Below are 71,346 nucleotides of genomic sequence, written 5' to 3'. Positions count from 1 at the left end.
AGTTCTCCCTTTGATCAGTGTAGGTGTAATTAAGACCAAACAAAAGCTTCATTGTACAGTTGTCTTCACAGAATTTTAAGAAGAGTTATTGTAAAAGTAGCCTCAGCTTCTAACCTCCCTTTCTCCCCCCCCCCCCCAATTGCTCATTTCTTCATTGTTCTTCTCAGAAGAAATCTATTAAGGAAACTAAGATGCCTTTTTATCGGTAATAATACGATTTTAATCTGGAAACTCATACTTCACAGATTGAAACTGGTCCGAGAGAACCAAGACCCTGTTTATATATTCTAGCTTGCAGGTCCGTTACGGAAAAGATTGGAGTAACTACGTTGGTGGCAATTCGGGAGATTTGGAGGAAATCTTCCTGTACCCAGAGGAGTCCATCGTTCAAGTATCTGGAAAATACAGAAGTTATGTCCAGAAAATGGTCTTTGTCACTAACTGGGGCCGCTACTTTCCTTTCGGTCGGGATGACGGCACCAGTTTCAGTGGGGCACCGCTCTTCCCAAACACCGTCCTGCGTTACTTCAGCGGTCGTTCCGGTTCCGTCATTGATGCCATTGGTTTCCACTGGGATAAGTATCTTTCCAGTAGAAATCAGACGCAGCCACAAGAGGTTGGAGAGAGAGAGCAGAGTAGCGGACAGCCTTCTCTGCTACCAGAGAGATTAGTGTAATAAGTTCCTTCAACATCCAAGGATACTACCCTCCCCTGCCTTGTTGCCAATTATCTGTCGCTCTACAGGTGCCTACTAAACCAATAAACCATACTAAACCAAAACAACGTTTTCTTCCAAAATATTTCCCACCCCTCCTTTATCCTGAAAAGGAAAGGAAAGAAAAGTTGATGTGCCTCAACTTTGCTTTGGAGCCGTCCTTCCTACAGAGGATCCAGCCTTGAACATTGGGGCTAATAAAAGGCAAACTGGAAACAAAGCAGCGTTGTTTTTATTTACTCATTGTCCACCCTTGACGTTGGCATGGGAGAAATGGAGCAATGCTTAAATGCATCAGCCATGAGCTCCTACTCTTCTCTCAATCACGGCCTTCCTGTTTGATCCTAAGTAAACTGCTACCTGGCTTCCTTAGCTTTCCTGATATAAATGAAAGGACAAAATAATGCTGTTTTTCTAAAGCTGTTAAGATGATGAGTCTTTATTGTCATTTTTTACTGTGGGCACAACGGCACACATCAAAAATGAAATTTAGTTGCCCGCTCACAAAGTGAAACACATACAGGACTCACACCTAAAACATACTATATACTTACTTTAACCATACTTTTTGAAAATGAATGAACCTATGCACTTCAGCCAAGCCACAGCTTACTTTAACTATAATTTTTGAGTAGGTAATAACGGCTGGACTGACATACAGGTAGTGCTTAACTTAGGACCACACCAGAATTTTCATTTCTAAGCAAGGTGTTTCTTAAGTCACACTCAATCTTATGACCTTTTTTGCCATGGTTGTTAAGTGAATCACATGATTGTTAAGCAAATTCAGCTTCCTACCTGGTTACTCTAGACAGTTTTTGTAAAGAATAAACCATATATAAATTGAGTAATATGTCATTCATAAACCAGGTGGGAAGGTCACAGGTAGCTTCCACATGGCCCTGGGATGCTGCAACCATCGCAAATATGTGCCAGTTGCCAATTGTCCAAATTTTGATCTCGTGACCCTGGGGATGCTCTGACAATTGAAAGTGCAAGGACCAATTATAAGTCACCTTTTCATTGTTGATGCAACTTCAACTGGTTGCAAAATGAATGGCTGTAAGTTGAGGACTACCAGTACATGAGCCAAAACCAGGAAATCACGTTATGCATAGGTGCGATGTACAAACCCAGCCATACAGTTAAAAAAAAAAGATAAATGATGCTGGAATGGATGGAGGGTTGTTTTGTGGGGAGGGAGACTAAAAAAAAGAAGCTGATTGGTTGATGTCTTCTATGTTTTGTGTCCTTTGTTGTTTGAGCACGTTAACATTTGCAGGAGTATAAATGCAACAGCTATGCAACCATCCCCGAACAACAGACACACATTTTCCCTGACGTGGAGTAACGCAAGAGTGTAAATCAAGCCTAGGGCATCAGGTTAGCCTAGAAGCCGGGAGACAGTAAATTCTAGACCCACCTCAAGCATAAAAGTCGGCTGGATGACTCTGGTCCAATCAACGGGAGACTGTCAGTTCTAGTCCAATTGGAAAGTAGTCAGATATCTGCTTTCCATTTTTCAGGGCTTGGAACTGTAAGTTTTATGGCCCTCAGAGTAACTTTGGCAGGAGCCAAAATTGTTGGCTTTTTCTTGGGTTTGGTTTTTAGGATGGGCTGAACAGCCAAAATGGAAGAGATTCTGAACAGTGCTGCCCGAGTTTGCTTTCCATTAGACATTCACAATGAGGCTGTGAGTTCTAGTCCCACTTTAGGCATGAAAGACTTGTTGGATGACTTGGGGCCAGTCACTCTTTCTGAGCCCAACAACCCACAGGGTTGTTGTGGAGAAAATAGGAGGAAGAAGATAGACTGAATATCAGGATATACAATATCCATATTGGATCCCCTATTGCAGGGGTCCCCAATACGGGGACCGCAGTCTGGTGCTGGGTTGCAGCCTGTTCAGAACTGGGCTGCAGAAGTGATGGGCAAGCATGTGTGTTCGAGCATGTGTGCATGAAGCTGCACTTGTGAAAGTGGCATGCACGCGGGCAACAAACCATCTCTTTCCCCTGCCACCACTGCCACCGCCTCCACCGGTCCACCGAATTAGAAAGCTTGGGGATTGCTGCTGCATTGGATACGTTCACTGCCTTGAGTTATTTATAAAAATAATAAAGCCAGTATTTAAATAAATAAAAAATTGGCAAATCCACTCCCCTGAACCTGTCCTCACTAATATCATCAATGAAGAGTTGCGCGTGGTCAGCAAGACTGTGGAAAACACTTCCGTAACACAGGAATGATAAAAGATAAATTCAGGTCCCCTCGGTAGTTAGTCAAGGATGAGATAAAGGCAGTTGTGTGAAAATACGGCCTTTAAAAATGGGTTAGGGAAGCATTTTTGTGTCACGACCAGAAGGAAGAAGGAAGCTGAAGATCCATACGGAAGCTCCTGTAGGGCTGCTAAGAATCTCTTGCTTGGAGACATTATCAATTCCAAGCGTTGTCTCTGTACAAAGGAAGACCAAGTGAGCTATTTAGAATCAGTAACATCAGTTGCTAGGCACCCTTGTGTCGTTTTCTGCAATCCTGTAGGCCTCCCAATATTTTGGTGTTCTTGTCTGAAACCCCACGTGAGAATGTTGAAATGTCACACAGTTAGGGCCATCTCATGAGATGCTGGCCATTTTCAAAGTAAATATTTTCAGTTTTTACTAGTTATCCCTAACTGGCAGGGCCAGTAGGAACACTTGGTGATAGTTTTGTGGTGTTGTGGCACCTGCATCGGGCCTTGTTGTGGACCCCTAACTGCGATGAATGCTAGAGTACAATGCAGATCTATATCTCTTAGATGGGGATGTTTGGTTGCACAAAACCAAAGCAGAATGTGTACGTTCTTCCCTTCTTCCCCTTGTGGTTGTTGTACCTTCATTTAAGCTAGTTTGTGTCTAGATCAGGGTGTCCAACATAGGCAACCTTAAGACCGGTGGACTTCAACTCCCAGACCTCAACCCGCATGGCGGGCTAGGGAATTCTGGGAGTTGAAGTTCACAAGTCTTAATATTGTCCAGGTTAGACACCTCTGGCCTGGACCATCACTTCTTTTTCTGTTACCAGCCCTGATTTTTTCCCCTGTATCTGAGCAGCTAAGCATTTATTTCTATGCCACCTTATCTCCAGAGAGTACTCCATATCACTCTTAGCTCTTTTATTCTCAGAGCAATCCCGTGAGCTAAGCTGTGTGAAATGACATTAGCTAGCCCGACGCTCATCAGCTGACTTCCACGATCCAGGAGGACTTGATCCAAGTTCTCTGCTTGAAACCACAGCTCTGCATGAGACATTTTAAAACAGCAGGAGAAGCAGAAAATTCTTCTTCCCTTCTGTACATCTCAGCTCAGCAACAAGAGACACCGAAAGCTTTGATTTTATTATAAACCATCAATTCAGTGTTGACTGTTAGTATCCACATACTGTAGATTTTCTCCAGGATGTAGATCTTCAATCACCGCTATAACAGAGCCCATACGATTTACGGCTGGCCACTGAATCTTTCTCTTTCCGTTCAACGTTCCCAGCACGATGGACTTCTCCTGAGAGAACGTTCTTTGCATAATATGTCCAAAATACAGTATGGTAATTTGAGACAGGTTAAACTAAACAGTGCTTATCCACACCTTCCAGGTAGACGTTTTTTAGCATGAATAATCCAAACTGGCCCTCAGATTTTTAAAAAAATTGAAATGATCAACTTTGATCATTTCTTTAAAAAAAACCAATAATTTCAAAAATACCTTCCAGCAGAAAATATTACAGGTAGTCCTCAACTTACACCAGTTCATTTAGCGACCGTTCAAAGTTACAACGGCACTGAACAAAGTGACATAGGACTGCTTTTCACACTTATGACCATTGCAGCATCTCCTTGGTCATGTGACCAAAATTCGGATGCTTGGCAAATGGTTCATATTTATGGTGGCAGGGGTATCCCCAGGGTCATGTGATCCCCTTCCGACAAGACAAGCCAATGGAGAAGCAAGTTTCACAACAGCCATGTTGCTAACTTAACAACTGCAATGATTTGCTTAACAACTGTGACAAGAAAGGTCATAAAATGGGACAAAACTAACAACAAATGTCTCACTTAACGACATAAATGTTTGGCTCAATTGTGGCTCAATCGTAAGTCGAGGATTACCTGTACTTGGGTACATGAGAATAATCCATGGAATGCTAACTTGAAGATTCTAACTTGAAACCATGTACTTTTAGAAATTAAATTTGTAGACCAAATTAATTAAAAAAATTATATATATATATATATATATATATATATATATATATATATATATATATATATATATATATATATATATATATATATATATATATATATATATGTGTGTGTGTGTGTGTGTGTGTGTGTGTGTGTGTGTGTGTGTGTGTGTGTTGATTTTTAATTAATTCAGTCTACAAAGCTTAATAATAATAATCTTTGTAGACTGCATGAATTTTCCTTTCTTTCCACACAGTCCAGGCTTCCATCCTGTAGCCATCAAGATGTTAACCTCCTAACAGCTGAAGTCCCAGTGAAAAAGTAATGAAGAACTCTACACTTTCTCTGTATGCAGGAGAATTGAAGTGGGCAGTGCTTTTTTTGTAAAAGAAAAAGGTGCCGGAACTCACACATGTCATACAACCCGCCTTGCCTACCCTACAAGGTTCCATCCAAAAAAGGTGCGGGAACTCCGTTCTGAGCGTTCTATGAGAAAAAAAGCCCTGGAAGTTGGGAAGATTTTACAAGAATGGTTTAACTTGCTGGCAACTAAATAGAGTGATTTGTGATAAAGAAGGCTCACATAGCCTGGGAGAATCAAATCTTTTTTTTTGCAGGGCTGACTGGAAGGATTATGAAGGGTTTGTCAATAAAACTGCAAGCAGAGACTCCAGGCCGGAGCTTCTGCTAATAGGAATATTTTCCTATTCTTTATTTACTACCCCTTGAGTTCTGGGCTGAAAACGTAAAGCCGCAGTAAGCTTGTCTTTCACATATAACAATATAATGTGACTGACCTAGAAACACGTGGTAAATAAGTACATCCATCTTCTCCAATCTGACACTTTCTAGATGCTTAAAATCAGTGTACAGGTAGTCCTTGACTTACAGTTAGGACCAGAATTTCCGTGGCAAAGCAAGGCAGCTGGAAAATGAGTTGCACCCAATTTTATGACCTTATTTTTAAACCAGGGCTGTTAAGTGAATCACTGCAGTTATTAAGTGAATCATGCAATTGGTAAGCCAATCTGACTTCCCTCCATTGACTTTGCTTGGTGGAAGCCGACTGGGAAGGTCACAAAATGGTGATCACGTGACCCGAGGGGGGCTGCAACTGTTGTAAAAGCCTCTCAGTTGCTAAGAACCCTAATTTGGATCACCTGACCTTGGGGACATTACAGCGGTTTTAATTATAAAGATCAGATGTAAGTCATTTTTTTTCAGTGCCACTGTAATTTTGAACGGTTGCTAAAGGAACGGGTTATAAGTTGAGGACTACCCATAGTCCAATCCAGGGCTTTTTTTCTCATAGAACGCTCAGAACGGAGTTCCGGCACCTTTTTTGGATGGAACCTTGTAAGGTAGGCAAGGCGGGTTATATGACATGTGTGAGTTCCGGCACCTTTTTCTTTTACAAAAAAAGCACTGTTCCAATCCATCTTGAGGAGTCCAGGTTGGAAAAGGCTGCAATAAACCTTCCCACGATAGGGAAGACACAAATCGGCCACAACCTGTGGAGATTTCTGTTCTGCAGGGCTAGAAGTGAAATGAGCCCTTGATTCAGCTCTGCTTTTTAAAATTAATCAGTAGTAATTGCCCTCAAAAGACTTGGCATTCATTGTGCAGGTAGTCCTCGACTTACAACTGTTCATTTAGTGACTGTTCAAAGTTACAATGGTACCACAAAAAGTGACCTATGATTGATTTTCCCACTGAATAACCATTGTATCATCTTCAGGTCATGTGAACAAAATTCAGGCCTTTAGCAACTGGCGTGTACTTCTTCTCTAATTTGAGACTGTAATTCCATAATTTCCAGCCATTGGCCCTATGCTGGCCATGAATTTAGAAATGTTTTCCAAGGTCCCAAAAGTAATTTATTTGTTTAAGTTTATTTAAACTTGCAACACAGTTTATTTATTCTTTAAAGTTTATTTATTCTTTGTTTTCCGTTTTGTAGATTTTGCAAAAACTGACACATTTAAAAATTATTTGCAAAACTACAGAGGGCAAAATAAAATGAAGACTGATTGTGATTATCTGTAAAGAACCAACCAACAAAAAAAAATCTACAAATCCACCTAGGGCACATATGAAAACAAACCAAAAAAAAATCCCTGAGAATATAAAACTGGTTTTACATTTATATATCTAATTTTCATTTATTTATTTGTTGGAAGGGAGGACAAAAAAAATCTGATTTTTTGTTTTTCTTGCCATCTATTGGTTTTCTGAATTTTTGCAGTCCAAAACATGAATGCAATATAGCTATTCATGCCCAACATGTTAATTTCTGAAAAATCCTCCACAGATTTAGATAAAACAAGATAAAAGGAAGGAAAGTGTTGTTCTGCTCCTAAGAGACCTTCTGCAGGGCAGATGGCCAACTCATTTACAGGCTAGATCAGGGGTAGGCAACCTTGGCTCTTTTATGACTCCTGGACTTCAACTCCCAGAATTCCTGAGCCAGCCAAGCTGAGGAGAAATGGAGAGGTTTCCATGCTGAGCCATGCTGGCTCAGGAATTCTGGGAGTTGAAGTCCACGAGTCATAAAAGAGCCAAGGTTGCCTACCCCTGGGCTAGATCAAGGAAAACAAGCTGAAATTAAATCCAAACATAATTTGATTGGTAAGGAAGAAGCTGGATTCTGGAATTGAGGTGAGGCCTACTTTGAGTGGGGTTACACATCCACCAGTAGTTTCACACCTGATCCTCAGCTCATATTGACTTTGCAGGCCACAGTCAGAATAACAGAATAACAGAGAACGGTGACAGAATATTGTAACAGAACACAGTGACAGAATAACAGAATACAGGTACTCCTCGACTTACAACAGTTCATATAGTGTCAAAGTTACAACATTCAAAGTTACAATGGCACTGAAAAAAGCGACTTATGACCGTTTTTCACACTTACAACCTTTACAGCATCCCCGTGATGTGATCAAAATTCAGATGCGTGGCAACCTGTTCATATTTATGACCTTCTGACAAGCAAACTCAATGGGGAAGCCAGATTTACTTAACTACTAAGTTAACAACTGCATTGATTCACTTAACAACTGTGGCAAGAAAAGTCATAAAATGGGGCAAAACTCAACAAATGTCTTACATAACCACAGAAATTTTGGGCTCCATTGTGATCATAAGTTGAGGTTTACCAAGACCTTGGAGGTCTTCTAGCCCAACCCCCTACTCAGGAAGGAAGCAAATGGTTTTCCAGTCTCTTCTTAAAGACCTCCAGTGTTGGAGCACCCACAACTTCTGGAGGCAAGTTGTTCCACTGATTGATTGTTCTAACTGTGAGGAAATTTCTCCTTAGTCCTAACTTGGTTCTCTCCTTGATTAGTTTCCATCCATTCTTTCTTGTCCTGCCTTCAGGTGCTTTCAAATATTGGAACACTGCTATCATGTCACCTCTAGTCCTTTTTTTCATTAAACTAGACACACTCAATTCCTGCAACTGTTCTTCATATGCTTTAGCCTCCAGCCCTCTAATCATCTTTGTTGCTCTTCTCTGCAATTCCTGGCCAGGAATTCTGGGAGCTGAAGTCCACAGATCATAAAAGGGCCATAGTTGCCCACACAGACTTAGGCTCTGGCCTGCTTAACACTTTGAGGGACTACTTCTCCTGCTACGGACCGCCCAGTTGCTGTTCTTACATGTGTTTTTCAAACGTGGTAACTTTAAATTGGGTGGGAATTCTGGGAGCTGAAGTCCACCTGTCTTAGAGTTGCCAAGATTGAGAAAGACTGACTTATTGGTGGGAATAAATCAAATCTGATTTAACATTTTTGGCGTCCTTACCGGTCCTTTGGGGTTCCTCCGAGCCCGCGGAGATGTTTTTCCTCTTTGTCGTGGCTCGGAGAGTTGATTGAACCGAGAGAGAAGGAGAGTCGGCATGCAGTTGGAGTTGCAGCCCTCCATTTTCCAACTAAGCTTCGGTGTCTTCATCTCGGAGGCCCTGGTGGAGCTGGGAGGAGCCGCGGCTTGGAGGGCTCCGAATGGTGGATCCTCGGGGCCGATAGAGCCGCGGCCTAGAGTGGCCTCCGATTTTCCTGTTTGCTTAGTAATGGAGGTTGACTCGGCCTCAGAATAGAACGGTGGAGTGATCGACTGCGAGCGGAATGGGGAGCGTTTTGCTGGCTCGTGGCCCCTGCGCGGTCTGTGGAGGTCTGTTTGAAGTCACTCTTGTTTGCTCTCGACCGGGGAGGCCTGCGGCTGGCGTGGGACTGCCTGACTTCTGGTGCTGTGTGTGGCTGGCTGGGCGACGGGCTTTTTGCCTCCGGCTTTCAGCCCCCTGCATCGGGGTCCATCGATCTGCTATCCTGCGTCTCCTGCTCTCCCCGCTTTGCGTTTCCCGCCTTGAGATGAACTCTGCTCTCCAACTTAACTATGGTTACCCTCAGGTTAATCCTGATAACTGCTGCTCTTCTTTTTCTCTCTCTATGGTCCCCACTGAAGCAAGAAGGTCTTGGACGAGCCTCTGTGAGAGGGCGGCTCGTATATGTTATCATCGATACCAACCAATTACCATCTGCTGCCTCCCTAGAGGTGAGAGATCTAGGGAGGTATGCCCTTTTGAGTTGGCAATTGTCCATCCCATCGTAGATCTGGGCCCTTCGTGAGAGGGAGGTGCCTGTTCTATCCTGGAGTCATCTGACTGGTACCCAGCTCAGTGGCAGGGAGCTGGTGAATTGGACACTTTTGACTTTCAGCTTTCCAACTTTTGACTGATGGACTGCCTGACTGGACTCCCCCGGACCAATGGTTTTATCTTACTCCAGCACAGCCTTATTGGCGCTCAGGGGTGCCCCCCTCTCCTGGGTGCGACCCGCCTGCTTTTCCATCGTGCCTCTTGATGACGGACCCAATTATTGGGACCCCGAGAGATGGCTGGGCAGGGACAGGAGCCTCTCTTCCAAATTTAATAAGAGGCCCCTGGTGTGTTTTTTAGCTAAATGTTTTGAGGGGTTAGGGAGGGGGTGGGCTTATCGGCTCGGTTGGGAACTAGGGGGGTTCCACCAACCGTTTCTCAGACCAGGTCAGGGACTGATCGCGCCATGGTAGGGGCCGGGCTGGGGGTTTACGGGGCCCTGGGGCAGGGTGTGGGATTATCTATTCCCACGGCGGTTGGGAATGGCCGCAGGTGTAGGAACAGAGGGCCACATCAATACCCGGGGGTGCGTCCCCGCTGTCTTCAAGCGGTGATGCGCTCCGACCCTCTGATTTCAGCACGTGGTACCGGGAGCGAGGATGAGCAGCCACCTGAGCTCAGGCTCGTGTATTTCAATGCCAGGTCTGTAATGAATAAAGCACCTCTCATTCGCGATCTGATTGAGGAGGAGCATGCGGACCTGGCTTGCATTACGGAGACCTGGTTGGGCCCAGAGGGCGGGGTCCCCCTGGTTGATCTTAGCCCATCAGGTTTCCGGGTGCTGCACCAGCCTAGGGCTCAAGGTAGGGGCGGTGGAGTGGCAGTTGTTGTGAGGGAGACCTTATGTCCGCGGGAGGCCACCATAGTCCAGATAGCCGGGTGTGAGTCCCTCCTCCTGAGATGTGGTCCCAGAGCTCAGTTGGGCTTGCTGTTGGTGTATATTTCACCTAGACACGTGGCAGCAGCCCTGCCTGAGCTTCTCGATATCCTCTCAGGGTTGGTGGTTGAGTTCCCCAAACTTATAGTTTTGGGTGACTTCAACCTACCATCCCTGGGGGGATCATCTGAGTTAGCTCGGGAGTTCATGGCTTCCATGACGGCCATGGACCTGAAGCAGGTTATTCTGGGCCCAACTCACGGAGGGGGTCACACGCTCGATCTGGTTTTTCTATCTGGACGGTGGTTAGATGATCTTGGGGGGGTTCCCCAATTAATTTACCCCTGTCATGGACCGATCATCATCTCCTGCGGATGGTCTTCCGTTTTGCCACTCCCTGTCGTGGGGTTGCTGAGCCAACAAGATGGTTCCGCCCTAGGCGCCTTATGGACCCTGAGCGGTTCCAAACGGCGCTTGGGCCCCCACCTGCCTCCTTTGCTCACAGCTCGGTCGATGCCCTGGTGGAAGCCTGGGAAAGGGCAGCCACAGAGGCACTCGACCAAGTTGTACCCATGCGGCCCTTGACCCGACGCAGATCCCAACGGGCCCCATGGTTCTCCATGGAGCTCCGCGAGATGAAGCGTCGGAGACGGGGCCTAGAGAGCTGTTGGAGGTCCAGCCGATCCGAATCCGACCGGTTACGACTAAGGTCGTTTACGAGAACTTATCTCGCAGCATTGAGGGTGGCTAGGTCTAACCACTTTGCCACCCTCATTGCGTCCGCAGAGAATCGCCCGGCCGCCCTGTTTAGGGTGACTCGCTCTCTCCTTAATCAGGAGGTGAGGGAGGAACCCTTGCAGGGTCGAGCCGAGGAGTTTAGTCGATTTCTGTCGGACAAAATCGCTCGGATCCGGACCGGTTTGGACTCCGACTGGGCAGAGTCTGACGAAGAGGATACGGGCGGTCTTGTCGATTTAATCTGGGAAGAGTTCGATCCTGTGACCCCTGAAGAAGTGGACAAGATCATGGGGAAGCTGAGCTCCACCACGTGTTTGTTGGACCCGTGCCCCTCCTGGCTGACTTATGCAGCCCGGGATGGGACACGAGGCTGGCTCCAGGCAGTGATTACTGCTTCTTTGAGTCAGGGTAGTTTTCCCGCCGCCTTGAAGGAGGCGGTGGTGAGACCCCTCCTCAAGAAGCCTGCCTTGGACCCAGCAATTTTAAACAACTATCGTCCGGTCTCCAACCTTCGCTTTTTGGCGAAGGTTGTTGAGAGCGTGGTGGCGCATCAGCTCCCTTTGTTCTTGGAGGAAGCTGACTACCTAGACCCGTACCAATCGGGTTTCAGGCCCGGGTACAGCACGGAGACGGCATTGGTCGCGCTGGTGAATGATCTCTGGCGGGCTCGGGACAGGGGCTGTTCCTCTGTCCAAGTCCTTTTAGACCTCTCAGTGGCTTTTGATACCATCGACCATGGTATCCTGCTGCGACGTCTCAGGGGGTTAGGAGTGGGAGGCACGGTTCTCCAGTGGTTCTCCTCTTACCTCCTGGGACGTTCGCAGTCGGTGTTGGCAGGGGGGCAGAGATCGACCCTGAGACCTCTCATTTGTGGAGTTCCTCAGGGATCGGTTCTCTCGCCTCTCCTGTTCAACATCTATATGAAGCCGCTGGGTGAGATCATTCGTGGTTTTGGAGTTGGGTATCATCAGTACGCTGATGATACCCAGCTTTTTCTTTCTACCCCAAACCACCCCAGTGATGCCCTCGACGTGATGTCCCGTTGCCTGGAGGCGGTTCGGGTCTGGATGGGGAGGAAGAGGCTTCGACTCAACCCTGACAAGACTGAGTGGCTGTTCGTGCCGGCATCCCGGGAAATTCCAATTATTCCATCATTGGCCATGGGGGGTGAGCTATTACCCCCCGTAGATAGGGCCCGCAACTTGGGGGTCCTTCTAGATTCACAGCTCTCTTTGGAAGAGCATATTGGAGCTGTGACTAGGGGGGCCTTTGCCCAGGTTCGCCTGGTGCGCCAGTTGCGGCCCTATCTAGACCGGGATGCCTTGCGCACAGTCACTCATGCGCTCGTGACCTCTCGTCTAGACTACTGTAATGCTCTCTACATGGGGCTGCCCTTGAGGTCCACCCGGAGACTCCAGCTGGTGCAGAATGCAGCCGCGCGAGTCGTCTTGGGAGTTTCCCGATACTCCCATGTTACACCTCTGCTCCGCGAGCTGCATTGGCTACCGGTTGCTCTCCGGGTGAGGTTCAAGGTGTTAGTTATGACGTACAAAGCCCTTCATGGCATGGGTCCGGATTACCTATGGCAACACCTGCGACCGGCGTCAACGTCCCTCCGTCCAGTGCGCTCCCACAGAGAGGGCCTCCTCAAGGTGCCACCGATCAAAGAATGCCGATTGGTGACCCCCAGGGGGAGAGCGTTCTCTGTGGGCGCGCCAGACCTTTGGAACAGCTTACCGGTTGAGCTCCGGACGGCCCCCGACCTTCGCTCCTTCCGGCGCGATCTTAAAACATTCTTTTTCGAACAAGCTGGCCTGGTCTGACGGGATGGGGTTGGGTTTTTAAAATTAGTTCTTAACTCAATACGTATTGATTTTATGGGCATGATGTTTAATTGGTTTTTAATGGTTTTTTAATTTTTGTATCTGATTTTTATTGTGTATTGCCCTGTTCACCGCCCTGAGTCCTTCGGGAGAAGGGCGGTATAGAAATCAAATTATTAAATTAAACCCGTACCAATCGGGTTTCAGGCCCGGGTACAGCACGGAGACGGCATTGGTCGCGCTGGTGAATGATCTCTGGCGGGCTCGGGACAGGGGCTGTTCCTCTGTCCAAGTCCTTTTAGACCTCTCAGTGGCTTTTGATACCATCGACCATGGTATCCTGCTGCGACGTCTCAGGGGGTTAGGAGTGGGAGGCACGGTTCTCCAGTGGTTCTCCTCTTACCTCCTGGGACGTTCGCAGTCGGTGTTGGCAGGGGGGCAGAGATCGACCCTGAGACCTCTCATTTGTGGAGTTCCTCAGGGATCGGTTCTCTCGCCTCTCCTGTTCAACATCTATATGAAGCCGCTGGGTGAGATCATTCGTGGTTTTGGAGTTGGGTATCATCAGTACGCTGATGATACCCAGCTTTTTCTTTCTACCCCAAACCACCCCAGTGATGCCCTCAACGTGATGTCCCGTTGCCTGGAGGCGGTTCGGGTCTGGATGGGGAGGAACAGACTTCAACTCAACCCCGACAAGACCGAGTGGCTTTGCATACCTTCATCCCGGGTCTATTCGGATATTCCATCTCTTTCTATGGGGGGTGAATTATTACCCCCCGTAGATAGGGCTCGCAACTTGGGAGTCCTCCTAGATTCGCGGCTTACCTTGGAAGATCACATGGTGGCCGTGACTAGGGGGGCTTTTGCCCAGGTTCGCCTGGTGCGCCAGTTGCAGCCCTATCTAAGCCGGGATGATTTATGCACGGTCACTCACGCGCTCGTGACCTCTCGTCTAGACTACTGCAACGCTCTCTACATGGGGCTTCCCTTGAGGACCACCCGGAGGCTCCAACTGGTACAGAATGCAGCCGCGAGAGTTGTGTTGGGAGTCTCCCGATACTCCCACGTGACACCTCTGCTCCGTGAGCTGCATTGGTTGCCAGTTGTCTTCCGGGTGAGATTCAAGGTGCTAGTAATGGTGTTCAAAGCCCTCCATGGCATGGGGCCGGAGTACCTCAGGGAACATCTGCTGCCGGCATCAAGCTCCCTGCGCCCTGTGCGTTCCCACAGAGAGGGCCTCCTCAGGGTGCCACCGGTCAGAGAATGCCGTCTGGTGGCCCCCAGGGGGAGATCCTTCTCTGTGGGCGCCCCGGAGCTATGGAACCAGTTACCGGTTGAGCTCCGGACGGCGCCCGATCTGCGCTCCTTTCGCCGCGATCTGAAAACATACTTGTTCGAGCAAGCCGGCCTGGCCTGAGGGGGGATTGGTGGGGTTTTTTATCATTCTTATTGGGGTTTTTACTATGTATCAATTGTATTTTAATCGGGCATGCATTTAATTATCTTTTAATTTTTGTAAATTTCTGTGTTTTATTCTTGCCCTGTACACCGCCCTGAGTCCTTCGGGAGAAGGGCGGTATAGAAATGATAATAAATTAAATTAAATTAAATTAAACTACAGGAAAATATTATGCATGATGTTTTGTATTAAATATATATTGTTTGTTCTTTAAGGGGGAAGGGGTGTTATGTATGGGGTTTAAGCAACAGCTTGGCAAATACCACCAGGGGGCGCTGTACCATTACCGTATTGGCTGGTTAGCTTTAGGCGGGAGATTCAGATGAATGGATTGGCCGAGAGCGTACCTGGCAAGTTATATAAGAGGTACAGGTAACCCCCTTTGTTCAGTTCAGTACTACCTACAATAAAGAGCTGTTGCTGTACTCATCTACCTGCTGTCTCCATGCGGTCCAGAACCCACTACACAATGCAAATGATCTGAACTTTGGAATTATTTTAATTTTGCCATTCACATTTCATTTTGTCCCTCCTTTGGCTTCCTTTCTTTAATGATTCTATTCTACTATTTCTTTGATATTAGTATAACTCTTGTCCCGTGGTAAGTTGCTCCATGGCAAGTTGGCCAGGGTGAATTGTCCCATGGCGACTTGGCTGTGGATCCTTGTATCATTCCTAGACACTGGTCATACTGACTGGGATTTGTGGATAGTCCAACACATAAAATATTTAATTTAATTTAATTTAATAATTTGATTTCTATACCGCCCTTCTCCCGAAGGACTCAGGGCGGTGAACAGGGCAATACACAATAAAAATCAGATACAAAAATTAAAAAACCATTAAAAACCAATTAAACATCATGCCCATAAAATCAATACGTATTGAGTTAAGAACTAATTTTAAAAACCCAACCCCATCCCGTCAGACCAGGCCAGCTTGTTCGAAAAAGAATGTTTTAAGATCGCGCCGGAAGGAGCGAAGGTCGGGGGCCGTCCGGAGCTCAACCGGTAAGCTGTTCCAAAGGTCTGGCGGGCCCACAGAGAACGCTCTCCCCCTGGGGGTCACCAATCGGCATTCTTTGATCGGTGGCACCTTGAGGAGGCCCTCTCTGTGGGAGCGCACTGGACGGAGGGACGTTGACGCCGGTCGCAGGTGTTGCCATAGGTAATCCGGACCCATGCCATGAAGGGCTTTGTACGTCATAACTAACACCTTGAACCTCACCCGGAGAGCAACCGGTAGCCAATGCAGCTCGCGGAGCAGAGGTGTAACATGGGAGTATCGGGAAACTCCCAAGACGACTCGCGCGGCTGCATTCTGCACCAGCTGGAGTCTCCGGGTGGACCTCAAGGGCAGCCCCATGTAGAGAGCATTACAGTAGTCTAGACGAGAGGTCACGAGCGCATGAGTGACTGTGCGCAAGGCATCCCGGTCTAGATAGGGCCGCAACTGGCGCACCAGGCGAACCTGGGCAAAGGCCCCCCTAGTCACAGCTCCAATATGCTCTTCCAAAGAGAGCTGTGAATCTAGAAGGACCCCCAAGTTGCGGGCCCTATCTACGGGGGGTAATAGCTCACCCCCCATGGCCAATGATGGAATAATTGGAATTTCCCGGGATGCCGGCACGAACAGCCACTCAGTCTTGTCAGGGTTGAGTCGAAGCCTGTTCCTCCCCATCCAGACCCGAACCGCCTCCAGGCAACGGGACATCACGTCGAGGGCATCACTGGGGTGGTTTGGGGTAGAAAGAAAAAGCTGGGTATCATCAGCGTACTGATGATACCCAACTCCAAAACCACGAATGATCTCACCCAGCGGCTTCATATAGATGTTGAACAGGAGAGGCGAGAGAACCGATCCCTGAGGAACTCCACAAATGAGAGGTCTCAGGGTCGATCTCTGCCCCCCTGCCAACACCGACTGCGAACGTCCCAGGAGGTAAGAGGAGAACCACTGGAGAACCGTGCCTCCCACTCCTAACCCCCTGAGACGTCGCAGCAGGATACCATGGTCGATGGTATCAAAAGCCACTGAGAGGTCTAAAAGGACTTGGACAGAGGAACAGCCCCTGTCCCGAGCCCGCCAGAGATCATTCACCAGCGCGACCAATGCCGTCTCCGTGCTGTACCCGGGCCTGAAACCCGATTGGTACGGGTCTAGGTAGTCAGCTTCCTCCAAGAACAAAGGGAGCTGATGCGCCACCACGCTCTCAACAACCTTCGCCAAAAAGCGAAGGTTGGAGACCGGACGATAGTTGTTTAAAATTGCTGGGTCCAAGGCAGGCTTCTTGAGGAGGGGTCTCACCACCGCCTCCTTCAAGGCGGCGGGAAAACTACCCTGACTCAAAGAAGCAGTAATCACTGCCTGGAGCCAGCCTCGTGTCCCATCCCGGGCTGCATAAGTCAGCCAGGAGGGGCACGGGTCCAACAAACACGTGGTGGAGCTCAGCTTCCCCATGATCTTGTCCACTTCTTCAGGGGTCACAGGATCGAACTCTTCCCAGATTAAATCGACAAGACCGCCCGTATCCTCTTCGTCAGACTCTGCCCAGTCGGAGTCCAAACCGGTCCGGATCCGAGCGATTTTGTCCGACAGAAATCGACTAAACTCCTCGGCTCGACCCTGCAAGGGTTCCTCCCTCACCTCCTGATTAAGGAGAGAGCGAGTCACCCTAAACAGGGCGGCCGGGCGATTCTCTGCGGACGCAATGAGGGTGGCAAAGTGGTTAGACCTAGCCACCCTCAATGCTGCGAGATAAGTTCTCGTAAACGACCTTAGTCGTAACCGGTCGGATTCGGATCGGCTGGACCTCCAACAGCTCTCTAGGCCCCGTCTCCGACGCTTCATCTCGCGGAGCTCCATGGAGAACCATGGGGCCCGTTGGGATCTGCGTCGGGTCAAGGGCCGCATGGGTACAACTTGGTCGAGTGCCTCTGTGGCTGCCCTTTCCCAGGCTTCCACCAGGGCATCGACCGAGCTGTGAGCAAAGGAGGCAGGTGGGGGCCCAAGCGCCGTTTGGAACCGCTCAGGGTCCATAAGGCGCCTAGGGCGGAACCATCTTGTTGGCTCAGCAACCCCACGACAGGGAGTGGCAAAACGGAAGACCATCCGCAGGAGATGATGATCGGTCCATGACAGGGGTAAATTAATTGGGGAACCCCCCCAAGATCATCTAACCACCGTCCAGATAGAAAAACCAGATCGAGCGTGTGACCCCCTCCGTGAGTTGGGCCCAGAATAACCTGCTTCAGGTCCATGGCCGTCATGGAAGCCATGAACTCCCGAGCTAACTCAGATGATCCCCCCAGGGATGGTAGGTTGAAGTCACCCAAAACTATAAGTTTGGGGAACTCAACCACCAACCCTGAGAGGATATCGAGAAGCTCAGGCAGGGCTGCTGCCACGTGTCTAGGTGAAATATACACCAACAGCAAGCCCAACTGAGCTCTGGGACCACATCTCAGGAGGAGGGACTCACACCCGGCTATCTGGACTATGGTGGCCTCCCGCGGACATAAGGTCTCCCTCACAACAACTGCCACTCCACCGCCCCTACCTTGAGCCCTAGGCTGGTGCAGCACCCGGAAACCTGATGGGCTAAGATCAACCAGGGGGACCCCGCCCTCTGGGCCCAACCAGGTCTCCGTAATGCAAGCCAGGTCCGCATGCTCCTCCTCAATCAGATCGCGAATGAGAGGTGCTTTATTCATTACAGACCTGGCATTGAAATACACGAGCCTGAGCTCAGGTGGCTGCTCATCCTCGCTCCCGGTACCACGTGCTGAAATCAGAGGGTCGGAGCGCATCACCGCTTGAAGACAGCGGGGACGCACCCCCGGGTATTGATGTGGCCCTCTGTTCCTACACCTGCGGCCATTCCCAACCGCCGTGGGAATAGATAATCCCACACCCTGCCCCGGGGCCCCGTAAACCCCCAGCCCGGCCCCTACCATGGCGCGATCAGTCCCTGACCTGGTCTGAGAAACGGTTGGTGGAACCCCCCTAGTTCCCAACCGAGCCGATAAGCCCACCCCCTCCCTAACCCCTCAAAACATTTAGCTAAAAAACACACCAGGGGCCTCTTATTAAATTTGGAAGAGAGGCTCCTGTCCCTGCCCAGCCATCTCTCGGGGTCCCAATAATTGGGTCCGTCATCAAGAGGCACGATGGAAAAGCAGGCGGGTCGCACCCAGGAGAGGGGGGCACCCCTGAGCGCCAATAAGGCTGTGCTGGAGTAAGATAAAACCATTGGTCCGGGGGAGTCCAGTCAGGCAGTCCATCAGTCAAAAGTTGGAAAGCTGAAAGTCAAAAGTGTCCAATTCACCAGCTCCCTGCCACTGAGCTGGGTACCAGTCAGATGACTCCAGGATAGAACAGGCACCTCCCTCTCACGAAGGGCCCAGATCTACGATGGGATGGACAATTGCCAACTCAAAAGGGCATACCTCCCTAGATCTCTCACCTCTAGGGAGGCAGCAGATGGTAATTGGTTGGTATCGATGATAACATATACGAGCCGCCCTCTCACAGAGGCTCGTCCAAGACCTTCTTGCTTCAGTGGGGACCATAGAGAGAGAAAAAGAAGAGCAGCAGTTATCAGGATTAACCTGAGGGTAACCATAGTTAAGTTGGAGAGCAGAGTTCATCTCAAGGCGGGAAACGCAAAGCGGGGAGAGCAGGAGACGCAGGATAGCAGATCGATGGACCCCGATGCAGGGGGCTGAAAGCCGGAGGCAAAAAGCCCGTCGCCCAGCCAGCCACACACAGCACCAGAAGTCAGGCAGTCCCACGCCAGCCGCAGGCCTCCCCGGTCGAGAGCAAACAAGAGTGACTTCAAACAGACCTCCACAGACCGCGCAGGGGCCACGAGCCAGCAAAACGCTCCCCATTCCGCTCGCAGTCGATCACTCCACCGTTCTATTCTGAGGCCGAGTCAACCTCCATTACTAAGCAAACAGGAAAATCGGAGGCCACTCTAGGCCGCGGCTCTATCGGCCCCGAGGATCCACCATTCGGAGCCCTCCAAGCCGCGGCTCCTCCCAGCTCCACCAGGGCCTCCGAGATGAAGACACCGAAGCTTAGTTGGAAAATGGAGGGCTGCAACTCCAACTGCATGCCGACTCTCCTTCTCTCTCGGTTCAATCAACTCTCCGAGCCACGACAAAGAGGAAAAACATCTCCGCGGGCTCGGAGGAACCCCAAAGGACCGGTAAGGACGCCAAAAATGTTAAATCAGATTTGATTTATTCCCACCAATAAGTCAGTCTTTCTCAATCTTGGCAACTCTAAGACAGGTGGACTTCAGCTCCCAGAATTCCCACCCAATTTAAAGTTACCACGTTTGAAAAACACATGTAAGAACAGCAACTGGGCGGTCCGTAGCAGGAGAAGTAGTCCCTCAAAGTGTTAAGCAGGCCAGAGCCTAAGTCTGTGTGGGCAACTATGGCCCTTTTATGATCTGTGGACTTCAGCTCCCAGAATTCCTGGCCAGGAATTGCAGAGAAGAGCAACAAAGATGATTAGAGGGCTGGAGGCTAAAGCATATGAAGAACAGTTGCAGGAATTGAGTGTGTCTAGTTTAATGAAAAAAAGGACTAGAGGTGACATGATAGCAGTGTTCCAATATTTGAAAGCACCTGAAGGCAGGACAAGAAAGAATGGATGGAAACTAATCAAGGAGAGAACCAAGTTAGGACTAAGGAGAAATTTCCTCACAGTTAGAACAATCAATCAGTGGAACAACTTGCCTCCAGAAGTTGTGGGTGCTCCAACACTGGAGGTCTTTAAGAAGAGACTGGAAAACCATTTGCTTCCTTCCTGAGTAGGGGGTTGGGCTAGAAGACCTCCAAGGTCTTGGTAAACCTCAACTTATGATCACAATGGAGCCCAAAATTTCTGTGGTTATGTAAGACATTTGTTGAGTTTTGCCCCATTTTATGACTTTTCTTGCCACAGTTGTTAAGTGAATCAATGCAGTTGTTAACTTAGTAGTTAAGTAAATCTGGCTTCCCCATTGAGTTTGCTTGTCAGAAGGTCATAAATATGAACAGGTTGCCACGCATCTGAATTTTGATCACATCACGGGGATGCTGTAAAGGTTGTAAGTGTGAAAAACGGTCATAAGTCGCTTTTTTCAGTGCCATTGTAACTTTGAATGTTGTAACTTTGACACTATATGAACTGTTGTAAGTCGAGGAGTACCTGTATTCTGTTATTCTGTCACTGTGTTCTGTTACAATATTCTGTCACCGTTCTCTGTTATTCTGTTATTCTGACTGTGGCCTGCAAAGTCAATATGAGCTGAGGATCAGGTGTGAAACTACTGGTGGATGTGTAACCCCACTCAAAGTAGGCCTCACCTCAATTCCAGAATCCAGCTTCTTCCTTACCAATCAAATTATGTTTGGATTTAATTTCAGCTTGTTTTCCTTGATCTAGCCCAGGGGTAGGCAACCTTGGCTCTTTTATGACTCGTGGACTTCAACTCCCAGAATTCCTGAGCCAGCATGGCTCAGCATGGAAACCTCTCCATTTCTCCTCAGCTTGGCTGGCTCAGGAATTCTGGGAGTTGAAGTCCAGGAGTCATAAAAGAGCCAAGGTTGCCTACCCCTGATCTAGCCTGTAAATGAGTTGGCCATCTGCCCTGCAGAAGGTCTCTTAGGAGCAGAACAACACTTTCCTTCCTTTTATCTTGTTTTATCTAAATCTGTGGAGGATTTTTCAGAAATTAACATGTTGGGCATGAATAGCTATATTGCATTCATGTTTTGGACTGCAAAAATTCAGAAAACCAATAGATGGCAAGAAAAACAAAAAATCAGATTTTTTTTGTCCTCCCTTCCAACAAATAAATAAATGAAAATTAGATATATAAATGTAAAACCAGTTTTATATTCTCAGGGATTTTTTTTTTGGTTTGTTTTCATATGTGCCCTAGGTGGATTTGTAGATTTTTTTTTGTTGGTTGGTTCTTTACAGATAATCACAATCAGTCTTCATTTTATTTTGCCCTCTGTAGTTTTGCAAATAATTTTTAAATGTGTCAGTTTTTGCAAAATCTACAAAAGGGAAAACAAAGAATAAATAAACTTTAAAGAATAAATAAACTGTGTTGCAAGTTTAAATAAACTTAAACAAATAAATTACTTTTGGGACCTTGGAAAACATTTCTAAATTCATGGCCAGCATAGGGCCAATGGCTGGAAATTATGGAATTACAGTCTCAAATTAGAGAAGAAGTACACGCCAGTTGCTAAAGGCCTGAATTTTGTTCACATGACCTGAAGATGATACAATGGTTATTCAGTGGGAAAATCAATCATAGGTCACTTTTTGTGGTACCATTGTAACTTTGAACAGTCACTAAATGAACAGTTGTAAGTCGAGGACTACCTGCACAATGAATGCCAAGTCTTTTGAGGGCAATTACTACTGATTAATTTTAAAAAGCAGAGCTGAATCAAGGGCTCATTTCACTTCTAGCCCTGCAGAACAGAAATCTCCACAGGTTGTGGCCGATTTGTGTCTTCCCTATCGTGGGAAGGTTTATTGCAGCCTTTTCCAACCTGGACTCCTCAAGATGGATTGGAACAGTGCTTTTTTTGTAAAAGAAAAAGGTGCCGGAACTCACACATGTCATATAACCCGCCTTGCCTACCTTACAAGGTTCCATCCAAAAAAGGTGCCGGAACTCCGTTCTGAGCGTTCTATGAGAAAAAAAGCCCTGGATTGGACTATGGGTAGTCCTCAACTTATAACCCGTTCCTTTAGCAACCGTTCAAAATTACAGTGGCACTGAAGAAAAATGACTTACATCTGATCTTTATAATTAAAACCGCTGTAATGTCCCCAAGGTCAGGTGATCCAAATTAGGGTTCTTAGCAACTGAGAGGCTTTTACAACAGTTGCAGCCCCCCTCGGGTCACGTGATCACCATTTTGTGACCTTCCCAGTCGGCTTCCACCAAGCAAAGTCAATGGAGGGAAGTCAGATTGGCTTACCAATTGCATGATTCACTTAATAACTGCAGTGATTCACTTAACAGCCCTGGTTTAAAAATAAGGTCATAAAATTGGGTGCAACTCATTTTCCAGCTGCCTTGCTTTGCCACGGAAATTCTGGTCCTAACTGTAAGTCAAGGACTACCTGTACACTGATTTTAAGCATCTAGAAAGTGTCAGATTGGAGAAGATGGATGTACTTATTTACCACGTGTTTCTAGGTCAGTCACATTATATTGTTATATGTGAAAGACAAGCTTACTGCGGCTTTACGTTTTCAGCCCAGAACTCAAGGGGTAGTAAATAAAGAATAGGAAAATATTCCTATTAGCAGAAGCTCCGGCCTGGAGTCTCTGCTTGCAGTTTTATTGACAAACCCTTCATAATCCTTCCAGTCAGCCCTGCAAAAAAAAAAGATTTGATTCTCCCAGGCTATGTGAGCCTTCTTTATCACAAATCACTCTATTTAGTTGCCAGCAAGTTAAACCATTCTTGTAAAATCTTCCCCACTTCCAGGGCTTTTTTTCTCATAGAACGCTCAGAACGGAGTTCCCGCACCTTTTTTGGATGGAACCTTGTAGGGTAGGCAAGGCGGGTTGTATGACATGTGTGAGTTCCGGCACCTTTTTCTTTTACAAAAAAAGCACTGCCCACTTCAATTCTCCTGCATACAGAGAAAGTGTAGAGTTCTTCATTACTTTTTCACTGGGACTTCAGCTGTTAGGAGGTTAACATCTTGATGGCTACAGGATGGAAGCCTGGACTGTGTGGAAAGAAAGGAAAATTCATGCAGTCTACAAAGATTATTATTATTAAGCTTTGTAGACTGAATTAATTAAAAATCAACACACACACACACACACACACACACACACACACACACACACACACACACACACACACACATATATATATATATATATATATATATATATATATATATATATATATATATATATATATATATAATTTTTTTAATTAATTTGGTCTACAAATTTAATTTCTAAAAGTACATGGTTTCAAGTTAGAATCTTCAAGTTAGCATTCCATGGATTATTCTCATGTACCCAAGTACAGGTAATCCTCGACTTACGATTGAGCCACAATTGAGCCAAACATTTATGTCGTTAAGTGAGACATTTGTTGTTAGTTTTGTCCCATTTTATGACCTTTCTTGTCACAGTTGTTAAGCAAATCATTGCAGTTGTTAAGTTAGCAACATGGCTGTTGTGAAACTTGCTTCTCCATTGGCTTGTCTTGTCGGAAGGGGATCACATGACCCTGGGGATACCCCTGCCACCATAAATATGAACCATTTGCCAAGCATCCGAATTTTGGTCACATGACCAAGGAGATGCTGCAATGGTCATAAGTGTGAAAAGCAGTCCTATGTCACTTTGTTCAGTGCCGTTGTAACTTTGAACGGTCGCTAAATGAACTGGTGTAAGTTGAGGACTACCTGTAATATTTTCTGCTGGAAGGTATTTTTGAAATTATTGGTTTTTTTTAAAGAAATGATCAAAGTTGATCATTTCAATTTTTTAAAAAATCTGAGGGCCAGTTTGGATTATTCATGCTAAAAAACGTCTACCTGGAAGGTGTGGATAAGCACTGTTTAGTTTAACCTGTCTCAAATTACCATACTGTATTTTGGACATATTATGCAAAGAACGTTCTCTCAGGAGAAGTCCATCGTGCTGGGAACGTTGAACGGAAAGAGAAAGATTCAGTGGCCAGCCGTAAATCGTATGGGCTCTGTTATAGCGGTGATTGAAGATCTACATCCTGGAGAAAATCTACAGTATGTGGATACTAACAGTCAACACTGAATTGATGGTTTATAATAAAATCAAAGCTTTCGGTGTCTCTTGTTGCTGAGCTGAGATGTACAGAAGGGAAGAAGAATTTTCTGCTTCTCCTGCTGTTTTAAAATGTCTCATGCAGAGCTGTGGTTTCAAGCAGAGAACTTGGATCAAGTCCTCCTGGATCGTGGAAGTCAGCTGATGAGCGTCGGGCTAGCTAATGTCATTTCACACAGCTTAGCTCACGGGATTGCTCTGAGAATAAAAGAGCTAAGAGTGATATGGAGTACTCTCTGGAGATAAGGTGGCATAGAAATAAATGCTTAGCTGCTCAGATACAGGGGAAAAAATCAGGGCTGGTAACAGAAAAAGAAGTGATGGTCCAGGCCAGAGGTGTCTAACCTGGACAATATTAAGACTTGTGAACTTCAACTCCCAGAATTCCCTAGCCCGCCATGCGGGTTGAGGTCTGGGAGTTGAAGTCCACCGGTCTTAAGGTTGCCTATGTTGGACACCCTGATCTAGACACAAACTAGCTTAAATGAAGGTACAACAACCACAAGGGGAAGAAGGGAAGAACGTACACATTCTGCTTTGGTTTTGTGCAACCAAACATCCCCATCTAAGAGATATAGATCTGCATTGTACTCTAGCATTCATCGCAGTTAGGGGTCCACAACAAGGCCCGATGCAGGTGCCACAACACCACAAAACTATCACCAAGTGTTCCTACTGGCCCTGCCAGTTAGGGATAACTAGTAAAAACTGAAAATATTTACTTTGAAAATGGCCAGCATCTCATGAGATGGCCCTAACTGTGTGACATTTCAACATTCTCACGTGGGGTTTCAGACAAGAACACCAAAATATTGGGAGGCCTACAGGATTGCAGAAAACGACACAAGGGTGCCTAGCAACTGATGTTACTGATTCTAAATAGCTCACTTGGTCTTCCTTTGTACAGAGACAACGCTTGGAATTGATAATGTCTCCAAGCAAGAGATTCTTAGCAGCCCTACAGGAGCTTCCGTATGGATCTTCAACTTCCTTCTTCCTTCTGGTCGTGACACAAAAATGCTTCCCTAACCCATTTTTAAAGGCCGTATTTTCACACAACTGCCTTTATCTCATCCTTGACTAACTACCGAGGGGACCTGAATTTATCTTTTATCATTCCTGTGTTACGGAAGTGTTTTCCACAGTCTTGCTGACCACGCGCAACTCTTCATTGATGATATTAGTGAGGACAGGTTCAGGGGAGTGGATTTGCCAATTTTTTATTTATTTAAATACTGGCTTTATTATTTTTATAAATAACTCAAGGCAGTGAACGTATCTTGGAGATATTACAGTCCAAGATGGCGGACGTGCTCGGCTGAGCTCCGTGCGGAGCTCCGGCAATGTGGCGACCTTTGGGAGCCTCACAGGATTTTCCCCTGTGATGGACATGGGATGGGGGACGAGGTGAGCTTCTGGATTATCATCTTTTGGCCCCGTGAACGCCCCGCGAGCTCCGCGAACGCCCCGCGAGCCCCGGAACGCCCCGCGAGCCCCGGACTCTCCGAGGTTTTCCATCTGAGCCCGGAAGAGTTGCTGGAGGCCCTAGAGGACGCGGAGGAGCTGAGTAGTTCCCCGTGTCGCACGACCAGCTGTTTGCCAGACCGCGGGGGATCGGCGGACTCGGCAAATCTTAGCGGAGGCGGCTGGAGTGCCGGGAAGATCTAGATATTTTTCGGAGCTCTGCTCTACGCGGCGCCGACCAGTGAATGTTGATGCCGGGGGAGTTTGAGAATTTTAAGAGCCTGACTAAGAACTCGTTGGAGCCGGGCGGAGGATTTTGGAGGCCTACGCTCCGCCGACCAGCTGATTGTCGGCCCCTGATGGACCAGCTGATTGTCGGCCAGCTGATTGTCGGCCCCCGCTGGAGTCTGCGGATCCTGGTGGTGTTCTGAAGCCTGCGGAGCCCGGGACAACTTTCTAGAGCTTGGTGGTGTTCCGGAGCGCCTTTCACCTGCTTGGGAGAGCCGCGTGTTGACTGACTAACTATGAATCGCGGCTTGGAGCAGCGTTGGCGTAGAAGTGTTCAAGTGGTGGAGATATTGCCTGGCTGGTGTCTGAGATGGCTGGCGGCGAGGAGAGTGGAGTACCGCGGCCTCTCTGGTATGGTGACCTGGCCTGGTGGGGGAATGCGGACGCTGATGCCTCGGACGTTAATGAGACATAATTTTAACCTCTGCGCCACCAGAAACTGACTAGACCATGTTTTGTGGTTTGGTTGAACTACCATGGTCTTGGTTTCCCTTCCTGGCCGACTATTATCTGGTCCTCTTACAACATGACTTTGAACTGTAACCGGAGTTCTCCTACCATTCTGTATCTCTACAGGCTTATCAGCCCTGATGTATTCCGCTGACTCCCTTGCTCTAATTCCCTCTTCTCTCCTCCCCTCCCCTATAATTTTGGAAGGTCCGGGGTACAACCACTGTGGGAGAGTGGTTAAGTTTTTACATCTGCTGCCTCCCAGAGGTGAGAGCTCTGGGGGGTATTGCTCCCCCGGTTTGTATGTACCAGGTTGCCCCCTGGCTTTGACCGCCGTGAGAGGGCGGGATTCGATCTGTTCCGGGATTTCCCAGCTCTAGTGGCAGTGGAGCTGGGCTGGCTCTCTGGTCATTTGCCTTCGATTTATTTATTTTGAGACCCTCCCATGTTGATCTGGTCTGCCTTGCTGTTTTTTTGTCGGACTTGTTAAGATCATGCGTCTGACTTATTCTAGCACAACCTTATACGCTCTCAGGGGGGGCCCCCCATCCTGGGAGCGACCCGCCTTACTTTTTACACCTCCTCTTGATGAAGGGCCCGAGTGTTGGGACCCTGAGAGATGGCTGGGCATGGGTAGGGGCCTCCGATATAAGCCAAATAGGAGGCCCCTGGTTAGTTTTTTGGTTAAATTTTTTAGGAGGTTAGGGAGGGGGGTGGGAACTTCTTTTGGTTGTTCGGATATGGGGGGCAGTCCAGCAACCACTGTTCAGGCCAGGGCCGGGATTGATCGCGGAGGGGAGGAGCGGGGGTCGGTCGCCCCCGGGGCTCCAGGGCAAGTCGTGGGAATGCCTATTCCCATGACGTTAGGGAATGGCAGCAGGTGCAGGAACAGAGGGCCGTATCGATCTCAGGGAAGGCCTCTCCGCTACTTGCAAGCGGTGAGGCGTTCCGACCCTCTTGTTCTACCCCGAGGTCCCGGGAGTGAGGATGTGCAGCCGCCTGAGCTCCGGCTGGTGTACCTGAATGCCAGGTCTGTCGTTAATAAAGCTCCTCTCATCCGTGACTTGGTTGAGGGTGAGCAGGCGGACCTGGCTTGCATCACGGAGACTTGGTTGGGCCCAGAGGGCGGTATTCCTCTGGCTGATCTTTGCCCACCAGGTTTCCGGGTGCTACACCGGCCTCGGGCTCAGGGTAGGGGTGGGGGAGTGGCTGTTGTAATGAGGGAGACCTTAGCTCCGCGGGAGGCCACCGTTCCGCAGATAGTCGGGTGTGAGTCTCTCTTCTTGAGATGCGGCCCTGGTGCGCAGTTGGGCTTGCTGCTGGTGTACCTTTCGCCTAGTCATGCAGCAGCAGCCCTGCCTGAGCTTCTCGATGTCCTCTCTGGGTTGGTGGTTGAGTTCCCGAAACTTATAGTTTTGGGGGACTTCAATCTACCATCTCTGGGAGGATCATCTGAGTTGGCTCGGGAGTTCATGGCTTCCATGACGGCCATGGACCTGACGCAAGTAATTTCAGGACCGACTCATGAGGGAGGCCACACCCTTGACCTAGTTTTCTTATCTGGTCGGTGGTTAGATGACCTTGGTGGGGGCTCTCCAATTATTATGCCCCTGTCATGGACCGATCATCATCTCCTGCGGCTGGTCTTCCGTTTTGCCACCCCCCGCCGTGGGTGTGTGGAACCAGTTAGATGGTACCGCCCCAGACGCTTAATGGATTCCGCGAGATTCCAGGCAGCGCTGGGGTCCCCACCTGCCTCCCCCACTCACAGCTCGGCAGATGCCTTAGTGGAAGCTTGGGAAAGGGCAGCCACTGAGGCTCTTGACCGAGTTGTACCCTTGCGGCCCCTGACCCGATGCAGATCCCGTCGAGCTCCATGGTTCTCCGCGGAGCTCCGGGAGATGAAGCGCCGGAGACGGGGCCTAGAGAGCGGTTGGAGGTCCAGCCGATCCGAATCCGACCGATTGCGACTAAGAACCCATATTAGGTCTTATCTCACTGCGATAAGGGTGGCGAGGTCTAATCACTTCGCTACCCTTATCGCGTCCGCAGATAATCGCCCGGCCGCTCTGTTTAGGGTGACTCGCTCCCTCCTTAATCAGGAGGTGAGGGAGGAACCCTTGCAGGGTCGTGCCGAGGAGTTTAACAATTATCTGTCGGACAAAATCACTCGGATTCGGACCGGTCTGGACTCTGACTGGGCAGAGTCTGGCGATCAGGACGCGGGTGGTCTTGTCGATATCACTTGGGAGGAGTTTGATTCTGTAACTCCGGAGGAAGTGGACAGGATTATGGGGAGACTGAGCTCCACCACATGTTTATTGGACCCGTGCCCTTCCTGGCTGGTTTATGCAGCCCGGGAGAGGACACGCAGCTGGTTCCAGGCAGTTATATCAGCTTCTTTGAGTGAGGGCAGCTTCCCTGCCGTCTTGAAAGAGGCGGTGGTGAGGCCCCTCCTCAAGAAGCCTGCCTTGGACCCAGCTGTATTGAACAACTTTCGTCCGGTCTCCAACCTTCGCTTTCTTGCGAAGGTTGTTGAGAGTGTGGTGGCGCATCAGCTCCCTTTGGTCCTGGATGAAGCGGATTATCTAGACCCGTACCAATCGGGTTTCAGGCCCGGGCACAGCACGGAGACGGCATTGGTCGCGCTGGTGAATGATCTCTGGAGGGCTCGGGACAGGGGTCATTCCTCTGTTCTAGTCCTATTAGACCTCTCAGCGGCTTTCGATACCATCGACCATGGTATCCTGCTGCGGCGTCTCAGGGGATTGGGAGTGGGAGGCACGGTTTTACAGTGGTTCTCCTCCTATCTCCAGGGACGCTCACAGTCGGTGTTGACAGGAGGGCAGAGGTTGACCGCGAGGTCTCTCGTTTGTGGAGTTCCTCAGGGGTCGGTCCTCTCGCCTCTCCTGTTCAACATCTATATGAAACCGCTGGGTGAGATCATTCGTGGCTTTGGAGTTGGGTATCATCAGTACGCTGATGATACCCAGCTTTTTCTTTCTACCCCAAACCACCCCAGTGATGCCCTCAACGTGATGTCCCGTTGCCTGGAGGCGGTTCGGGTCTGGATGGGGAGGAACAGACTTCAACTCAACCCCGACAAGACCGAGTGGCTTTGCATACCTTCATCCCGGGTCTATTCGGATATTCCATCTCTTTCTATGGGGGGTGAATTATTACCCCCCGTAGATAGGGCTCGCAACTTGGGAGTCCTCCTAGATTCGCGGCTTACCTTGGAAGATCACATGGTGGCTGTGACTAGGGGGGCTTTCGCCCAGGTTCGCCTGGTGCGCCAGTTGCGGCCCTATCTAAGCCGGGATGATTTATGCACGGTCACTCACGCGCTCGTGACCTCTCGTCTAGACTACTGCAACGCTCTCTACATGGGGCTTCCCTTGAGGACCACCCGGAGGCTCCAACTGGTACAGAATGCAGCCGCGAGGGTTGTGTTGGGAGTCTCCCGATACTCCCATGTGACACCTCTGCTCCGTGAGCTGCATTGGTTGCCAGTTGTCTTCCGGGTGAGATTCAAGGTGCTAGTAATGGTGTTCAAAGCCCTCCATGGCATGGGGCCAGAGTACCTCAGGGAACATCTGCTGCCGGCATCAAGCTCCCTGCGCCCTGTGCGTTCCCACAGAGAGGGCCTCCTCAGGTTGCCACCGGTCAGAGAATGCCGACTGGTGGCCCCCAGGGGGAGATCCTTCTCTGTGGGCGCCCCGGAGCTATGGAACCAGTTACCGGTTGAGCTCCGGACGGCGCCCGATCTGCGCTCCTTTCGCCGCGATCTGAAAACATACTTGTTCGAGCAAGCCGGCCTGGCCTGAGGGGGGATTGGTGGGGTTTTTTATCATTTTTATTGGGGTTTTTACTATGTATCAATTGTATTTTAATCGGGCATGCATTTAATTATCTTTTAGTTTTTGTAAATTTCTGTGTTTTATTCTTGCCCTGTACACCGCCCTGAGTCCTCCGGGAGAAGGGCGGTATAGAAATATTAATAAATTAATTAATAAATTAAATCCAATGCAGCAGCATACCCCAAGCTTTCTAATTCGGTGGACCGGTGGAGGCAGTGGCAGTGGTGGCAGGGGAGAGAGATGGTTTGTTGCCCGCGTGCATGCCACTTTCACAAGTGCAGCTTCATGCACACATGCTCGAACACACATGCTTGCCCATCACTTCTGCAGCCCAGTTCTGAACAGGCTGCAACCCAGCACCAGACTGCGGTCCCCGTATTGGGGACCCCTGCAATAGGGGATCCAATATGGATATTGTATATCCTGATATTCAGTCTATCTTCTTCCTCCTATTTTCTCCACAACAACCCTGTGGGTTGTTGGGCTCAGAAAGAGTGACTGGCCCCAAGTCATCCAACAAGTCTTTCATGCCTAAAGTGGGACTAGAACTCACGGCCTCATTGTGAATGTCTAATGGAAAGCAAACTCGGGCAGCACTGTTCAGAATCTCTTCCATTTTGGCTGTTCAGCCCATCCTAAAAACCAAACCCAAGAAAAAGCCAACAATTTTGGCTCCTGCCAAAGTTACTCTGAGGGCCATAAAACTTACAGTTCCAAGCCCTGAAAAATGGAAAGCAGATATCTGACTACTTTCCAATTGGACTAGAACTGACAGTCTCCCGTTGATTGGACCAGAGTCATCCAGCCGACTTTTATGCTTGAGGTGGGTCTAGAATTTACTGTCTCCCGGCTTCTAGGCTAACCTGATGCCCTAGGCTTGATTTACACTCTTGCGTTACTCCACGTCAGGGAAAATGTGTGTCTGTTGTTCGGGGATGGTTGCATAGCTGTTGCATTTATACTCCTGCAAATGTTAACGTGCTCAAACAACAAAGGACACAAAACATAGAAGACATCAACCAATCAGCTTCTTTTTTTTTAGTCTCCCTCCCCACAAAACAACCCTCCATCCATTCCAGCATCATTTATCTTTTTTTTTAAAGTGTATGGCTGGGTTTGTACATCGCACCTATGCATAACGTGATTTCCTGGTTTTGGCTCATGTACTGGTAGTCCTCAACTTACAGCCATTCATTTTGCAACCAGTTGAAGTTGCATCAACAATGAAAAGGTGACTTATAATTGGTCCTTGCACTTTCAATTGTCAGAGCATCCCCAGGGTCACGAGATCAAAATTTGGACAATTGGCAACTGGCACATATTTGCGATGGTTGCAGCATCCCAGGGCCATGTGGAAGCTACCTGTGACCTTCCCACCTGGTTTATGAATGACATATTACTCAATTTATATATGGTTTATTCTTTACAAAAACTGTCTAGAGTAACCAGGTAGGAAGCTGAATTTGCTTAACAATCATGTGATTCACTTAACAACCATGGCAAAAAAGGTCATAAGATTGAGTGTGACTTAAGAAACACCTTGCTTAGAAATGAAAATTCTGGTGTGGTCCTAAGTTAAGCACTACCTGTATGTCAGTCCAGCCGTTATTACCTACTCAAAAATTATAGTTAAAGTAAGCTGTGGCTTGGCTGAAGTGCATAGGTTCATTCATTTTCAAAAAGTATGGTTAAAGTAAGTATATAGTATGTTTTAGGTGTGAGTCCTGTATGTGTTTCACTTTGTGAGCGGGCAACTAAATTTCATTTTTGATGTGTGCCGTTGTGCCCACAGTAAAAAATGACAATAAAGACTCATCATCTTAACAGCTTTAGAAAAACAGCATTATTTTGTCCTTTCATTTATATCAGGAAAGCTAAGGAAGCCAGGTAGCAGTTTACTTAGGATCAAACAGGAAGGCCGTGATTGAGAGAAGAGTAGGAGCTCATGGCTGATGCATTTAAGCATTGCTCCACTTCTCCCATGCCAACGTCAAGGGTGGACAATGAGTAAATAAAAACAACGCTGCTTTGTTTCCAGTTTGCCTTTTATTAGCCCCAGTGTTCAAGGCTGGATCCTCTGTAGGAAGGACGGCTCCAAAGCAAAGTTGAGGCACATCAACTTTTCTTTCCTTTCCTTTTCAGGATAAAGGAGGGGTGGGAAATATTTTGGAAGAAAACGTTGTTTTGGTTTAGTATGGTTTATTGGTTTAGTAGGCACCTGTAGAGCGACAGATAATTGGCAACAGGGCAGGGGAGGCTAGTATCCTTGGATGTTGAAGGAACTTATTACACTAATCTCACTGGTAGCAGAGTAGGCTGTCCGCTACTCTGCTCTCTCTTGTTGCTGCGTCTCATTTCTACAAATGCTGCTACTGCTCAGGATACTCATCCCAGTGAAAACCAATGGCATTAATGGCGGAACTGGAACGACCGCTGAAGTAACGCAGGACAGTGTTTGGGAAGAGCGGTGCCGCATTGAAACTGGTGCCGACATCCTTGCCGAAAGGAAAATAGCGCCCCTGGTCAGTGACGAAGACCATTTTCTGGACATAACTTTTGTATTTTCCAGATACTTGAATGATGGACTCCCCTGGGAACAGGAAAATTTCCTCCAAATCTCCCGAATTGCCACCAACGTAGTTACTCCACTCTTTTCCGTAACGGACCTGCAAGCTAGAATACATAAACAGGGTCTTAGTTCTCTCGGATCAGTTTCAATCTGTGAAATATGAGTTTCCAGATTAGAATCATATTATTACCGATAAAAAGGCATCTTAGTTTCCTTAATAGATTTTCCCTGAGAAGAACAATGAAGAAATGAGCAATTTGGGGGGGGGGGGGGAGGGAGGTTAGAAGCTGAGGCTACTTTTACAATAACTCTTCTTAAAATTCTGTGAAGACAACTGTACAATGAAGCTTTTGTTTGGTCTTAATTACACCTACACTGATTAAAGGGGAAACTGGCTTAATGATGACTAAACCAACATTGGGAACAGTCTTTATTTCCAACAAGTGTAGAAATTATCCCTGGGCTGTTAGAAGCCTTTCTCTGAGAATGTGTTTGTTCGCATATTAAACCACACAGGTTATTCATTTCATCTGGCACTATACATCAACGTTTGGCTGAGTAATCCTAGAGTTACTCTGCCATGTGAAAAAACATGGGTTGGAAGAAGAGCCACTGGGCAATTCAAAATGATGTGATTGAGAAAACACAGTCATTCAAATGATGTGCTCCCTATGTTAGATTTGATCCAGTGTTTATCCCAAAGATACTATAGCGTAGATGAGGGTTTCTCAAACTTGGCAACTTGAAGATGTGTGGACTTCCAGTCCGAGAATTCCCCAGCCAGCATAGGAATGCTATGGATCTCTTCTCGTAGAGAACAAAGATCCTTATGATCAGTGCTTTTTTTGTAAAAAAAAAAAAAGGTGCCAGAACTCACACACGTCATACAACCCACCTTGCCTACCCTACAAGGTTCCATCCAAAAAAGGTGCCGAAACTCCGTTCTGGGCGTTCTATGACAAAAAAAGCCCTGCTTATGATGAAAGTTGTTTGTGTATGCATCCTACATGCAACAGTGTAGCTGAAATCCTTCCTCTTTTTATATGTCCTGCCTACATGGTCATTACTGCCATCTTAACCTCTTTCAAGTCCTTCCTTGAGATATCCCTACATATACAAGTACATTTTAGATTTTACGGACTGATTGCTTTAATTAATTTAAATTTTTTATAGTTTTGGAAGTGTAAGCTGCCCAGAGTCATTGATTGGGATGGGTGCTGTGGAAATGGAATAAGTAAATAAATAGGCTTCTGTTTCTATTTATCTTGGATGTTTTGATTGCAAAATGCCTTTTATTGTTTTATTAATATTGGAAATGTAAGTCACCCAGAGTCACTGAGATGGGCAGCTATAGAAATTAAATAAACAAATCTGATCTGCTTCCCCACAAAATTGTGTTGACACAGGAACTATATAGGGAAGGCCCTTCTTCGCGGTCTTGCTAGAGGGACCGCCTGAGGAGAGGGGACCCATAGCATTCCCTACTTCCGTGCTTTGGTGAGTTGGGTAGATGTGACCGGGAAAAGACAGCCCGTCAAATAACGTGGTCCCAAGCCATTATTATTACTATTCCCTAGGTTAGAATTGATCCAGTGTCTTATCCCAAAGATACTCTAGTGAAGATGAGAGTTTCTCAAGCTTGGCAACTTGACGATGCACGGACTTTGACTCCCAGAATTCCCCAGCCACCCATACCACACAAAGTTATGTTGACGCAGGATCTTTCCATTTCCACCAACCCAAGCAGTATTTTCCTTCCTCATCATACATAATCTTGAGCCCCAGCCCTCTTGCCCATTCACATACTTACCCCGTAATGTACCAAGAGTTAACCCGGATCCTTATGGCCGTTATGGGCCCCTCAAGTTGGTTCCCAGAATGAGAAAAGCGCCTTCCACCTTGCCCCCCATACTCCCCAGAAAAAGAGGAACTCCGAGGAGACTCTGAAATAAGATTGGGGAGGGAGAGAAAGGGTTGAGCTGTGGTAGGGGGCCTGTGGGTAATAGCCCCACTCCATGTGGAACAGCCTTTCCTTAAATTTACCTGCATCGAGGGTGAGGCCACACGAGAGGACGAAGATGATGATGAAACAACCCTTCCTGGAAAGACAATTGCATATAAAGTCAATAAGCTACATTATCTTTGCTATTACAGGTAGTCCTCGACTTACGATCATTTGTTTAGTGACCATTCAGTTACTGAAGTGACTTTCAGCCCTTCCTCACAATTACAACCATTACTGCATTCCCCATGGTCATGTGATCAAAATTTGGGCACTTGGCAACGGGCATATATTTGTGACCGTCACAACATCCTGAGGGCCACGTGACAGCCATTTGCAACCTTCCCAGCCCGCTTCTGACAAGTCAAAGTCAGTGGGGAGAAGCCGGATTTGCTTAATGACCATGTGATTTCCTTAGCAACTTCAATGATTCACTTGACTGTGGCAACCCCCCCAATAAAATTAGAAATAATAATGATGATGATGATGATGATGGAAGGGACCTTGGAGGTCATCTAGTCCAACCCCCTGCTCAGGCAGAAAACCCAATACCATTTCAGGCAAATGGCTGTACAGTCTCTTAAAAACTTCCAGTGTTGGAGCATTCACCACTTCTGGAGGCAGGTTGTTCCATTGGTTAATTGTTCTAATTGTCAGGAAGTTTCTCCTTAGTTCTAGGTTGCTTCTCTCTTTGATTAGTTTCCATCCGTTGCTTCTTGTCCTGCCTTCAGACGCTTTGGAGAATAGCTTGACTCCCTCTTCTTTGTGGCAGTCCCTGAGATATTGGAACATTGCTATCATGTCACCCCTAGTCCTTCTCTTCATTAAACTAGACATACCCAATTCCAGCAACTGTTCCTTACATGTTTTAGCCTCCAGTCCCCTGATCATCTTTCTTGCCAATCACTGCAACTGTGACTCATACGGCTGTTGAGTGAATTTGGCTTCACCCATTGACTTTGCTTGTCAGAAGCCAGTTGGGGAAGGTTGCAAATGATGATCACATGATCTGGGATGCACAACAGTCATACATGCCAGTTGCCGGGTGCACCAATTTTGATCAAGTGACCGTGGGGATGCTGCAATGGTCAGGTGAAGATTGCTTGTTGAAGTCACTTTTTCAATGCTTTTGCAACTTTGGTCACTAAATGAATGGCTGCAAGTCAAGGTCTACCTGTCTTTTTTAAAGCCAGCCGTGTCCTTCCACTCTGCAAAAACCTGTTGATTTCTCTCCTCAATGACTAAGTCAATTTCTAATGCTTAGCTCAAATACAAGAGGATTTGCAGATGTTAAGGAAAGCAAATGGTAGACTTTACAGCTATTATGCATCCCGTTTATGTCTTCAGGATTCAAAGATTTGAAAACTACCCCAAACAAATGAGACCAAATGGCACACTGGAGTCCTCCGTAAGTATCACATCAAAATGCTGCTTTTAATATAAACTATGGTGAGCTTGTACCGCATTTCAGTGTGATTTATACTTCTACATTATGATGCATATAGATGAACATATGCAAAGTTAATGCAAATCAGCGTCCTCTATTGTCTTTCTTTAATGATGAATTTCCTCTTTTATGGAGATGTATAAACAGAACTGATGAAGATGGAGGATAAAGTTAAGAGATGAATTTCATGTAAATATTCACCAGTAACTAAACCCTGGTGAGTTCAATAAAAACAGAAGGTGGATTTTTCATTTTAGCAAAAGTGGCTGTTAATACCCGCTATGACAGAACAGGCACTACCAGTAATTCTCAATCTTTTCTTCATCACGGACTCCCTTTAAATAGCTTTTGTGGCCAAAGATCAGGGGTCTTCAAACTTGGCCCTTTTATGACTTGTGGACTTCAACTCCCAGAATTCCTCAGCCAGCGTGCCAGGCTGAGGAATTCTGGGAGTTGAAGTCCACAAGTCATAAAAGGGCCAGGTTTGAAGACCCCTGCCATAGACCAAGGCCATGGACCACCAAGACTTAACTCAAAATTTAAATCATAACATTTCTTCAAGCCTTTGTAGACACCCTGTGACATCACGCCCCCCCAGGGTCCACAGACCACAGGTTGAGAACCACTGGACTATACCATTTCTCACCAGAGATAATGGGGAAGTTGTTATTTATACACATCACTCTGTGTAACACTGATGGGGTCAGAATAACACACTCAGCCTATAGAAATCTGGTGCCTTTCCTGACTTCTGATTATCTTCCTGTCCTTGAATTGGCAGAAAACTATCCAGTCATAACATTTGCTATTTCTATCCTTGACCTATAATCACATTGGGCAAGAACCTCCAATGCTAAACAAGTCAGTTGTTAGGTGAATCACATCCAATTTCTTTTGACAAGTTTGTTAAGCAATCTTAAGCAGTTCTTAAGTGATTCCTGCAGTCATTAAGGGAATCCAGCTTTCCCCATTGACTCTGCTTGTCAGAATCTGCCTGGCAAGGTTTCAAATGGTGATTATATGACACTGGAACACTGCATCCATATAAATACATGCTGTTTGCCAAGTGCCTGAATTTTGATCACGTAACAATAGTGGGATTACTGCAACCGTTGTAAATATGACAACTGGTAGTAAGTCACCTTTTTTAGTGCTGTTTTAACGGTCACTAAACAAGTGGTTATAAATTAGAAGACTAACTGTAGTGAGGCGCTGTGACTTGTCCAGCAAGCGGTGATTTAAATCCAAGCCTAGCATTTACATCTGATAACTTTACTCTGTTGGCTTTTTTCTGTGCTTCGGTTATTAGCACAAACCAAAGAAAAAATATTAAATAAATCAGGTGTGTCAAACTTGTCAACTTGAAGATGTGTAGATTTTAAACTACCTCTTCCCTCCCCCCCCCACAAAGCAAGATCCCTGCCAGCCCAAAACCGGTGCAAAACAAAGCTAAATAAACAATAAAACAAAAACACAATTCCTACTCTTCATTCCTCTCCTTCTCCTTTTTCTCTCTGTATCCATTTTTCCTTCCTTCTCTTTCTCCCTCCTCCCTTGCCTAGCAGGCCACTTGGATTTTGTTTTGTTTTGTTTTACAGAATTTTTATTAAAAGTTTTCACCTAGACCAGGGGTGTCAACCCCACGACGTCACGTGACATGTCGCGATGTATCGCAACTTTTTTTCCATTGCTGGCAATGGGGCGGGCGCGGTTTCAGCATGATGCATCCGGCCCGTGGGCCGGCAGTTTGACACTCCTGACCTAGACCAAAGATTGACATAAAGCACACCAAGAAAGTGTGAGATACACAATAAATGTACATGTTGTAATTTTCCATTTCTGCTTAAGGAATAGGCATGTAGAGCCTTAGCTAAGGTACTTTTAGGAAAGGAGATGTAGTAAGCTGGAGCAGCAGAGAGGGATTATATACACTGACTCAAAGCATACCTTTAGAATAGTGCACACTACTGTAGAATAGCATATAGTTTATGAATGACATGTTACTCAATTTATATATGGTTTATTCTTTACAAAAACTGCCTAGAGTGTTTTAAAGTATAACTATGAACCAAAGTGCAGCCATGTTTAACTGAAGCATGAACTCTGTTACATACATAGCTTCTAGATGAAAAGGAAGCATTCTTCTTATTATTATTCTTATTAATAACAACAACAATAATAATAAAAAGTTGGAAGTGTTGAAGGAAAAGTCTTCATCGTGGTTCAGTCCAAGCCGGGAATAAACAACATGGCGACTGCTTTAGAAAGAAGGTTGCAGTTTATTGAAGAGGAGAGCCAGACAGAAAGATGGCTCTGGAAGAAAAGAGAGTGAGCACACGTAGGGAGTGGGTTTTTATACCTTCTTGAGCCTTTTGTTTGGAATTGTTCCTGTGGCATGAACTTCGACCTGAGTCTGAGTGTGCCTTTCTGGTATTCTGATGGTGGTGGGTTAATCCTATTATGTCCCAAAGGTCATATCCTGCTTCTCTGGGGCTGTGGCTGATGGGTCTTAGATTTTTGGTGTTGATTCTAGCGATCTTTCTTCCTCGTCCCAGTTTCCTTTTTTTATTAAAGTTTTACAATACATTTTATTTTTAACAAACAAAACACAACCCCACCCCACCCCCTTCCCACTCCCCAACCCTCCCCAACCCCTCCCTCCCTTCCCCCTCCCCCCTCCCCGACTTCCCAGAGCTAAGTACAGGGTATAAGAATACAAACAATCATAATCTACCATTATGCAAACAATCATAAACTATTAAAACTATCGCACTTTAACTCTTATAAATTAACTCCAAACAGTATAAATATCACATCAATAATTATTCAAATGCTGGATAATACTTTTTAGTCCCATATTTACTCCACGGTATTTCTCTGTTGCAAATAGTCTTTCAAGTACACTAAAATCTTTGCCATATCCTCCAAGTTGGGAACTTTTACAGTCCATTCTTCTATAATCGGCAGTTCTTCCTTCTTCCAATATTGCCCTACTAAAAGTCTTACTGCCGTAATTAAATTCAACATCCGCTTGATATCCATAACAGTAGTGTCAATAAAAATACCCAATAAGAACAATTACAGACAAAACAAATTTACATCAATCATTAAAAAACCAATTTTCTAATCTTCTTTCCACCTGGTCTGTAATTTTCCATACTAAAACCAAGTTTATACAATCTTTCCTTCTCTTAAGATATTATACAGCTTCAAGTACCATACATTCCTTTCCAAACTTAAAATTTTCTTATATGTAATCACATCATTTTTATATTTTCTATTACGTGTTTCATTATTGCCCATAAAAGTAGCTTACAAGTTAACTTGCATCTATACTTTTTCCCAAACTCGCAACAGAGCATGTCTTAAAATATATACCTTAAACACATTATCCACCTTCTTATCACACAATAGATATACATACCAACTCGTCCCAGTTTCCTGATTCCAGTCTTTCTGACAAGATTATCATCCGCATTTCTACAGAGCTGGTTTCTGCTTGGGGAAGGGAGACTTGGGGCTATTAAGAGAACTGGGCATGCTTTTCTGCCTCTTTAAGATCCTTTGAGGAAATATATTTTTCTGCCCTTTTAATATTTCCTTCTCTGGGGGGGGGGGGCTGACTTCCCACAGAAGGGACCTTGCAGGTCATCTAGTCCCACCCCCTCATCAGGCAGGAAATGCCATAAATTTAGGACTAATTGTAGTGAGGCGCTGTGACTTGTCCAGCAAGCGGTGATACGAATCCAAGCCTAGCATTTACATCTGATAACTTTATTCTGTTGGCTTTTTTCTGTGCTTCAGTTATTAGCACAAACCAAAGAAAAAATATTAAATAAATCAGGTGTGTCAAACTTGTCAACTTGAAGGTGTGTAGATTTTAAACTACCTCTTCCCTCCCCCCCCCACAAAGCAAGATCCCTGCCAGCACCAAAACCGGTGCAAAACAAAGCTAAATAAACAATAAAACAAAAACACAATTCCTACTCTTCATTCCTCTCCTTCTCCTTTTTCTCTCTGTATCCATTTTTCCTTCCTTCTCTTTCTCCCTCCTCCCTTGCCTAGCAGGCCACTTGGATTTTTTTTTTGGTTTTGTTTTACAGAATTTTTATTAAAAGTTTTCACCTAGACCAGGGGTGTCAAACTCACGACGTCACGTGACATGTCGCGATGTATCGCAACTTTTTTTCCATTGCTGGCAATGGGGCGGGTGTGGTTTCAGCACGATGCATCCGGCCCGTGGGCCGGCAGTTTGACACTCCTGACCTAGACCAAAGATTGACATAAAGCACGCCAAGAAAGTGTGAGATACACAATAAATGTACATGTTGTAATTTTCCGTTTCTGCTTAAGGAATAGGCATGTAGAGACCCTTAGCTAAGGTACTTTTAGGAAAGGAGATGTAGTAAGCTGGAGCAACAGAGAGGGATTATATACACTGACTCATCATCATCATCATGATAAAGTTGGAAGTGACCTTGGAGGTCATCTAGTCCAACCCCCTTATAAGGCAGGAAACTCTATACCATTTCAGACAAATGGCTGTCCAGTCTCTTCTTAAAAACTTCCAGTGTTGGAGCATTCAGTTTCTGGAGGCAGGTTTTTCCACTGGTTAATTGTTCTTACTGTCAGGAAGTCCGAGATATTGGAACACTGCTATCATGTCCCCCCTCATCCTTCTCTTCATTAAACTAGACATACCCAATTCCAGCAGCCGTTCCTTATATGTTTTAGACTCCAGTCCCCTAATCATCTTTGTTGCTCTTCTCTGTACTCTTTCTAGAGTCTCAACATCTTTTTTACATCGTTGTTACCAAAACTAGATGCAGTATTCCAAGTGTGGCCTTACCAAGGCATTGTAAAGTGGTATTAATACTTCACGTGATCTTGATTCTATTCTTCTGTTAATGCAGCCTAGCAGTGTTGGCTTTTTTGGCAGGTGCAGCACACTGCTGGCTCATATTTAAGTGATTGTCCACTAGGACTCCGAGATCCCTCTCACAGTTACTACTATTGAGCAAGGTACCCCATATACTATACCTGTACATTTGGTTTCTTGCCTAAATGTGGAACCTTACTTTTTTCACCATTGAATTTCATTTTGTTCGATAGCGCCGTGTTCAAATCTGTCCAGATCCTTACTTTTAGAATAGTGCACACTACTGTAGAATAGCATATCTATCTATCTATCTATCTATCTATCTATCTATCTATCTATCTATCTATCTATCTATCTATCTATCTATCTATCTAGATTTTCCCAAGGGACTCAGGGCGGTTTACAGGGCAAATTAAAACAGTACATTATATACAGGTTAAAATAGGATTAAATTAAGTAGCCCCAAAATAATTAAAAATTAAAACCTTAACCCAAAACCCTCAGTCCAGGCTGGCAAGCTCTAATAGCAAAGTTTTTAGGTCCCGGCGAAACGAGCGAAGGTCGGGGGCCATCCAGAGTTCCACAGGCAGCTGATTCCAAAGGGCAGGCGCGCCCACTGAGAATGCCCTCCCCCTGGGGGCCGCCAGCCGGTACTCCCTGACCGGCGGCACCCTGGGGAGGCCCTCCCTGTGGGAGCGCACATGACGATGGGAAGTTGATGCTGGCAGCAGGTGCTCCCGAAGATAGTCCGGACCCATATACCGTATATACTTGAGTATAAGCCGAATTTTTCAGCCCACTTTTTGGGCTGAAAAATTCCACTTCGGCTTATACTCCAGTCAACAAAAAAACTTACCGAGGACTTGTGCGCGGCCGAGGCTTTGGTGCTTCCGGGATCGCGCGCACCTCTCCCAAGCCACCGCCGTCCGGAGACCTGCCGAAGTTTGGGGAGGTGCGCGCGCACCTCCCCAAACCTCCCCAAAGGTCGGCAGGTCTCCGGACCTCCGCGCCCTGCCTGCCTGCTTCTTTCCGCTGCGGAAAGAAGCAGGCAGGCAGGGCGCGGAGGTCCGGAGACCTGCCGACGTTTGGGGAGGTTTGGGCACCTCCCCAAACGTCGGCAGGTCTCCGGACCTCCGCGCCCTGCCTGCCTGCTTCTTTCCGCTGCGGAAAGAAGCAGGCAGGCAGGGCGCGGAGGTCCGGAGACCTGCCAACGTTTGGGGAGGTTTGGGGAGGCGCGCACCTCCCCAAACGTCGGCAGGTCTCGGAAAGAAGCAGGCAGGCAGGGCGCGGAGGTCCGGAGACCTGCCGACGTTTGGGGAGGTTTGGGGAGGCGCGCAGCTCCCCAAACCTCCCCAAACGTCGGCAGGTCTCGGAAAGAAGCAGGCAGGCAGGGCGCGGAGGTCCGGAGACCTGCCGACGTTTGGGGAGGTTTGGGGAGGCGCGCACCTCCCCAAACGTCGGCAGGTCTCCGGACCTCCGCGCCCTGCCTGCCTGCTTCTTTCCGCAGCGGAAAGAAGCAGGCAGGCAGGGCGCGGAGGTCCGGAGACCTGCCGACGTTTGGGGAGGTTTGGGGACGTGCGCGCCTCCCCAAACGTCGGCAGGTCTCCGGACCTCCGCGCCCTGCCTGCCTGCTTCTTTCCGAGACCTGCCGACGTTTGGGGAGGTTTGGGGAGGTGCGCGCGCACCTCCCCAAACCTCCCCAAACTTCGGCAGGTCTCCGGACGGCGGCGGCTTGGGAGAGGTGCGCGCGATCCTGGAAGCACCGAAGCCTCGGCCGCGCGCAAGTCCTCGGTAAGCTCCGGGCGGTCACTTGCTTCGCGTCTCCTGAGGGAAGGGGGGGCGACTGGAGCGGGCGTGTTTCTTCGCCTGCTGGGCGCCGCGATTTGCCCGGGGAACGCGCGGGCCCCGAATGGCAGCGTGGAGCGAGGAAGCGGACAGCCAGGGCTTCCCCGAGAGCCGCGGCCACACAGGGTATTCCTGTGTATTCAGGCTTGCAAAATGGCGGATCGAGCCTCTGCTGGCGGCAGAGGCTTGCAGAGCGCGGATCCAGCCTCCGCCGGCGGCGGAGGCTTGCAGAACGGCGGATCGGCTTATACTCGAGTCAATAACTTTTTCCAGTTTTTGGGGGTGAAATTGGGGGTCTCGGCTTATACTCGAGTCGGCTTATACTCAAGTATATACGGTAGTTTATGAATGATATATTACTCAATTTATAACCACAGGAATGCACAACCACCTAACAATAATTACTATCGACAGGATTAGAATGTTGTTGTTAGTTGCGAAGTCGTGTCCTACCCATTGCGCCCCGATGGACAACGTTCCTCCAGGCCTTCCTGTCCTCTACCATCTAGGATTAGAGTAGAAACACTAAAAAGTGCACAACAAGAAAATAATTACACCGGATCCCTCCTGGAGCAAAAATGTAATACTTTTTAGACAGAATTTATAAAGGAATTAACCCAACAATAGACACTGACCAACAAATCAGAAAAGACAAATTTTAAAGTCACGAATCAGAAATGACAATTTTGGAAACCGTGAAAGGGTATAAGAACTCACGTTGGAGGACCATTCTGTCTAGCTAGCCAGGGATTCATGCTGAATTGTCACTCAACTTTAATCTCTGTGATTAAACCTCTCTTTCCAGCACCTGGCTTCACCTTCTACTTATTCTCTTCTGCTGGAGAAGCCTGAACAGGAGGATTCCTCCCAACACATGTGACCAGACTGGGACCTATCAACTGGGTCTGGAAAAGAAGGATGTAGCACATTCTATGGGACAGGTTAGAAAAGTTCGTGCTGAAAACTGATTCAAGTGTGGTTTCTGCGATTTCCAATTACCAAGGGATCCACCAGCCTTTGCAAATGCTTCAGTGAAACTTGTTTTGTTTTCCAACACCCTTGGAGTTGAATTTTTATTTCTCACAAAAGGAAAAGAATAAGGGCAAGCGCAGGAAGCAAAACAGGCAAACAAAGGAGGGGGGGAGAGAGAAAGACTAACGATTATTAAAGATCATTAACTCCTAAATAAATAAAAGTTTATTAAATACCCATCAACAGTGATCACCGAACACCCTTGCCTTTCCTCCCTCCCTTAAGCCTTGCAAAAATCCAGCCCAGGGGTCTTCAAACTTGGCCCTTTTATGACTTGTGGACTTCAACTCCCAGAATTCCTCAGCCAGCATGCCTGGCTGAGGAATTCTGGGAGTTGAAGTCCACAAGTCATAAAAGGGCCAAGTTTGAAGACCCCTGATCCAGCCCCTCCCTCATTCCATCCTTTCTTTTTCCATCCTCAAATCTAGAAATTGTGATTTTTCCCCCCTCCCCGCCTCTCTCTCTCTCTCTCCCACATTTTCATCCCAAAATCCAGACGAGGCAAAAGGCTTTCCAGCTAGAAAACCTACGTATTGTTCGGCCACGTGGGTTCTGCAAAGCAGCCGGCCTTTTCCTTTCCGAGCCGTTTTAATCCCTCGGCGCCCCAGGCCGGCTTCCTCCCGCCCGCTCCCCGCAGCCCATCGCTCGCCCGCCCGCCCGCCTGCCTCTCTACCCGCGGCCAGTAGATGGGGTCCGCCGGCGTCGCTGGCCTCCTCGCACGCAGCTTGCCTTTTCCTTCCTGCCTGGTTCCTGCCTTCCTGCCTGCCTTCCTTCCTCCGGCCCCGTAAAGATGGACCCCCGGCGCCTCTAACAAAGACCCCGCCAGGCACCCCGCCCGCCCGGCCGCCCAGCTTTCGCCGCTGCCGCCGCCTCGGCCGCCGCTCCTGCTCCTCTTCCAGCTCCTGCTCGCCCGGGGGTTTGCTGGGTCTGCCGGGGAAGTGGGGTGCTTGGCGCGTCTGCGTCCCGGGGAGCCCCTTTTGTCTCCGACCGCAGCGCCCCCCCCTCCGCCCCCATGCCTTGCTGAGACGCTGCGAAGCCCACCCGGGGGGGCGGGTGGGGGGAAGGACCCCCTTCCGCACCATGGGCGCCCCCACCTTCCCCCCCGCTGGCCCGTCGCTAGGACCCGTCTTGGGCTGAGGATTGAATCCCTTTCCCTGCCGGGGAAGAAAAGTTGAGAGCACCCCAATATCTGCCTTGACTCGCTTGCCGTTTTCAAGGCAAGCCTCCCTTAGGCCTCCCTTTGCACCCTGTTTATTCCTCCTCTGACCCCCCCCTACTCCCCGCTCACACCTTGCAGATCCTGAACCTCTAAAGTTTACTTCCGCACTTATCCGGGCATCTTTCTTCCAATCTGTTGCCCCTCTTGTTGCCTGGAAGTAAGGGGTTGTGTGGTTCTTTGACACCTCCAGATTTAATCACAGCTTCCTGAAGCCTAACAGGGCTGGTTGCCAAGAGAGCTGCTTTCTCTGCACCCCCTTTTTATTGGGTCTATCCCTTCCCCCCCACTTTTGATTGTTGAGAAACTTTCCCCAAAGTGCACCCGTGAGTTAAGGTTGTGTGGTTCGGATGGCAGCTTTTCTGTTATACCACATCCTCATTTGAGGTTTTCCATTTCTGTTGGAAGGGGATATTTTCGCAACTTTGGGCGTTTCTGGTCACCGAACCCCCCCTTCTAATATTTTGCTGGGAATACCCCAGCATTTTCACACCTCACTAGAAAGGCAATAGACCTCATTCTCCAATTCGTGAAGTGCTCTTCCCAAATTTACTTTCATTTCTCTTGCTCTAATCTAGAGAGTGCCTCCCTTGCATCCCGGCCTCTAATAGTAGCTTGTATTTCCTAACGTGTGTATAAGATTCCCCAATTTTTTTTTAGGCCTCTTGATATTTCAGTACAGCCCAGGATTTCCATCATCTTGGTTATATGGTGAGATAAAACCTCAGTGCTCTGTTCTCTGTTCAATATTTTTTTAAAAAAATAACGTAATCCCAGAAATCCTGTTTAAATGTCTTGTGGTTCCACAAAGCTCACCTATTAAGAGAAAAATGTTATACAACATTTCTGCTCTTTTCCTATAGATTGTCAAGGCTCTACGTCTATTCTTAATCAGTCTCCCCTTTTATGTTTAATGTAAGTACAATATTCCAAATTTTTCTGTGCATTCTGGAGAAAACGCAGCTTCTTAGAAATCTTCCCTGATGTCTTCCACATCAGAGATTTAGTTGAAGAACTGATTTTCATCAGTTGCTCTGTCACACACACACACACACACTTTCAGCCAGGGTTAATACGGTCCCTAAAACATATCAAACTGTCCCAAAATATAATTTACGCTTTATTGTAATAATAATTTTAAATTTAAAATAAGCCAAGATACCTCTTTTAAAGATTTTTTAAAAAACCTTAAGGAGAAAAAAAATACTACTTGTATAAAAACACTCCTTTGCTGGAGCGCACAATTTTGCATGCATTTATTTTGCTTGTGAGATTTGCCCTAATAAGCCAGGTATTTTCCACTCAATATTCCCCAAACCTCCTTTTTGCAAACCACAATTGGTTTCAATTCCAGAGGGCTGTTTTGCGTCCTCTCCCAATCTTCTTGTCCAAAATCAGTGTTTCTCACACCTCTGTCCTAATTTGTCTGATGGCTTTCCAAGACCCCAACCATCCGCTTCAAGCTCAGCTTTGTAGCAATGTTTTTGGGGCATTGACGGGGTTAATCCAGCCACCTTTAGCTGCTGGGCTAGGTGGGGGGCAGAAATATTATTGCAATAATGGGGTACAGATAGCTCCCCCCCAGCAACAGCAGACAACGCTTGGCAATGCGATGATGGTGGACCCAGAACCAGATCGACCCATCGGTTATGGTGCTTTTGGTGTGGTATGGTGAGTGAGGAGTTATCTGCTGCATGATAGAAGAGAAGGATGAAGGTAATAGAGACAGGAAAGGATTGATAGTTACGATCACATTTCAGACTAGAATTTCCATTTCAGAAGCTTTTTTGTCCTGGTTGTTAAGTGAGTCACTGCAGTTGTTAAGTGAATCGTGCAGCTGTTAAGCAAATTGGTTTCCCGCATTGACTCTTGGTTATCGGAAGTCAACCGGGAAAGTTGCATAGGATGATCACATGACCCTGGGACACAGCAACCATTGTAAATACAAATTGGTTGCCAAGGGGCGGAAGTTTGATCACATGATCGTGGGGATGCTGCAACACTTCTAATGTGAGGATCGGTCATAAGCAGCTTTGTATACTTATAACATCAAACGTTCCCTAAACAAGTGGTTCTAAGTCGAGGACTACCTGTCTAAAAATAATTTTTATTAAAGAGATTTTTAGGAGAAAAAGCAGTATGGAATTTAGAAAAGAAATAGAGAAAAATGGTGAATTGTAAGAAAGGAAATAGGAAAAAGAAAACGGGAAAAAAAATATAAAGCAATGTTTTCCAATCTTCTTAAGAGCAGATCTTAAAATGTATTTTCATCTTTTGCCCTCTCTCTCTAAAATTACATTGTAATTGCCTCCTTGCTGTGGTCTACCGTTTCTTATTACCAAAAAGGAAATTGTAAATGGAAGGATATTTTTCTTCTTCCTGCAGGTCTGTGACAGACCCTCGGGATGGGTCGCGAGTTGCACTCAAAAAGATGCCCAATGTTTTCCAGAACTTGGTCTCTTGCAAACGGGTCTTCAGAGAATTGAGAATGCTCTGTTACTTCAAACATGACAATGTGAGTGTGGAACAGTTTGCAGAGCCAAAGGTGGTCCCTTCTATGGCACCCTGGGTTTGGGTTAAGTTTCCCCAGATTTAGGAATGTGCATTGTGGAAAGGTGTAGGCATATATTGATTTTCAATCATTCTGACCTCTTTTTAAATTTTCTTTTATGTATTGCTTTATGTTCTAATAATTTGTACACTGCCCAGAGTCTCTGTGAGGGAAATGGGCGGTTTCAAAATTGTGGGGTCCTTGGTGTGTTCTGAGCTTGGTTGTTTTCTTGCAGACATTTCATTCTGAGATGTGATAAGGTCTCCTGCCTTAAGAAGGGGGTTGGACTAGATGACCTCCAAGATCCTTTCCAGCCTTACAATTCTAAGTCCATGACATTATTCCCCTAAATAACATCATCAAAATGATCTGATGACATATGATGATGTTATCTCGTTAGGTAATGAGACATCTGCAGGAAATCAACCAAGCTCAGAGAACACCTAGGACTCCACAATTCAACTGTGAGCTACAAATATTTTCTATGGGTTTTCAAAATTTGATTAAATAAATGAATATAAAAGTATGGCTCCAGGCAGATTATGTTGGAGAGGCAGCAACAAGGGTAGTTGATCACACATGCAGTGACACTGATCCAGAATAGGGTTCCCTGCTAGAATGACTGGATGGATTGATAGTTTTTTTTTTAAATTCAAGTCAGTGAAACCATGTGGTTAAATTTATATCCCAAGAGTGACTCCAGAATGTTGGATTTCCATAGGCTTCCTTAATGGACAGTTGACAGGAATGGACAACAAAGGATAAAAAGAAAAGAATTAAGAGTAATATAATTCATTGAGGAGCAGTGGAAGGAGGAGATGGCCTCTGGTGGTAGGCCAGGGTCAGTGGTAGGCCTTGCTCCCTGGCACAAGGAAGCTGACGAAAGGCCGTTTCACCTCAGGGACAAAGCTGGAAGATTGGAACAGATGGGCACAAATTGATGGTGTATAGCAGGGGTCTGGAACCTTGACAACTTTAAGACTTGTGGACTTCAGCTCCCAGAATTCCTCAGCCAGCATAGCTGAGTCCACAAGTCTTAAAGTTGTCAAGGTTGCAGACCCCTGGTGTATAGGACAGTGGTAGGCCTTGCTCCCTGGCACAAGGAAGCTGGCGAAGGGCCGTTTCACCTCAGGGACAAAGCTGGAAGACTGGAAGAGATGGGCACAAATTGATGGTGTATAGCAGGGGTCTGGAACCTTGACAACTTTAAGACTTGTGGACTTCAGCTCCCAGAATTCCTCAGCCAGCATAGCTGAGTCCACAAGTCTTAAAGTTGTCAAGGTTGCAGACCCCTGGTGTATAGGACAGAAGGACGCTTGGATGGTGTGCCGTGTTCGTGAAGTTATGAAGGGTCCCTTGCACTGACCAAGTCATTGCAGCTGTGGGTGGCAGGGCTGACCCTATTATTAGACAAACTGTGCAGGCTGCTCTTACCAGCTAAGTTTCAGTCCTGTTTTTGAGTAGGTACATTATTGCTGTTGTCCTATTTTTATTACTAGGAGGGGGCGGGTGGTACGTTAAGCTTGATAGGCCTGTCATGCCAAAACACCAGATTATAGTACAGATGTACTATACCACTGGTTTCATCCTTTCTGTCTGTGAGGGGATATTTTCAGACTTTTAACAGAATAACAAAGTTGGAAGGGACCTTGGAGGTTTTCTAGTCCAACCCCCTGCTCAAGCAGGAGACCCTATACCATTTCAGACAAAAAAAAATGTCTTTTTTTTTCTTCTTCTCAGGTCCTCTCAGCACTGGATATCCTCCAACCTCCACAGATTGACTGTTTTGAGGAAATGTATCCTTCATTCCACCTGTAGCTAACTTCTTTCCTCATTATTATTTTCCCTACTGTTCCCATGCTCCATTTTGTGCTATCATTGTTGTTGTTGTTAGTTGCGAAGTCGTGTCCGACCCATCGCGACCCTATGGACAATGTTCCTCCAGGCCTTCCTGTCCTCTACCATCTTCTGGAGTCCATTTAAGCTCACGCCTACTGCTTCAGTGACTCCATCCAGCCACCTCCTTCTCTGTCGTCCCCTTTTTCTCTTGCCCTCAAATCTTTCCCAGCATTAGGCTCTTCTCCAGTGAGTCCTTCCTTCTCATTAGGTGGCCAAAGTATTTGAGTTTCAACTTCAGGATCTGGCCTTCTAAAGAGCAGTCAGGGTTGATCTCCTCTAGGACTGACCGGTTTGATCGCCTTGCAGTCCAAGGGACTCGCAGGAGTCTTCTCCAGCACCATAGTTCAAAGGCTTCAATTCTTTGGCGCTCAGCCTTTTTTATGGTCCAACTTTCACTGCCATACATTGCAACTGGGAAGACCATAGCCTTGACTATACGCACTTTTGTTGACAGGGTGATGTCTCTGCTTTTTAGTGTGCTGTCTAGATTTGCCATGGCTTTCCTCCCGAGGAGCAAGCGTCTTTTAATTTCTTGGCTACAGTCCCCATCTGCAGTGATCTTGGAGCCCAGGAAAATAAAATCTGTCACTACCTCCATTTCTTCCCCATCTATTTGCCAGGAATTGAGAGTGCTATCGTTACCTTTGCTTTTTTCCCCTCTACACATGCTACATGTGAGAAGAGGAAGTGAAATATTTATTGATTGTTCTTGCTTTTCTTAAGTCTGATTTGATTCTTCTTATTTTTTTTTGCAGTATCCTTATGTTCCATTTGCTTTGATTTTTCTCTTTTATTTCTCACGTATTTTTTTTTTATTTCCTTCATTTACATTACTGCTTTGGATCCCCCCCTTATATTCTCATGCAATTGTTTTCTAGTTCGTTGAGGTTGTCCTTGCCACCGTTCCTTGCCAAGTTTTTCAGCCTGTGTCGGCTATTTTCAAAAGATCCAAGTTTATGTGAAATCTCCTCCCTCTTGCCCCATTTGTATGTTTACTCACCTGAAGATGATTGAATGATTCACTAGCTTTGCTCCAGTCTTGGGGTTTTGAAGTCAACTGCAGCATGGTATTCCCAATAGGTTCTCTCTGAGCTTGAGAATGCTAGGAAATCTTGAGTGTTCAGTCTCCTAAGCCAGATGTCTACAACCTTTGGACACCAGTAGGTACAGTTGGTATTTTAAATCTCTTGTAGTTGGCATAGATGGTCCTCATTTACCTAATGGCAAGCTGGGAAGCTGCTCTCCATCATTCCTTCAAAACTCCTAAGACGTTTCATACCAGTCTTAAGTTCCTCAGTTGTTTCTGGGCAGCATTTGATTGACAGACAGCTCCCTCCACTTTTATGAGTTCCTCGGGATCTGACCCAGAGGCTTTCTTAGAAATGGTGGTAGGACATTGTTCTGGAGCCTGCTAGCTTCCCATTTAACTTCTTTGGACAGTAAGTACATGAATCTAATGGAATATGAGGAGGGCATGGAACCTGGTGGCCATTGAGGTTTGTGGGATCTGGATACCATGCTAGAGATTGAGATGTCTCAGTCTGAGGTCTGAGATCCCTTGCTGGAGACCATGGCTTTCTATAAATGAAGAGTAATGAGAATGGATGGTCAGGGATGGTCTGGCTGTGGAGTCCTTGGTGCTGTCTGAGTTTGGTTATTTGTTTGCTCAGAGGCCACCGAGCTCTGTTTGCAAGTTGAAAAGAGCATCAGGTCTGATTGTTCCTACTTCATCTCTTCATGCACAAATGTTGCAGCAGCACCTAGATAGGGCTATCATATCTTACATGTTATGTTTCCTTCCAGCTTCATCTCCTTAAAATAGTGCTCCTCAATCTTTCCACTTTGGCGGCCTGGCCTGGTCTGGGTTGGGGAGCGTGTGAGTGCCAGGCACCTGCGCGCGCACAGCTCCATTGGTGTGGGCGGTTGGTGCACATGCCCTCCATTCACAGGAATGGAGCTTTGCATGTTAAGCTCTACTCATGCGAGCGGAGGGTGCTTGTGCTCACACGCGAAGCTCCACTTGCGTGCAAAGTTCCATTTGCGCTGCTCATGCGAGTGGAGCTTCGCATGCACACATGCTTGCCCATCACTCACACGGCCTGGTTTGAAAGAGGCCGCGGCCCAATAGTGGGCTGTGACTCAGGGGTTGGGGATCCCTGCCTTAAAAGAATAGAATCATAACTTTTAGTAATAAACACCTAGCTATAGCTAGCAAGCCCTTTATTACTAAAAGTTATGATACTATTCTTTTAACCTCAGAGGTCAACAGCACAATTTTAGCTAGTAATTGTATAATTAATGTGTATTTATTTATTAAATTGGTTTATTTAATTTATATGCTGCCCATCTCATTAACAAGTAACTCTGGGCGGCTTACAAACATCAATATTCACAGAAGCCATGGCCTCATATATTCATGCTCAGTTGGGGTTTTTTGTTTGTTAAAAATACTCTAAATCTTTTCATAATGCCCCATTAGAGTCTGTGCTGAGATTGTCACAGCTCCATGAAATTTGAGTGGCATTTGTGGGCAGGAAGTACCTCGTTTTGAGATTGTGCAGTAGTGTACAATACTAGAAAAGATTATTTTGCTTATTTTGTCTGCACTTTCGTCTTCTTTTATTTTCCTTGCAACTAAGATAAGAGTTTCCATACTGATTTTTAAAATTTCTTAATAGTTAGGTTAGTCCATTCTCATACGCATTTTGTGTCTCAGTTCTGCACTGGAGATGCTTTTGAGGTTCTTTAGTTCTTTTTGATTTATTTATTTTATTTATTTATTTTAATTCCATTTATATCCCGCCCTTCTCTGAAGACTCAGTCTTTCCTTAGTTTTGTGTCCTCCAAAATTGATATGAGTTTGCATTCCAGCCTATATACAGAGTATCAGGTTGGTGATGGCTGATCTGTATAACAGTTTTTCTTTCTATATTTTCTTATTTTATTTTACCTCACTTTGTCCCGCTGTTTGGTATTTGTGCCTCCTTATTCTGTTCGAGCTTGTTGGTTTTACAAAATGGTGGGAAAGTAATTTTTCTTTTTGCTTCCAATGGGAAGAGCTGGGTATTCAGATAACCTCCATTCTCTGTTCCATTCCCCATCAACCTCCTTGACAATGACCATCAGTTATGTTATCACTGAATTGATGCAAAGTGACCTTCACAAAGTCATAGTTTCTCCGCAACCACTCAGCTCTGATCATATCAAGGTCTTTTTGTATCAGATCCTCAGGGGTAAGTCTGACTTGGAAATGCCATAAATTGGGAACTATCCATTTGGGCAAAGTTCTTTATTTAGATTCAGTGCGAATGTAGAGCTGTCTGGCTTGGCAGCCGTATAACATGACAAGGATTGTAATCATTCAGTAGAAGAATGTGAACTAATAGGACAATGTCTATACAGAGTTGGCTGATGCTATGCTGTCAGAGCATGCACAGCCTTATTGCGCTGAGGTAACCCAGGAGTAAATACAGTAGTGGTTTGTATTAAATGGTGATTCATATTACACTATCTACAAATATACACTAGAAATAAAATACAAACACGTGGTGATAATTCAGCAAACTCCAATACACAGCAATTACAGCAGGAAAGGGACAAGAGAGAAAGACTCCAGCAAGGCCTTCCCTTTTATATTCAAGCTCTTAAAGGGATACAGACTCCTGCTGAGTCATTCCTAACATTTCTTCATTCATCTCACATTATACAAGCTGCCTAGCTTCTAAATCATACGCATAGCCTGCAGTTGTAGAATTTATTTATTTATTTATTTATTTAATAATATTTATATACCGCCCTTCTCCCGAAGGACTCAGGGCGGTGAACAGGGCAAGAATAAAAAATACAAAGTTACAAAAGTTAAAAAAGAATTAAATATATGCCCACTAAAAACAGTAAATACAAATATTAAAATAACAATAAAAAACCCCACCAATCCCCCATCAGGCCAGGCCGGCTTGTTCGAATAAGAATGTCTTTAGATCGCGACGAAAGGAGCGAAGATCGGGCGCCATCCTCAACTCCAAGTTAAAAGATTCCATAACGGTGATCAAAGTTATGGATGCCAGAACTTAGTCAAGACTAGGGATTAAGAAGCGAGGATGACAATAATCAGAAGTAGGAAAGAGAAGGATGAAGAATCAAAAGAGAGTAAAGGGTATTCTACATTGTCTCAAAGGGGAGACTGGATCTCAGGGGCTTCAGGTCCCATGAAAGAAGAAGGTACAATTCATTGACGGGTTGCTATCTGTCTAATGCTTTGACATTAGAGGGGTTGGAGAAGCGTTGAGATCTTCCTTGTGCATGTTTTTGAATTGGGATGGAGAGCCATGGGGGTGGAGATCCAGCAGGGGTTTGATGACCAAACAAGTTGTATTTCTATTATCCCTCTTGAATGGTCTCTTCGATATGTCCTCTAATATTTTCTCCTCTCATGTTTATCAGATATCTTTTGCCCTTTTCTCCTGCTCCTTTCCTTTGCTCCCGTTCTTCCTAATTATGTCCTGTTGCAAGTCATTTGTTTTAATATTTTCTCCCCTTCCCTCCTTTTCTGACGATCCTTGCACAGTTGCAATTCCATAAAATACAAGGAGTTTCTTTTCAGGATTTAAGAATCCTGCACGTGTGCGACTTAAGCGGCTATTTTCTTAGAAGAGATAACGAGTGTCCCTTTTTAAATTTTCTTAGTTACTTAATGTTTAAGTAAAATGTGTTTGGAGTCAAACTCAGCACCAGGCTCAGCACTTCGGCAGTAGTTCAGAACTTACACAAAAGTTTTAAATTTTGAAAACTATGTTGATAATGGGTTTAATTTCAGTTTTAATTTTTATTGCATCTGTTGACTCCAAATAAAATATCCAATGTATTTTTTCTTTCGCCTTACTTCTCCAGGGCTAAAATATTTGCACTCTGCTGGTGTCCTTCATCGGGACATCAAGCCTGGGAATTTGCTGGTCAACAGCAACTGTGTCCTCAAGGTAATTCCTCCTTGTAGCCAACCCAGGCAGTTTTCAAGATAGCCACCTCCGGGGGGACTGTGACGTCCAGCATTTTTAGCTATTATGGCCAAACATTAAATGTTCTCACCCACCCTCCCACTCCAATCACTGTGAATCATACTACGGTAAGAATAGAGATGTTGGGTGTATAAATATGTGTATGGTTGTGACAAATCCATAAAATGTCATGTATGCCATTGCACCCAAAGCTATCAGTGGTGACACGGTGCCCACCATGCTGTAGATTTTAACACATATGTATCTTCAATAATTCTCTGTCACATAGTCTTGCAGCTGATAAAGTCACAGCCAGCAAATTGCTATTTTTGATGTGACAAAAGGAAAAAAAATTAACCATGCAAGAAGTGATCAAACGAATTGTATTTAATTTAATTTAATGCAGTGTACTTGAATTTGAGACATAGAATCCTTTATTTGTGTACAGGTAGTTCTCAAACTATAACTGTAATGGCATCTGCCCATTACGGTCGTAAGTTGTGATGGTCGTTTAAGTGAGGCAACCACGTGATCTTGCTTAACGATCCCACCTCTGCCGTCCTTCATGTAGTCGTTAAGTGGAGCACTGGGTGCCTCGGGTGGGGGAGAACTTGGGAAACCTAGCGCAGGCCCAGGCCCTCCTGCCCCAGACTTGTAGGGCCTCCCCCATCCTCTATGATTTGCTTCCTGCCCCTTGATGTCCCCATAGGCCTTGGGCCTGCTTCCCTCACCACTACTGGGGCCCGTAGGCCTTTTCCCCTCTCCCCCCGGCAGGGTCCTTACAAGCTTTGTCAGGTTCCCTAATGCTGGCCAGAGAATTCTGGGAGTTGAAGTCCACACCTCTTAAAGTTGCCAGGGTTGAGAAACATCCATGCAGCTCCCATTTTAGAATGCACCTGAATTAATAGCATTCGGTGGCATTGAAAGAATGTTGATTCCCAGAAGGAGCAGCAAATAGTAGAGAAAAGTAGGTCTGGAAGCTTTATTTCTCTAGAACAGTGATGGCAAACCTTTCAGAGACCAAGTGCCCAAACTGCAACCCAAAGCCCACTTATGTATCGTCAGGTGCCGGGTGGGCGTGGCCCATTGGGTGGGCATGGCTGCCGTGGTAACAGCAGACTGGGTGGGACTAAAAAGTTCAATCAATCAATCCCAACTTTGCGTGATTTTTTTTTCCCCGCGAGAAGTTGAAATTGATTGATCAATTGAGCCTTTTCTTTTTTGCACATGGCGGCCGAGGCCTAAAGCGAAAAGGTTTTACAAAACCCAGCTGAAGGCCTAGGACTGGAGCTGCAGCGCGCGTGCCCACAGAGAGCCACCACGGCTCTAGAAGCTTCCTCAGGTTGACCACACCTTTTCATCTTTCCTTCAGATCTGTGATTTTGGTTTGGCCCGGGTAGAGGAGCCAGATGAGTCCCAGCACATGACTCAAGAGGTGGTTACTCAATATTACCGGGCACCTGAAATCCTGATGGGCAGCAGGCATTATGGACGTCCAATTGATATCTGGTCCGTGGGCTGCATTTTCGCCGAACTCCTTGGCAGGCGTATCCTCTTTCAGGCCCAGAGCCCAATTCAGCAGGTATGTCAACCGGCTTTGAAGAAAGAGTTGCGAAAGTGTGTGGTTTCAGAAGGCGTGAAAGAACATTTCAGCTTGTGCTTCCACAAAACGTCCACTACTCGACACCAAAGGAGTAACTTTCCTCTTTCCCTTCTCTCTCCCTCTCTCCATTTCTTCTTCTTCTCTTCTTCCTTTGATCTACGGGTGGCAGTTGGACCTGATTACAGATCTCCTGGGGACTCCTCCCGTTGCTGCCCTCCGTTCAGCCTGCGAGGGGGCCCGGGCCCACATCCTGCGTGGCAGTCACAAGCCGGTGAGTACCATCACGGCTGGGAAGGTAAGAGCCATGGAAATGAAGGAAGCTTTTTAACACTTGGCTTTTTTTTTTTATCCTAGCCATCGTTGTCTGTCCTTTACATGCTCTCTGGAGAAGCCACCCACGAAGCTGTGCATTTGCTCTGTCAGATGTTGGTCTTTGATCCAGTGAGTTGGCAATGTAGTCAGAGGAAAACTTTAGACTAGTCAGGTTGTCTCTCTTCCTCTCTCACATTCAGCTCGCCATTGTTGTTCCAGTTGTTAGGGGCATAAAATTGAAAGTGTAGAGATATACCATCGGATATGTCAAATGATAGAGACAGTATACATCCACTCCTCAATTTAGTGGCAATCTCAGTTAGCAACCGTTTGCGAATACAACAGTATTAAGAAGTTCATTTTCTGCGCATTGTACGCATTTTTGATCAAATTTTGGGAGCCTTAAGACAATATACACCATAATGAGAGCAATGCTGGCTGCCTCTCTTTATAAACCTAAAGAATTAACAGGTAGTCCTCGGCTTGTGACCACAATTGAGCCCCAAATTTACGTTGCTAAGTGAGAAATTTGTTAAGTGAGTTTTGTCCCATTTTACAACTTTTCTTGCCACATTTGTTTAGTGAATCACTGCAGTTGTTAAGTTAGTAACATAGTTGTTAAGTGGATCTGTGTTCCCCACTGACTTTGCTTGTCAGAAGGTGATCACATGACCCCAGGGCACTGCAACTGTCATAAAGGTGAATCAGTTGCCAAGCACCCAAATTTTGATCACATGACCGCAGGGCTGCTGCAATGGTCATAAGTGTGAAAAACAGTCATAAGTCACTTTTTTCAATCCTGTTGTAATTTCGAATGGTCACTAAATGAGTTGAAGGTTGTAAATTGAGGATTTGTTTTAATCTTTTCAGTTCCTTTCTGGTGTTCCTTCAGATTTGCCCCTTTTTCAGATTTGTTTTTTCCCCCCCAAGAATATACAGTCACTCTCCTTACAGGCTATTCCTACCTGCCAGCTCTGAGCAACATACTACCCTCCAGTGTGTGATTAAGGTTGAAAACATTTAATCAAACTTAGATTTATTATAAAGTTATAATCAGAGGTGATTGTTACATGATGTAACTCAGCCATATGTACCATTTGTCTGGTCCTTTTAGTAATCAGAAAATTTTTGTTGTTGTTTATGAAATTTACATGCCAGCCATCTCACTATCCGAAGCAACTCTGGACAACATATAAATTAAATAAAATTGATTAAAATAGGATTTCTATAGGGGAGTGCATAGAGTTAAAATTAGTGTCTTGTTGGAGGACTGGTTTGTCTCATCTTGGTCTACTGTAAGGCAGAAGCCAAAAAGACCATGGCTTAAGCCAGGGGTCTTCAGACTTGGCCCTTTTATGACTTGTGGACTTCAACTCCCAGAATTCCTCAGCCAGGTACGCTGGCTGAGGAATTCTGGGAGTTGAAGTCCACAAGTCATAAAAGGGCCAAGTTTGGAGGCCCCCCTGGCTTAAGAGAATAACTCAAGAGCTCTTCTGTATACATATTGCTAGCAAGTCGTGGATGGAACCATTTGGATGTTTTTGGCAAAATGAAAAAAAACCTTTTTCTTTGCAAAACCAGGCATTGAATTGAGATTTCTTGATTGGTCGATACTGTACACCAGTGTTTCTCAACCTTAGCAACTCTAAGATGTGTGGACTTCAACTCCCATGTTTCTCCAGCCAGCATGTTGAGAAACGCTGTTGTACAGGTGCTCCTCAACTTAGGACAGTTGCTCTTAGCAACTGTTCAAAGTTATGACCTACCAGATAAAGGGGACTTGTGACCTGGATCTGAAGTTCTGATGGTTCCTCACCGCCACCACAGTTCAGGTGGCTGCATTTGGGGCACTCATCAACATATTTACCGCCATTTGCATTATACTATGATCACATGACTGTACATTACGATGGTTTTGTGAAAAAATGGCATTTGTTTTTAGTTTTCGGCAAAACCAGGCCACAGCGAACAATGGATCACTCAACGATCATGGTGTTCGCTTAATAACTGTCACAAAAAGTCATAGAAGCAGGCTGGTCACATGACCGGTGCATTTTGTTCAACCGTTATGATCTATGACTAATGGGAAGGCTTCATTACAGTCGTAAGTCGAGAACTGCCTCTATACAATAGAGATCTCCCAGTGGTCTTACAGGTTTCTGGAATTTTTGGAAGGTTATTTCCTTCCAGATATTGGATCATTCTCTCTCTTGGAATTTCTTCTGTGTCATACAGTTTCTTATAATATTCTTTAATTATCTTTTTTTATTTCTTCATTTTTAAATTGTAGGCAACCTTTCTCATCTACCAAATTATTTATCAGATTCTTCTGTTTTTTTTAAGTTTATAAGCTTCCTTCCTTTTTCTGCAGGCCAAGCGGATCTCAGCGAAGGATGCCCTTTCACATCCTTACTTAGATGAAGGGCGACTGAGATACCACACCTGTATGTGCACTTGCTGCTTTTTGGTCTCCTCCGGCCGCATTTACACCAGTGACTTTGAACCCCGGGCCAACCCCAAATTTGACGGCTCTTACGAAAAGAACCTCGCTTCTGTCTGGCAGGTCAAAGGTAAGTTGATTGAGTCCAAACCACCTGACAAATCCTGGGGTGTTCAGAGGGCCGCATTCTTAACGTAGCGGTGGCGCAGAGGTTAGAATGCTGGATTATGAAAGTATGAAACGGTATGTAAGTCTTAAGTGCTATTGCTAACTGTCTGTGGAGATTCTCTGTCATCCATGTCATGGTTGTCCCAAAGGTGCTTTTTCAAGAGACAAGAGCTGAAGAAGCTTGAAAGAGAAGCGAAACGTCTTCAAAGAAAAACAAGAAAGTCCAGTTGCCTCTTGAAAAAGCACCTCGGGGACATTGCTATTGCTAGTTGCTAATTTAGGAGCTAAATATTGATCTCAACTGTCTTACACGAAGTACGTGAGAGCAGTTAATGTACGTAATTCTTCCATGAATTCCACCAGACTTTGTGATTTCAGTTTTTCTTCACCCTCTGTGGGTTTTTTGTATCATCTTATAGAATTACGGAGAAGTCAAAACGTTAATGCATCCTTTTGTGTCACTTCATGCTAAGAAGCACATCCCATTTGGGTTGCTGCATCTCCCAATTCCCCTGTGCAACCAATGTAGCACTAATGGCATCTATTCATATTGGAGGAGGAGGAGGAAGAGGAGATTTCCAAAGAGGGGATGGAGATTTTGCAGAAGTAGGGATTTATCTGAATCTGCTGGTGAAGTTCTAAGTGTACACAGGACAAGTCACCTGGATGGCAAGTGTCCAAATGTGCACACATTCAGTTGCGATTCGCTGCTTCTATTATCCCAAACATTTGTGATGGCCTTGGCTTGCCTGAGTGAGGAGAGGCAGAATGAAAATGCATGGAAAAATAGAGAAGAAAAGAGGGGCATGTATTATGTAAATATAGGTCTACAGATTTGGTCTGCAAGAATCGGGGAGAGGGGGTTTTTGTGGCCCTGATGGTGACCAAACCAAAAATGTACTTTTTGTTTTTCAGAACTGGTGCACAGGTTTATCTTGGAACAGCAGCATGGGAAACGGGTCCCACTCTGTATCAACCCCCAGTCAGCTGCCTTCAAAACCTTCATCCGGTGAGTCTCTGAAATTGGTGGCTTGTTGTACCGTCCCTTACCAGCAGGCTGGTGGCTCTGTCTTTACAGAAGGAGAAAGAGGAGGTAGGTCAGGTACTCCTCGACTTAACAACAGTTCGTTTAGTGACCATTCAAAGTTACCACGGTGCTGAAAAACGGGACTTACGGCCATTTTTCACAGTTTTGACCTTTGCAACTTTCCCATGATCACGTGATCAAAATTCAGACGCTTGGCAACTGGTCCGTATTTATGACCGTTGCTCCTGTCCCGGGAGTCACGTGATCCCCTTTTGCGACCTTCTCACAAGCAAAGTCAATGGGGAAGCCAGATTCACTTAAGCAGCGGGGTTACTGAGTTATCAACTGCACTGATTCCCTTAACAACCGTGGCAAGACAGGTGATAAAAAGGGGCAAAACCCATTTAATAAATGTCTCACTTAGCAGCAGAAAGTTTGGGCTCAATTTTGGTCGTAAGTCGAGGACTACCTGTAATACTTTTTTTTATTTTTATTTTTTCCTACCCGGCAGCTCCACAGCATGGCATTCTTCCAAGGTGTCCAGGAAGGAAGAGAGATGAAGCTGACCCTTGGACGGTCGTGACGGAAAAAGAAAAGAAAGACAGAAGAAGAGGGACGGAAGACACGAAGGGATGGCGTTGCTGCTGGCAGCGGAGAGATGAAAAGAAGAGGGAAACGCTGCCCCTTCATCCTGCACTCTTGAATATTTTGACTTATGGCCAGACATTTGGGAATGGGGGTGTCTGGGTCGTTATTATATTATTATTATTATTATTTGGAAGTGGAAAAGTTGGGGGAAGGGATTCCCCCCCCCCACTGATGGGTGTCTTTTCCTTTCCCCTGTTCCTGTACTGCACTGGAAAACTCTGGGTTGGTGGGCACTGTCCTTGTGAGTTCTTTCCCTTCTCCCTAGCTCTGCACCAATATTTTCCTTTCCCTATACCAGGGGTAGGCAACCTCGGCTCTTTTATGACTCATGGACTTCAACTCCCAGAATTCCTGAGTCAGCATGGCTCAGCATGGAAACCTCTCCTTTTCTCCTCAGCTTGGCTGGCTCAGGAATTCTGGGAGTTGAAGTCCACGAGTCATAAAAGAGCCGAGGTTGCCTACCCCTGCCCTATACATACACATATGGGGTCTTATCTGGCTTTCGGCCAGGTTGGAATGAAGAGAAGTTGTGTTCTTGAAATGAGGGGTGTTTGTTCTTTCTGGCTGGGGAATTCTGGCAGTTGGAAGTCTAATCATTTTAAAGCGGGCAAGGTTAAACGCTGCCTTAGGCTAAGGATAGATGTGTTCCCCCTCAAATCGCTCTTCCCTTAAAAGATTTCCCAAACTGGGATAGGTGGGAGAAATAGGCAAGGCTCAATTTTCTGAATCTACAACGGGGTTCGTACATTTCCTGCAACCGAGGATTTTGTTTCGAGGACTTGTCTTTGGTCTGCAGCAGCTTCTGGGAAACGTGTACAACATCCATGTGGCTTCCTTAAACCTGTCCTGTATAGCTGGAAAAAACAACAACACAACTTTGAGGAAGGTTCCAGTAGAAAAGAGCACACCAATAATGATATCTTTTTATTTCTCCCCTCCCCCATCACCTTTCTCCTTCCCAAACAATCTTCTGTTACCCTAAACAGGCCAAAAGGACACGTTGAGTTGGAGTAAACATTGCTTCAAAGAAAGAGCAGTGGTCCTCCCTCTCTTTCTCTCTCTCACACACACACATAAAATTAAATTTTGGGATAAGATGCTAAATTCTTTGGTGTGTACTTTGGTCTTCTCCTGACTACCTTCTTTCCACATTTTTCTTATCCCAGCATGGACACCACCTGTTGTAAGAAGCGCTTGGAGGCCCTGACACATTTCTTCTGTATTTCAGAAAATGCTTCTTTTCTTTAAAAAATACGTGGCATTTTCTGAAAGATTTTTGAGTTTTTGACCTTGATGCTGGATGTGGAATGCCTGTAAAAGTCCCCCCCTCCCCTTCTGCCCCTCCACTTTTCCTGCCTGCGGTCAACTCAACCTCCTTCCTTTATTCAATGTATTCATTAATTTCACACACACCCCTTCAAAAATCTACCTCTTTTCTCCTAGTGGATTTCATGTGTGCATGTGTTTGGGACACTTGTGTTATTAATTTTGTATTTTTATTTTGTTGGTGGTTGATTTCTTTACTTGGTCATCTCTTTTTTTGTCAATGACCCATTCTTAATTTATGATCAGAGCAGTTTATATGCTAGTTTAAATCCCAAATGTGTGCGTGTATTTTTTCTTCCTTGTATCTGGAAAAAAAAAGAAACCTGCATGAGAGGGGAGGGGGGGAACAATAACACAGAACCAATAACCTGGAAACTTGAACTGTCTTTGGCTGTAATAATCCCCTTCCTTAATTTAATTGTGCTCCATAGTAGCTGAATTAAATTTATGCTGTATATTTTTCTCCTGTAGTGGGTTTGGTTTGTCTTCTAGTCGTTTTTTCCTTTGAATGGGACCGGTGGTTCTCACTGCTCAGCAGTGGACAAGCTGTCACCTGAGTTGAAAGATAAGTCTGATAGGAGGAAGTGCTTTGCTCTCAGCCCACAGCTTTGAGCGGGTGTGCCCAGGAAGTGATGTGACTCGCCATGTATCCCACATCCTTTTCTCCACTGTTGTCAAAGGCAAGTCAAGGGTATGACGCTCTTTGGAGGCCAGAACGCTTGAGCACTGAAGACAGAAATCCAGCACAATTTCCGATACCTGAGGTTAGAATTTTTTTCCCCCTCCCCTTCCAACTTCTCCCTTTGCCTCCTCTTCCTCCACCACCCCCCCACTTCCTTTAAGTATAGCCCAGGGGTAGGCAACCTCGGCTCTTTTATGACTCGTGGACTTCAACTCCCAGAATTCCTGAGCCAGCATGGCTCAGCATGGAAACCTCTCCTTTTCTCCTCAGCTTGGCTGGCTCAGGAATTCTGGGAGTTGAAGTCCACGAGTCATAAAAGAGCCAAGGTTGCCTACCCCTGATCTAGCCTGTAAATGAGTTGGCCATCTGCCCTGCAGAAGGTCTATTGGGAGCAGAACAACACTTTCCTTCCTTTTATCTTGTTTTATCTAAATCTGTGGAGGATTTTTCAGAAATTAACATGTTGGGCATGAATAGCTATATTGGCTCTTTTATGACTCGTGGACTTCAACTCCCAGAATTCCTGAGCCAGCCAAGCTGAGGAGAAATGGAGAGGTTTCCATGCTGAGCCATGCTGGCTCAGGAATTCTGGGAGTTGAAGACCATGAGTCATAAAAGAGCCGAGGTTGCCTACCCCTGGTATAGCCCCTTCTCCCGTGCCTCTGAGCTGAAAGCATACTTCACATTTCTTACCCGGTATCCTATAATTGGGCTGGGATTATGGCTTCAGACTTCTCAGCTATCGTCTGAAGGGAAAGTAGCATAACCTTACAGAGAAGAAAACAGAGAAACTCATGGCTAGCTTAGACCCTGCCTTACATGTTGTTTTGGATTTTTATTTTTATGGTGATTAACTAGGTTTACATCCCACCTTTCCTTAAAAAAAGCTTTCCATTTAGCCTTGTCTGATAAATTAAGGATAACCTACTTTGTCCAAAGCTATCTTCAGATTTTTTTAATGCTACCACAGCAATGTACCTAAAATTATATGGAAAAAGATACGGCAGCCTCCTTTAACCTTGTGTTGTCCAGATATTTTGGTCTATATATGCCTGGTGTAGAGTACAGCTATACAGCAATTTGGAATTGATTCCAAAAAGTGCTTTGAAACGTGTGGACACGAATGTAATGCTTGCATGCAACTCTTTAAAGCAGCCATGTCTTCTGGGATCTTACAACTGCCCTGTGCAGCTGTCATGACATTCTAGGAAAAGATATGACTGCTTTAAAGAGTTGCAGACATACGCTATATTTGGTATATATATCCAAAGGAATACATAACCCTAGTATTGAAATAGTTCAAACTGGAGGAAACTGTCCCGAGATACAAGATACAATTGGCTTAGAAGGACTTTAAAAATGGTTGGGATTTGCAAGGCAGAGTTCTTGTTCTATTCTAGCCTTTCTCAGTCATGTGTCTTTCAAAAGTCTTTAGGCTACAATTCACAGAATTTCTAGCCAATAATAATTATAATGGCTGAGTATTTGGAGATCTCATCCTATACATCGGGAAAGCACCCAGTTAGTACTGGTATAAACCATTGCACTTAGAGGGTTTTGTTGGACTGACGAATATGAGCTGTTTTTGAGTTGTTAGGCTAAGTTTGCACAACTCTCACATCCCTCAGTTGCGTCAAAGATTGCTAACTCTTTTACATACAGTTCTCTGACCCGTCTCCTCCCATTTTCTTCTCCATCCAGCTTTTTTCTAACAAAAGTAATATTGGTTCCAGATGCAGCCAACTTGATCTGGCTTGGTTCTTGTCTATTCGCTGTCATGTTGGGTCCCTCAACAAGCGTTGAGATGCCGCCTCCTTCCACTGCCTCCCCACTAAGTGATTGTGGTAACTGCTTGCTGATCATGGTAAGCCTGGCGATCATTGCAGCTGTGTTCATTGTGGTCTCAGCCATCCTCTGCGAATGGGTTTTCCGAGGGTCCCTGCCCCAAGAAACAGAAGCTGTGCCGACTGTGTGGAGGCAAGGAGGGACGCTGTGGATTGAGCCCACAAACCGTAATAGACAACCAGATGTCCTCTCAAGGCCCTCAGCTACAGTCCCACTTTGGATTCAGCGTTCAAATGACTGGTTTCTGGACATTTCTCCTGCAGGACTGGAGAGCTACGTTTCCACTGAGGACCTCCAGAGAGAGACCCCCAGTCCCAGCAGCACTAGCCCTCTCTGGAACCACAGCGAGCCATCATGGGGGATCCAGCCGCACGTAACTCTGCCAGACATAGATAATTTCTTCAGGAGGAGTAGCCATGTTACCTATAGTTCTCAGCACTTGGTTTAACGGAGGGTGTCCAGGGCAAAAGGTGCCAATGTTCTTCTCTGTAAGGTTCAAAGACCTTAGACTAGCTTACCTGACGGCTGATCAATATATTTTCTACTTCAAAACCTACAACAAAATGCTTTGATACGTGTACATGTATGAGTGAGAAAACACCAACATTGTTCCATGAGATTCTCCTATGTAGGAGCAAGGGAGGAGAAGGGAAAACAGGTCGTGGAAAAGATCATTGTCAACCTGGTGACTGGGGCAAGTATTTAAAGACTGGGATGAAAGGATACCAAAACTGGAGTTTTGGAACTAGAGGTGTGTTCCTTGGAAAAACGTGGCAGTCATAACAACAGTTAAAAACAGCAATGAAACTGATACAATAGTTCTCAACTTACGACCACAACTGAGCCCCAAATTTCCGTTGCTAAGTGAGACAGTTGTCAAGTGAGTTTTGCCCCATTTTATGACCTATCTTGCCACTTGTTAACTGAATTACTTCAGTCGTTAAGTTAGGAACAGGGTTGTTAAGTGAATCTGCCTTCCCCCCACCCCCTTGACTTTGCTTGTCAGAGGGTGACAAAATGACCCTGGGACATGGTTGCCAAGCATCTGGAATTTGATCACGTGACTACAGGGAGGCTGCAATGGTCATAAGTGTGAAAAACGGTCCTAAGTCACTTTTTACAGTAAAATTGTAACTTCGAACGGTCACTGGTTGTAGGTCGAGGAGTACCTGCAACTGTTGATATTAAATTTATGAACAGTCACCTAGTTGACTGCAAAAGTCTGACTTGGTTCCAAGTTCTGACAGCCCGGTCTCCCTCCCCTCCATGGTTGCATCACTGCATTTTGGGTGCTCAGCAACTGACCCCCACCTATGGCCATTTGCAACATCCCACGGCCACATGGAAGCATTTTACAACGTTTTTTCTGAAAACCTAAATATAGCAAACAGTGGGTCTTCTTAACCACAGCAGCCTCTTATCAACCACGGCAGTTGCTTTACAAAAAGCATTGTAAAATTTGAGTCCATTACGGTTATAAGTCAAGGGCTACCTGTATCGCTCTTACTTTTTTGTTTTTTTAAATGCTTTCTAAATTTTTGTGTACCATTCATCTCTCCTCCATGATTTTTCAATAATCCCTAAATTATATCCCCCCCTCCCCGATTACATAATTTTTATCATCTGCCACCGAAATGTTGGCTGGCATAAAAGGAAGGGACTTTTGTGTCCTTTTAGGCAGCATAGCCATGAACGCCTAAGTTCTCCTAACCAACCTGTCCCAACATTAAGGTGCATTCTGAAGGCAGTGTTGAACTTTCTTGCGGTTCAGAATAAGGCTGGTAATGACCACGAAATTTGCATCTGGTAGTGCCTTGGTTGCAGGTTGTTCTCCACAGTGACTGATCTGGACCAACCCCAGGACCTTTGTGGTACCTAATTAAGACCTTATATCTTCCTGGTCTAAGGTGGGATGGGAATATTTTGGAACGGCCTGTTCCTAAGGACAGAGGGTATGAATTTTAATTGATCTAATTTTGCATTTCTGCAGCAAGGCACCAGACCTATGTTCTAAAGTTCCGATCCTTTAGCTTTTATAGTTCAAAGGAGTGAACTGCAATTCTTCAAAGCATGAATATTACAAAAATGTCTACCTAAAAAGGCAAAAAGGATTTAAAAAATAAAAAATAAAAAAGTGAACCCAATGCATAACACTGGGAAAAGTTGTATGCAAAAACTATTCGCCCAACACAGTTGGCACCATTTGGAGGAAAACCGACGTAGGCCCTTGATTCCTCCAGCCATCTCTATCTTTCTGCTTTAGGCACTCATGGCAGATTTCCGTGATTCTTCCACCACCACACACAGGAAGGGACGTGTGTGAGGATCTCTGCTTATGAAAGATGGCAACATCCCTCGGATGTCCTTTGAAGGATGACAGAACCACAGACTTTAATGCCAAGTGCATCATTTCATTGGTTGTGCTGCCAAGGCTTTAATCATGTTTATTTTAATGGGTTCGGGTTTTATTGTTAGAATAATGTTAGTGTGACTAGTTGCTCTGAACATCCTGCGGTGACAGTTGCCTGTAACAAAGACATTGATAAACTACCTCCATGAAACGTCGCTTGTGTTCTTTTGTGGTCTTGGGTCTTGGCTGGCTCTATAGAGGGGAGGGAAACCATAGAGGAAGGACTGCACCATCACCACCAATGTGAAGTGTGAAACTAACATGGAGATCTGAGTCAGTAACCATTAAAAAAGCTCTTTGCGTCATACTCCTTGCTTTTCTGCATGAACTGGCCTTCTGTGACCAAAAGTGCTGCCCAAATGCAGATGAATACTGTGTTTTCAAGAAAATTAGAATTAGAATTTATTAAATTTATATGCCGCCCTTCTCCCTAAGGACTCGGTGGCTCACAACGATAAAAAGTTAAAAAACATAAAATACAAAATTTAAAAAAGAATTAAATCATAAATGTAATAAATACATACCAATTAACCCAATAAAATCTAATTTAAAACTATAGTCAGTCCAGGCTTGATTGTTGGAACAGCCATGTCTTCAGGTCACGGCAGAAGGACTGAAGGTCAGGGGCCATCCGCAGCTCCGGAGGCAACTCATTCCAGAGGGTCGGCGCACCCACAGAGAAGGCTCTCCCCCTGGGGGTCGCCAGCTGGCATTGCTTAGCCGACGGAACCCTGAGGAGGACGACTCTGTGGGAGTGAACTGGGTGATGGGAGGTTGACATTGGCAGCAGGTGGTCTCGCAAGTACCCCGGGCCAAAGCCATGTAGGGCTTTAAAGGTAATTAGCAGCACCTTGAATCGCACCCGGAGGGCAACCGGAAGCCAATGCAGCTCGCGCAGGAGTGGTGTAACATGGAAATATCGAGAAACTCCCATAAGCACCCACGCGGCTGCATTCTGCACCAGCTGAAGCCTCCAGATGCACTTCAAGGGCAGCCCCATGTAGAGAGCATTGCAGTAATCCAGGCGAGAAGTGACAAGGGCATGGGTGACCGTGCATAGGGCAGCTCGGTCCAAAAAGGGGCGCAACTGGCGTACCAGGCGAACCTGTGCAAAAGCCCCCCTGGTCACGGCAGTTAGATGATCTTCCAAATTAAGCCATGAATCCAGGAGGACACCCAAGTTGCGGGCCCTTTCTGAGGGGGGCAATAGCTCCCCCCCATAAGAAGAGATGGAACCTGTTGGACAGTACGAGATGCCGATATCCACAGCCACTATGTCTTGGAGGGGTTCAGCCTGAGCCTGTTCCTTCCCATCCAGACCCGCACCGCCTCCAGGCACTGGGTCATCACATCAAGGGCATCACTGGGTTGGCTCAGGGTGGAGATAAACAACTGGGTATCATCGGCATATTGGTGATACCTCACCCCAAAGCCACGGATGATCTCACCCAGCGGCTTCATATAGATGTTGAACAGGAGGGGGGAGAGAACCGACCCCTGAGGTACCCCACAAGAAAGGGGCCTCGGGGTAGATCTCTGCCCCCCTGCCACTACAAACTGCAAACGGCCAGAGAGGTAGGAGGAGAACCACCATAAAACAGTGCCTCCCACTCCCAACCCCTCGAGCCGTTGCAGCAGGATACCATGGTTGATGGTATCAAAAGCCGCTGATAGGTCAAGTAGGACCAGGACAGGGGAGCAATGCCTATCCCAGGCCCGCCAGAGATCATCTACCAGTGCGACCAATGCCGTTTCTGTGCTGTAACCGGGTCTGAAACCGGACTGGTATGGGTCCAGATAGTCCGCTTCATCTAGGAATTGTGGAAGCTGACACGCCACAACACTCTACAACCTTCGCTACAAAGCGAAGGTTGGAGACAGGACAATAGTTATTCAACGAGGCCGGGTCCAGAGCAGGCTTCTTGAGGAGGGGCCTTACCACCGCCTCTTTTAAGGCAGAGGGGAAGACACCCTCTGTCAATGAAGCATTGACAACTGGCTGGAGCCAGCCCCCTGTCACCTCCCCGGCAGCCGAAACCAGCCAGGAGGGACATGGGTCCAATAAACAAGTTGCAGCGCTCAGCCTACGCATAATCCTGTCCACATCATCCAAAGTCACAGGGTCAAACTCACCCCAAATGGTATGACCAAGACCTGCCCTCTCCACTCTGTCGGATTCCGCCCAGTCGGAGTCCAGACTAGTCCAGATCTGAGCGATTTTGTCCTGAAGATACTGAACAAATTCCTCAGCCCTACCCTGCAAGGGGTCATCCCTCGGTCGCGGGTTAAGCAGTGAGCGGGTCACTCTAAACAGGATGGCTGGGCGATTATCTGCAGATGCAATGAAAGCAGAAAAGTAAGCATGCTTTGCCACTTCCATCTCCACTAGGTAAGACTTAAGACAAGTTCTTAGCCGTGTTTGATCAGATTCGGATCTGCTGGACCTCCAACAGCTCTCTAGGCGTCTTTTCCGGCACTTCATCTCTTGGAGTCCCTCGGTAAACCAGGGGGCCATACGGGATCTGCGCTGGGTCAGAGGCCACAAAGGCACAACTCGATCCAAGGCCCCAGCAGCAGCCCTCTCCCAGGCTACCACTAGGGCCTCGGCAGAGTCGTGGGCAAGGGAAGCAGGAAATGTCCCAAGCTCCATCTGGAACCTCTCAGGGTCCATCAGGTACCTGGGGCGGAACCACCTGGACGGTTCTGCCTCCCAGTGGCGGGGGTGTGTGGCGTACTGAAAGTCTAGCCGGAGAATGAAATGATCGGACCATGACACAGGATGGATAGTTAAATCCCCCCTACCCAGATCATTAATCCACTGCCCAGAGATAAAAACCAGGTCGAGTCCATTATGGGTCGGGTCCTGAATTATTTGAGTCAGGTCCATGGCTGTCATGGAAGCCATGAACTCCCGAGCCAATTCAGACGCCTCACCCGCGGAAGGCAGATTGAAATCCCCCAGAACTATAAGCCTGGGGAACTCAATCGCCAACCTGGGCAAGATGTCAAGGAGCTTGGGCAGGGCCGATGACACGTAGCTGGGAGACAGGTACATAATCAATAGGCCCAACTGAACTCTAGGACCCAACTTCAAAAGGAGAGACTCACACCCGCCTATCTGAGGGACAGTGGCCACTCGTGGACAAAGACTCTCCCTAATAATAACCACCACCACCCCACCCCTGCCCTGGGCCCGTGGCTGGTGAAGCACCCGGAAGCCCAGTGGGCATAGTTCTGAGAGGGGGACACCCCCCTCTTGGCCCAACCAGGTCTCCGTGATGCAGGCCAGGTCCGCGTTCTCCTCGATGAGATCATGTATGAGGGGAGCCTTGTTCACCATGGACCTGGCATTGAAATAAACCAACCTGAGCCCAGGGTCCTGCAATCCTATGCCCCCGGGGGAGCAAGAAGAACCATGAGGGCGGGAACAGGCAACCGCTTGAAGACAGCGGTGGCCCGTTCCCCAGTTACGATAAAGCCCTCTGCTCCCACACTCTGCCCCTCCCAATCACCGTTGGGATGGGAAGACCCTCTACACTCAGAGCTGAGTCCCCCCCAAACCCCTACTCCCCCCCCGCGACCATCTGATGGTCTGGACTGCTGTCCGGGTCGAACTCCCCCAAGTTCATTCCGGATCCTTTGGGCCTCCCCCCTCCCAGATCCCCTTAAAATTTTGTTTAAAAAACTCAGTAAAAAACCCCTCAAACTCCTCTTTGCAGCATGCCATCTCTCAGGGTCCCATAACCCGTCATCAAGAAAGATCTTCTTTAAAACAGATGGACGCTCCTGCGAGAGGGGGGAATCTCGCAGTGAGTAAAGTGAAACAGTAATGGTGACATCGGGCAATGGAGGGTGGCAGTAGATGGAATCGATGAAAAGTTCAGTCGGCCAGTGGCAGGTCCCAAAGCCACAATCATGATGATAATAAAATAATCAACGGCGTTGACAGCAAAAGTCATAATGAAATAAAGATGACAAGTCAGATTCAGGCCGGATTGGACTCCGACTGGCCAGAGTCTGACGATGGGGAAT

The 71,346-nt window shown here is 46.4% G+C and overlaps 2 protein-coding genes across 2 annotated transcripts; one reads left to right on the top strand and one right to left on the bottom strand.

Annotated features, from left to right (window-relative positions):
- Positions 1 to 32,455: 32,455 nt before the first annotated feature.
- On the bottom strand, positions 32,456 to 38,864 carry LOC308676159 (zymogen granule membrane protein 16-like). The gene is made up of 4 exons (XM_081341908.1): positions 38,797 to 38,864; positions 35,032 to 35,087; positions 34,799 to 34,931; positions 32,456 to 33,092 (listed from the first exon to the last, which is right to left on the bottom strand). The coding sequence occupies exons 1-4, from the start codon at positions 38,832 to 38,834 to the stop codon at positions 32,789 to 32,791; spliced, it is 531 nt and encodes a 176-aa protein (XP_081198034.1). The 5' UTR covers positions 38,835 to 38,864; the 3' UTR covers positions 32,456 to 32,788.
- Positions 38,865 to 45,816: 6,952 nt separating this feature from the next.
- On the top strand, positions 45,817 to 62,839 carry LOC308676158 (serine/threonine-protein kinase NLK2-like). The gene is made up of 11 exons (XM_081341907.1): positions 45,817 to 47,080; positions 47,795 to 47,924; positions 49,701 to 49,756; positions 52,986 to 53,092; positions 54,750 to 54,835; positions 56,226 to 56,435; positions 56,626 to 56,727; positions 56,811 to 56,897; positions 59,140 to 59,338; positions 60,292 to 60,385; positions 60,915 to 62,839. The coding sequence occupies exons 1-11, from the start codon at positions 46,839 to 46,841 to the stop codon at positions 60,961 to 60,963; spliced, it is 1,362 nt and encodes a 453-aa protein (XP_081198033.1). The 5' UTR covers positions 45,817 to 46,838; the 3' UTR covers positions 60,964 to 62,839.
- Positions 62,840 to 71,346: the final 8,507 nt, after the last annotated feature.

Source organism: Vipera berus, assembly GCF_964194415.1.
Source record: "Vipera berus genome assembly, chromosome: W".
NCBI classification, from domain to species: Eukaryota; Metazoa; Chordata; class Lepidosauria; order Squamata; family Viperidae; genus Vipera; species Vipera berus.
The sequence above is the reverse complement of the archived record's forward strand: the minus strand, read 5'-3'. Positions and strand labels throughout refer to the sequence as shown.

Excerpts from the sequence above, each read along its gene's own strand:
- LOC308676159 (XM_081341908.1), bottom strand. The coding sequence starts at position 38,834 with ATGCCACAGGAACAATTCCAAACAAAAGGCTCAAGAAG. Across the intron at positions 35,088-38,796 it reads CAAACAAAAGGCTCAAGAAG|GAAGGGTTGTTTCATCATCA; the intron begins GTATAAAAACCC and ends TTGTCTTTCCAG. Across the intron at positions 34,932-35,031 it reads TGGCCTCACCCTCGATGCAG|AGTCTCCTCGGAGTTCCTCT; the intron begins GTAAATTTAAGG and ends ATCTTATTTCAG.
- LOC308676158 (XM_081341907.1), top strand. The coding sequence starts at position 46,839 with ATGGCTTTCCAAGACCCCAACCATCCGCTTCAAGCTCAGCTTTGTAGC. Across the intron at positions 56,436-56,625 it reads CCCAGAGCCCAATTCAGCAG|TTGGACCTGATTACAGATCT; the intron begins GTATGTCAACCG and ends TACGGGTGGCAG. Across the intron at positions 60,386-60,914 it reads GCCTTCAAAACCTTCATCCG|CTCCACAGCATGGCATTCTT; the intron begins GTGAGTCTCTGA and ends CCTACCCGGCAG.